Raw genomic sequence first — 72,089 nt, 5'->3', positions numbered from 1 at the left:
GCGAAGATAGGGAAGGGACAGTCCACACCTGAACAAGGGAGGTGCGACAGTTTTTGCCAAAACTAAGGAGGTGTGATTATGCCTCCTTAGTTATTGTTACAAAGACAATAACGGCCAGTACTTACAAAGTTGTGGGGGCGGTTGTATCTGCCATGGTAATCTCTAAAGGAAATCTAACAGTTCTCTATAAAACGTGTTCAGTGAGTTTTACGTGAGTAAAATCCAATCACGTATGTTTATAGTATTATGGGACACACATTTTTACTTTCGTCTTATTGGCATATGTCATTGTAGAATTTGTATGTTCTACAGTTGAGCGTTGTTGTTGTTGTGTGTTTTTTTTTACCTCGAAATTGAAAGAACAGAAAAGGGCTATTATTAATCGGCATTCAGGACAACTAAATACGTGTTCACCTTACTATGTTTAATATTTCCGTCTGTTGCAAATCCAAACTCTGCTGGGATGAGTGGCCAATAATTTTAAGTGAGCAGTAGGCCTAACACTCGAGTTGAGATTGTCATATGAACCGCGACTCAAAACTGCAAACGTTCATTGTTCATATTTCACGGTATAATACGGAGAGTGAACATCAGTGGTTTCTGTACTAAAAGTGGTATATTCTCTCCTTCCGCTAGTCATTGTTCAATGTAATGACAATCATATACTATATACAGCGAAGTTCAAACCCGGTTATTAATGGTACGAGTACAGAGAATCCAAGGCCAACCAGATGATTCGTTCAGTCAGTGAGTCATTCACTCCTCTGCAGAACAGTGGGTTTGAATAAGAATGACGGTCTCTATGAACGTCAAGGTAAGGTCGACACATAATAGAATAGAGGTAAATCCCTCCGGTGCTTGGCGCGGATCGGATATCTCTCGATGATCGAAGACGCGTATGAATATGATAGCTCGATACGGTCTTTGTATAACAGCTGCATGTTGGGGATTTCTGGTATACCAGCCAAACCGAGTGTATGGCCAGTTTTTTCTGCTTCCTCGAGGACCAGTTGTTCATCATCTTTATTATGGCTACCTCTCATAATTATTTCACGAAGGGGGATCTGCGGAGCTGATCTGCAATGAATGAACACTCATGTTGAAAGCCCAGTATGTCATGTGTGTGTCTACCACAATACAAAGACGCCAGGGGTGTATTCAGACTTTTCTGAATGTGTGCGTGATTCAAAATATGTATCACGACATTGTATACATGCGTCTATCTATACACTACATCATTATCTTCAAATGTGTTACGAAATAGACAATTGAATGAGGAAGTTGGGCAGAGGTTGTTAATGTATTATGTAGTATTATAGGCATACGTGTGATATATTCTTATACCTAAATCAGTCATATAGCAATGTGCTGGTGGCTTTTATCATTGAAGTGACATCGGTCCTCTCATCCACGACCCACTGCACTTTCTCCTTTCAGCAACTAAACTGAATCTTCATGCATGCTATTTAGTCAGCTTTAACACAATGTTTTTTTTTCTATATGCGTATGATTAATTTCATTCTTGATGCTGTTTCTTTCGCTTTCGTTCGTGTACTGCTGATTAAATTCAAAACACTGCTATGTTCTTTAAGGGCACTTGAAGTCCATGCAGTACTTCAGTAAAATTAAAGAGTGATAAATGTGTGTGAGTGTGTGTGTGATTTTTTTGAAATGTAACGACATAGAAGTATGGTGACCGCTGTCAAGAACACAATGCGAAATAATAATACGTGTGTGTGTGTGTGTGTGTGTGTGTGCGAATATTAGACAGTAAGAAGGAATGAGTGCATATATACTGGGAGAGATATATAGGGAGAGAGGGAGAGAGATCTCAAAGAGAAGGCATATAAGAAGAAAAAAGGTAGTAACTATACTGCTGGAAGGCTTGCGGTTGACGAAAAAAAATATCAGTGCTCCGGATTTTTGTAGACACTCACAAACAACAGACCTGCTCCTATCAGCAATCAACACACAGCAAAAGTTGAACATGGTGAGATATCTCGAGGTATACTAGTAACATGCAGTTACTTTTATTTGTGTAATATTGTTTGAACACATCTTCATTCCATTGTATCTCACTGATTTCTCAAAAGACTTTGTGACAAAAATCCCTGGCCGTGGCCGCTAGGTGAGTAAGTGAGTTTTTTATCACGGAAAACATCAGTTGGGGATGTGCCTTTTAAACGGGTTTACAAGAAATATCTTGTCGTGGCCAAACCTAATGTATGTAAGTTTCGTCTTCTAAAGTCAATACAGTGTTAGTACATTGTACATAATTTGTGTTTACACGTACAACCGACGAATGACTGCTGGTACAGAAACAGAAAAGACATTGATTTGATCTTTAAAGGCATAATTCACCATTTGCAGATGAAACACAAACCCTGCATTAGTGCTTCAAAACAGTTATAAAATGTGAGTTAGGGATAGAAACATCCAATGTAAAAAATTGAACCAGTATAATCGATGTTAAGTATTGTTAAATATACAAAATGTGAACAATAGTTACAATAAAAATGTTTCCAGACTAAACCGTTTAATGATTTAAAGGGTTTAATGATAAAAATAGTGATATCTCCTTATATTTTAGGCTTTATTGCAAAAATTTTATACGGTAGGATGTTTTGTGATACAACTGACCCGCACATAATATTATGCATCAAAAGTGATATCTTGAACTCATTTCTTAAATCACTGCTCCCAAAGGCAAACAGGACTTTTGATAACGCATTTACCAGCCAGCAAAACAAAACAAAATAAAAAACCTCATTTATCATCGATTGATGAGATACCGTTTCCAGCTCCTGTTTGTCTGTTAGTTTGTTATTTTCTCATACTCATCACTCCTCAGTGAAGGCCGCTGATGCATGAAGTATTTGCATGTATAATTCAGCCCCAGTTTCACTCTGCTTTGAAAAGGGGAAAATTGGGCTTATTTACTCGGTATCTCTCATCATATCGTTATCTCATAAATTGCATATCACTGAGAAGGGCATGAACTATGCCAGCGGTACATAGACCAAGGTCTACGCCACAAACATGGAAGGTATCTAATTTCCGATGGAAAATGTACCACGCATGGAGGAGTTTCAATAAAGGTTTGTTTGTATCCAAGGGAATATCAAAATATTAAGAAAGTCGTAGCATGGGTAGCTAATGCGGTGCTAATTTTGTTTGGTTTAATGAAGCGTAATTCACTACAATATATTTTTGTATTAAAGTCTCTTTAGTGCAGTGAAGCCCTTAATGTACAGTATACACAATAATATGATGGCATTAAACTGGTTTGTATTGACAGGGCTATCAGGCCTACCGTGACGACACCAATGTATCAAAATCTGTATTCGGATATTTACTCATCTACAACCATTAAGTCATCATGAGATACTTTACCTGGATGACTGAGAACACTCACAGAAACATTTAGTCATGCAATTATATCATTCTGTGAAAGATGGACCCGGCTTTAGAGGCATTAAAAGGTCAATCAGGAGGTCAATCAGGAGGTCCAGTTTTACACTGTCGTAGGAATGAATACTAACTTGACTACCAAGTGGCCTGGAAAAATAACGTTAAGATGATGGAAGAGCTATCTAGGTTTTATAAACATAATGAGAAGTTTGGTGGCAGATTAAAATATCTTTCGTTTGCAATATATCAGTCGTACCTTTGTTCTCCATGCCGTCCTTACTGGCCGCCAACCACCACTCCTTCTCTCACCGCCAAAACACCTGTCTGCAAGAGGCTCACCAACCAGAAAGGCTTCAAAGGCAGGGTGAAATGCTCTCCTCCTTTTCTCGTGTTTCCTTGATTCAGATAAGGTCAGAATCCTTGTCCTTTCCAGACATATTCATCACGTCTGCACTGATGGTACAGGATGCCCGGTGGGTTTTAGGCAAGGCCTGCAGAGCAATTAGTCCTTGCATTCATTTTTTCTGCAACATTGGCGGAGCCGATTGGGTGGCTTTCACTTGAACGCTGCAGGAGTAGACCTGAGATTTTTTGGCGTACATCCTCACTACACTAAACTGCGATGTACATAACACGGTGGATGGATGGCGTACAAGGAGCGAGGATGGAGCAACGTGAATTTTTCATTGATCAGCGGCCGGCGGCTTGCGGCAGAAGACATGCACAGTGTGTGTGTGTGTGTGTGCCCTGGTGTGTGGGTCTGTAACGCTGACTTCATGGATGCAGCGTGTGTGTATTATGTGGATGCTGTGTGTATGATGTGTGAGGGAGAAATGCTTTGTATGCAGTCTCGTCTCGGGGAGAGGGAGTGCAAATATCATTGCAGGCCTAAACAAGCTGTTTCATTTACCCCGTATTTGTTTTAAATTATCTTTTGCATTTGGCTTGATATCCTAAAGATGTGTCTTCTGCGTTTTCACGACGATTTCATTAAGCGGAATACATTTTTAAATTCAATGATAAGCGATTTTATACTGTATCTTTTTAGCTGATAATCTAATCGGGTGAAGGAACCCATTTAGAATGGGAAATGATGTTCCCGTGTCGTTTTGCTAACCCAGTTAAGCAGCTGCCCCTATACGCCACCAACGCAGGTAAATGTCTGTTACAGACGCCGTAATAGGCATTTTCATTATATCGTTAGTGTCTTTAAAGGGTTGTACGTAACAACCTGAAAAGTGGCTTAATATTCTGCATGCTACTGAAAATTGAGATGTTCAATGCAAAGTTAATCCTTAATAACAAAAATGAATTATTTCTCTACTAAATATTTTGTCTGTTGATGACTTACAAATGTGTACATTATGATGATAATCTAAGAAAGTACATTTGAAGACAGTTAGGTGTAAGAAGTATACCGTAAAAATGATTTAGATTGTGAATACATAATGAATGTAACTGTGCAACAGATATAGGCCTAATATCAGCTTTGCAGAAGTATGTATATATAAATATATGAATATATATATATATATGTATATATATATATGTATATAATTATATTATATTACATTATACACTCCGCAAAAAAAGTAAGTTCCCCCTAGCATTTTTGGATATATCTCAAAAAATATTTCACCGATTCAAATTCAAACGGGAATGGATAGGGAATTTCATTACTCATAACATGAGTGGCATATCATTGCCACCAGATATCATTATTGGTGTAAAAAAGCGCATTTTATGTCAAAATGCATGGGAAAAAAGTTGCACTTCAGGCTATATGAAGCATATTGTATACATTTCTATGTAAGTTAGCAAATGACCTTTTTAAATTGTGCAATTCTCAGGAATTTCTTCAGGTACAATGTGCTTCCCTATTAAGCAGATGTTATGCATACTTTTTAAACAATAGCCTTTTCAATATGAAAAGTTGGTAGAAGCCATGTGATTTGTACTCCCAATCTGGGTTGATCACATTAATGTGCCTATGGCCATTTTGCATCATGCGCTCAAGTTGTAGATTAGTTTGTTGAGGGAAATGGCACCGAACGTATGGAGTGGCCTGCAAGATCTCCTGACTGTAATCCAGAAGAGAATCTTTGGGATATCATTAAGCGGAAAGCGAGCAAGAAGGTGAAAGAAGACACTTCACTGCAAGAATTTCAGCGCATCTTGCAGAGAGCATGGGCCAACATTGAGCAGCGCCAAGTACAAACTTTAGTTATGAGTATGAGGAAGAGATGCCGGCTGGTCATTGAAGCGGATGGTGGACATATCAATTATCAAATACTTCACTGTATGCTCATGAAAAGAAAGAGATAGAAAATATGCAATAAACCATGCTTAAATGTTCAGAATTATGAGTGATTGTTTGATTATTTGTGTAAAAGTCGTTGCAAATCACTAAAGTGCAACTTTTGTTTCCATGCATTTTGACATAAAATGCATTTTTCACACCAATAATGATATCTGGTGGCAATGATGTGCCACTCATGTTATGAGCAATAAAATTCCTTATCCATTCCCGTTTGAATTATGGAAATCGGTAAAATACTTTTTGAGATACATCCAAAAATGCTAGGGGGGAACTTACTTTTTTTTGTTGAGTGTATAATTTCTATGTGCAATCTTACTTTATTACAAGTTTTCAAAATTTGAGTGATTTCCTAATATCTAAAAATACATAATTTACAGGCACATTTTAGAAATAATTATGATAAAGCATATATTATTGGTATTTAGCTTTTCCCTTACATTATACGTCTACACTCAAAACTGATACATGTACATGTATTACCCTCACATTCTTAGCGAATAGTTTCATTTCCCATATTTCGAAAATCCCTATGTGCATACATGGCACCTCTGTAAGGAAGCAGAGGAACGCATTTTCTCGTTCCTTGCTTCACATCTTTGACTTTTTCGTCTTTCATCTGCTCACTAAATAATGATAACAAATGATATAAAAAAAGTCTATATGGCACTTATAACCAAAATGAAAACTAAGAGAGCGAAGAAATTATATTCTCCGTCCCCAAGATGAATGCAAAAAACAAACAAACAAACAAACATGTTCTTGATAGGTCAAAAACAAAATACCTTATTATTGCAATAGTATGTTTTTCTGAATAAATGTGAAAGAAGTGAAATATGTACTAATTAAAACGTGTTGTAAAAGAGTGATATACAATAATGGAGTGCAATGTATTTTGAGATTAACATTGCTTTGCTCTTTGTGTTTTACAATTCTTTCATTTAAAATATCTCTGAGACTTTCAAAACAGATTAATGTACAGAAGTGCAAAAGACTTATCATTATTAAAATAAACAAACATAATTATGAAGAACGTTTTGTAAACTAGAAAGTCGTTATGGCGACTGGTATGCCTTTGTCATAACGCATGGTTCTCCAATAGGTCTATAGTACGTCTTGACAAAGTAAGGTGACAGTTTTCAATGCAATTCAATTATTCATTTTTCCATCAATAACAGGAATTACATAATACAAGGTGATACATTTACCAATTCAACTTTTAAGCAATTTGGATCATGAAAAAAAAAATATGTACGGATGGTATTACACATGTATATCTACTTTGTTCTTGAACATGTCCAACTAAAAGTAGATAGGCACAACTTCGTCCACTCATGCATACATAATATGGCAAGTTTCATTTGGACGCCTCTAACGGTTCTTAAGCAACACTGTCAACAAAATTGATTATGGACAGACGGACGGACCACCTGAAAACATTATGCCTCCGGTCACACTTCTTGGCGGAGGCATAAAAAAACCCTCAAATTTATGTTTCTGAGCCAATTCCGTATTTCTTTTTTTAATTGGGGAGGCATTTACATAAATATATGAAAAAATATATATATACATATTGGCACACAAATTTTCAAGCGATTCGCTCTTTCTAAAGTGTTCTTGAAGCGAGAGAACACCAACTATATATATATATATATATATATATATATATATATATATATATTATATATATATATATATATATATATATATATATATATATATATATATGTATATATATGTATATATATACATATATATCTATATATATACTTATATATATATATATATATATATATATACATGCATATACATACATATTATACATAACATATATTTATATCACACGTATGGATATATATATATTCAACCAAAAAAGTAAGTCTTCCCCCCCCCCCCTAGCATTTTTGGATATATCTCAAGAAGTATTTTACCGATTTTCATAATTCAAACGGGAATGGATAGGGAATTTTATTACTCATAATATGAATGGCATATCATTGCCACCAGATATCATTATTGGTGTGAAAAAATGCATTTTATGTCAAAATGCATGGGGAAAAAAGTTGCACTTAAGCTTATATGAAGCATATTGCGTACATTTCCTATGCAAGTTAGAAAATGACCTTTTTAAATTGTTATGTAATTCTCAGGAATTTCTTCAGGTACAATGTGCTTCCCTATTAAACAGATGTTATGCATACTTTTACACAATAGGCCTTTTCAATATGAAAATGTTGGTCGAAGCCACGAGCTTTTCGCAGAGAGCATGGGCCAACACTGAGCAGCGCCAAGTACAAACTTTAGTTAAAAGTATGAGGAAGAGATGCCGGCTGGTCATTGAAGCAGATGGAGGACATATCAATTATTAGATACTTCACTGTATGCTCATGAAAAGAAAGAGATAGAGAAATATACAATAAACCATGCTTAAAAGTTCAGAATCTTGAGAGATTGTTTATCATTTTGTGTAAAAGTCAATGCAAATCACTGAAGTGCAACTTTTTTCCCATGCATTTTGACATAAAATTCATTTTTTTTTCACACCAATAATGATATCTGGCGGCAGTGATATGCCATTCATGTTATGAGTAATAAAATTCGCTATCCATTCCCATTTGAACTATGAAAATCGGTAAAATACTTTATGAGATATATCCAAAAATGCTAAGGGGGAACTTACTTCTTTGGTTGAGTGTATATATATAAATATATATATATATATATATATATATATATATATATATATATATATATATATATATATATATATAAATGTATAAATGTAAAATATGTGTGTGTGTGTGTTGGGTGTTTTTTTTTTTTTTTTTTTTTTTGGTGAATCGGGTTAGCACAGTACTGTTTTCAGCAGTGTCTCCAAGATTTTTATTTTGCCTATCCATATGATCATGAATATGATATCGGAATTCAGAACTTGCAAAAATTCAAAAGAAACTTACACTTGTCCCCCTTCACACTCCGGGTTTTATTTCAAAATTTCAGAACTTTTCTGCGTCCCTGTCTGTTTGTTTGATTGGTCAAACACAACACCTCTTGGCAGCATTCACATTCAGGATTCACACACACTCCCTCAATCACACACACGCATGCATGTAAGCACACAGTATGTTGGAAGAAATACAAACCAATACTGACAGAAGGTCTGAGGCACACAGAAAGTCATGTTGTCATAATGGTAAAATAAATTTTAATATATCGTACTATAACATTACATTTTTATGCATGGTCCAGTAAATTTCCAGCAAAAGTAAATAAATGGATAAATTGATGAATAAATGTTAAAAAAACAAATTAATCTGTATGTTCTCACATTCCCTTGAAAAACTCCTGGTTGAAGTTCTTGTTACCTTCTCTGCATTTTTGAGCTGTAATGACTGCAGAAAACTTTTTTATGATTAAGTACTGTACATGTACTTGGTACAGGCAAATGGAGTTTGGCCATTTCATAATGCAGGGCATAAATTGTATTGTCTCATCGTTTCTACACTGCACATTCTCTCTGTGATTATTCATAATAATACACGTAATTCATCATATCTCATCATAACTCCGACTGTTGTATCATAACGCAAAATGACAGACAAAATAACATGCAAATTCTGATTGATTGCTCTGATATTTTTCAATCAAAGACAGCATAACTTTGTAGGAAAAGTAAGCAAGGCATCGTTGCAAATCAGAATAGACATCACTTTACATAAGGAGAAAAAATGTATTCTTTAGGAAGGAAATGGTATTATACACAAACAAAATGGGCAATGCCACTGTCATCATATTTGAGGAGTAACTACAGGAGTCACTACTTTATATAATCATTTACTGATACACTTGTATCACATCATTCGGGATTCAGAAATGACACCTAATATACTTTAATTCACTGAATAAACCCTGAATTGTCATGCATGAAATTTCAGCACACAAAGGTAAGAATGAAGAGAATAGATGCTTTTTATTTGGGAAAGTGTGAGCAAAATGGAACAAATGTCAGGAAAATTGTCACTATTCCATCGTTTGAGCCATTTCTGATGTGTCACAGACACCTTCTAACAGTCACCTTGATCAAGTACAAAATGTATATTGGATATCACATGCATGAAGCTAATAATTGGTTTAACCCTACGTGTATGTAGCCCCAGTGAGGGGAGGGGAGGGGGGAGGGGGCTTATTTAGAATTTTGCTTCATTCAAGCTTGATTCAAATATGAGTGCTTGGTTTAACACTGGCCATAAAGTAAATTATCCTTCTGTTGCGTAGTATTCCTCTTGCCATTATGTTTTAGATTAACAGGCTGTTACTTTTTGGCACACAACAAGCAAATATAACTTTGTAAAACATTTAAAAATAAAACATGGCACTCCTGCGGCATTGGTCATCTGGATAGCTTTTTAGAATATGTCACATACCTGAAACAAGTGTCCGTAAGATTATTTCATATTGTTTTGCCTTTTTCAGAACATTCATCTGCAAGTAACCATCAGAAATATCCAGATTACTTGTATCCCTTCTTTGCACAATGAATGTCATCTACTATTCTGCAAACCATCATCAAATTCAATCTTTCCCAGAACAGGCCTATCCTTTCACCAGAGTCTGAAGATGACAGAAAATGATGAAATATTGCACAAAATCTTAGAAGCCATCAACTCTTCACAGTTCTAGGATGTATCTCCAGCACTTGGATCTCTTTTCTTCTCAACAGCTGTCACAGACACTTTGCCATCTTCTCTGAGGACCGCTTTAATTCCCAATTCAGAGATGGCTTTGTTGCCAGCCACACCTTGATTCTCCATGGATGCGATGACGGTTTGGTTCTCCACATTGTTCTCACACAGATTACGAATGCACAGTACCGCCCATTCTCGGATGTCTGCAAAAAAATGCTGTGTTAAGGAACCATGTGACCCACTCATCAAAACTAACCTATACGAACCACATTGGGACAGGGTTTATGTGACTGTAGAACTTTTTCATTACATCCAGTGCCTATTATAAATGATAAATACCCAACATAAAAGATTGATAAGCATAAAATACCAGGTGATGAAAATGATTCAAATCACTTCTTATATCTGTCCAAATGGAGAAAAGTGTAAGATGGATAACACATGCATCGATATTCTACTACATGTACTTAGCTGTCTCGTACTGATAACATGACTAAATGTAATACCTCATGAGGAAGTCAGATGTAAAGTTTTTATGTGTGATTGGCCCTGTCAACATCACTTGAATGCATAGGTTACAGTCTACAAGCTTGGTTTGCCATACCAGAATCCCACTTTTTCTATCAGATTTGGCTGGCCAGTCAAGAAAATATGATATCTTACCAGGGCGCATACTAAGGAAGCCTTTAGCTTAATATTTGTTGACTGCTGCCTCCTTCCTCAAATTGGCAGTTTCCCATTTCACCCCAGTGCCCGACAGTGTTTTCTCTTCACTACATCTCATATCCTTCCTTGTAGCAAGTCACACAGAGTTCACACAAATAACCAGCTTCAATATTAAAGGGAGTAGTTACCAATTGCCAATCAATGTGGTTCAACTTTCAACTGTGCTCATTTGCAACCTGATATTTCTGAGGCAACTGTATCAGTAGGCATACTCTTAAAGGGCAACACTCACCAAACTGCCCAGATTATTTAATTATTTAATTTTTAAATAATTATGTACATATAACAATTCTTCTGTGAATATTGTAAATACGTTATATTATAATCTATATCATTGAAAGGACTAGCCTCGACTAGCCTGCACGATATTGCCAGTTCTTTTTTGCCAAACTATATCTTAACTATTAATTGTTGTGACATTGTTGACGATGCTTGTTTGTTTGTTTGGTAAATAAAAATCTCATTTCATTTCATTTCATTTCATTTCATTTCATTTCATTTCATTTCATTTCATTTCATTTCATTTCATTTCATTTCATTTCATTTCATTTCATTTCATTTCATTTCATTTCATTTCATTTCATTTCATTTCATTTCATTTCATTTCATTTCATTTCATTTCATTTTATTTCAAGTACTACCACAATTAAATAGCAAGTAAATTAGTAACAGTTGATTTTTAAGTACAGGCATACACTGTACATGGATATAATGAAGCATGGAATGATAATCACTCAGGAAGACGTACCAATAATGTCAATCGATACACACTATAATGACCACCAATGTACACTTGCATAACACTTGTCAAAAACAAGCATAACTGCAAATAAAACATTTTTTTAAGCGCTCGTAGAGATTTTTCCTGTCTTACACCATTTCCTCCCACCTAACTGGACAGCTAACAATCTAATGTTAAATTGCTCCCAGAAATGGGAAAACTAAGAGACCCGGGGGTCTCGCGCTCACCTGAGTATCGCAAGTTCCCCTTCCATGCATCCTTGCATTTACCTGAGAACATTAGAAACTTGTGGTGGGGTTGCTTTGAGAGCTGGGGGCATGGTGTCTATTTGCATACTGTAAAAGTGGAAATTTTCGCGGTGTTGAAATTTTCACGCATTTCGCGCAACCAGAAACTAGCGCGAAAATAAAAGCACGCAAATATTTTTGCTTGCCATATGTTCCTGTGCGTGATGTCTTGATTCCGCGAAATTAAAAACACGCGAAACTCTTCTTACGGGGCCAAGCGCGAAAAATTAGTCGCGCGAAAATATCCACTTTTACAGTATTCCATCACACTGGTAAAAATAACTGCAAAGGTACACTGTACTTTATAGAATATTGGACTATGCAGTTTTGAAAAAACAAACAAACAAACATAAAGCCTTATCACTTTTGATTTTAGAGAACAATATTGTTGAATATTCCTTAATTTCAGAGGTGCATTTTGTTTTGTCTTGTTTTGTTTTGTTTTGTTTTGTTTTGTTTTGGCTTGTTTTTTTGTTTTTTTTTTTTGGGGGGGGGGGAGGATTAGGCCCCATCGGGTCTCCAAAGGGGAGCATGGTGCCCTGTTGAACAAATTGAGATCTTAACCCCCTGGCATGCTACCTGTCAAGTTTGGTGAATATTCATCAAGGGGTTTTCAACGATTATTAACATATCAATTTACATCCCCATTTGGACCCATTCCACCCACTCCCATGGGTCCCAAGGGGGGGGGGGGGCACCCCTGATTCTGCCATGAACAAACTTGAAACAACAGCCATCAATATACTGACTCATTGTATTAACTTAGCTCAATCACTTCTGGTTCTAGAGAAAATCTTTAAAGATTCCTTACTGGGAGGTGCTACCTGCCAAGTTTGGTGAAAATTCATCATGGGGTTTTCAAGAAAAAGATGAAAATTTGCAAATTAGGCCCCAATTTAGACCCCCTGGGTACCCCCCCCCCCCCCCCCCCCCCAGGTGGGGCATGGTGCCCATATGATGGGAATGAGATTTTATCCCCCTAGGGATGCTACTTGCCAAGTTTGGTGAAAATTCATCGCGGCATTTTCAAGAAAAAGATAAAAATGTACAATTTGGGCCCCATTAGGGCCATGAACAAACTTGAAACTACAGTCATTAATGTACTAACTCATAGTATTAACTTAGCTGTACCACTTCTGGTTCTAGAGAAGAAGGTTTTTAAAGATTCCTTTACTTTGGGGGGTTTGGGCCCCTCTGGGGGCCCCCCAGGTGGGGCATGGTGCCTATTTGAACAAATTGAGATCCTATCCCCCTAGGGATGCTACCTGCCAAGTTTGGTGAAAATCGGTCATGGGGTTCTCAAGAAGAAGATGAAAATGTAAAAAGTTTACGCGCGACACACGACGGACGATGGACGAAGAGTGATCACAATAGCTCACTTGAGCCTTTGGCTCTGGTGAGCTAAAAACTAAAGCATGGTGCAATACCAATACTGTATTTCATGCCTTTATCAATCATCCTCATGTCCTAATAAATGGACTTCTCATAGATTTAGAAGCGCATGACATCCTATTTCATTTCTTTGTTATATTTCTATAAACTGAAAATAAGGTAAGCAAATAAAGCAATAGGACGCCACAAAAATAATGGAATTTGTTCGTCACACACACACACACACACACACAAACACAAACAAACAAACAAAAACCCGACCAAACAACTGCATTCCATTCATATATCAAATTTGACTACAGTTGGACTCAACAGGAGGAAACATGAAAGCAGGTGATTTTAGCATCCGGGCCCCTTATCAGAAGCTGTGCCCAATTGCAAATTTGATATGATATCAGTGGCGGATCCAGAGGGGGGTGCAACCGGCGGCGCAACCGGCGCACGCCCCCCCCTATATTTTTCGTTAAAAACAAAAGAAATAATAAGAAAAAGATGAAATGAAACCCAGAAGTGGCACCAGAAATATTAGTCATGCCCCCCCCCCCCCCCCCCCCCCCCCCCTTTAGAGAATTCCTGGATCCGCCCCTGGATATGATATCACTCATGCTGTAACACATTGGCTAAATGTGTACGTCATAATTAAAAACCTATTATCATTTGCAACTCTTTGTAACCTCTGGCTACAGTAACATCATTCCATCAGTGAAGTTGATATTGACAAAAGGATACAGGGATTTCTGGTATCTATGTTACATTGCTGAAGTATAAGTGGTATTCCATTCAGTTCCCTGACCTGGAAGAAAATAGAAATACATTACCGGTAATAATTTCTGAAAATGAAGGCTGCATCATGAAATTATGCACATACTGTACAGGCCACATATTTAGCAAGTCTAAATTTTTGGAATCAGGACTTTCAGATGATTTTGTGAGTGGTTAAATTTGCAATCGTGGGGTATAGTACTGAACAGAGAAATGTATACCTGCGCGTTACATTCACATTGGGATCAGAGTCAATATTTTCATGTGTCTTTAAATTCGCGAATAGCACCTGACTCCCGAAATTCGCAAATATAAATTCTTGTGAACCTTGCAAAATATTTGGCGTATACAGTATCTGTAATCTGAGTAACTGCACCATGTTGTACATCTTAGCTTTTGCCTTATTATCAAACTTCAATCTTATTTTGCAAAAATGTCATAAATCAACTAGAAAAGCACTTTGGGAGCACAGACCTCCGCCAAGCTGGTTTTTTTCACCAACGATCTTGTTAGATTAGTGATTTCCACTCATATGCATGCTGAAAATAGCCCATCCTCCCAATCTTAAGCCTTTTGTCATGTCATCAACCCTCAGCTGCAGTGGGGCGTGCCTCGCCCTGGCAGAAACTAGAGCACGCACTTTAGTGTGTGCATGCAAACCTCAAATACAGGCTGTATGCGCAGCTTGAACTCCCAAGTTCATTGACCCTACTTGCCAAAATATTGAAAATCCTTCATAAATCTATACAAATTCCCGGATCACTACCAAAATATAACCATCTGTTCCTTGTATCATTCTCAACCTTTCCTGCAAGTTTCATCCAAACCCGTTCGCAACTTTTTGAGTTATTTTGCACACGGACAAACAAACAAACAAACAAACCAACGGTAATGAAAACATAGCCTCCTCCCTTGTATTGTCATATTGTCATACTATAGTACACCCATAGCATGTTTAGTATTCTTACAAACTTTTCAAGACAGTGTATATATTCATTTCTGTAAAATCATCACTTTGACAAAGACATACACTAGACAATAAAGTAATCATCTTCATGAATAATACAGTGTAACCAAGTTGTAATGAACAGTTTCTTTATACAAAACTCTTGCTTAAAGTGAGGTAGTCCTCACGAATTTTAAAAAAATATGTTGTTGTTGGTACCTCCAATGAACTACTTTCACCAAAAACAAACTTTCAAATCACCAAATAAGCTCGTAAATTTTGGTTGAAAAAGTGTGAATCTGCACGGTGAATATGCTAATGAGCAAGTCTTGGCGGAGAGTCAGACGTCACCGAGGCACAACTCTTCTCACCCGTGTTCTGCTCATTAGACGGAGTACTGTGTACATTAGTATGGTAAGAATTCGCGCGCGAGAGTGGTTTGTCCGCAAAGTTGTATGCAACACGGACGGAAGCTATTAAAGGACCGTGCCTATTTGATGTCAAGTACATGGTATATTTGATTTTAAAACATACATGAATTTATGTTTACAATATTAATTTACATGAATTATACATAACTAAGCTTGAAATTCTTTGTTTAAAATAATAAAATCACATACTTTCACAATTTATGATAAAATTACAACCGATCATTTTGAACACTTAAATTGGATTTTAGAGGCACGGTTGTCAACTTTGAGTAGGGCATGAATGACGTAGTATCTTTTTGCAGGCTCTTACACGATCGCTTGCACGAATTATTTTTCAAAAATCGCGTACGGAGACAGTTTTTAATTTCCACACGTATAAACTGGTGAAAGGTTATATTTTTTACTCTTCTTAATTATCGGTACAGTGAAAATCTCAGGACTGCCTCTCTTTAACAAAACTGAAAATTTAGATCCCAAAATTGTTGTTTATATTATCTTTATATATTTCATCATTTCGCTATTTCAAAATCTTGATACAATGAAAAAAAAAAAAAAAAACTACCAGTCTCAAACACATTGCTATAACAGGAGTCACCTGTAATTGCATTTAATACAGAATGGCCATTATTGCTCCTTCACAGTAAAATTGATAGAATTATGACAAATGATACAGACAATGAATTCAAGATGAGCCATTGATACTCTTGTCAAACTTGCCAGCTGGAAATAGCCGGAACAATCCAAAGACATATATCATTTCATATATCACATTCAAATTTGAAAGTCCTTTTTACTTTACAAGTAAGTTTCATAGTGAGGCCTGTTGCTGCATTTAAAGGTGCATGGTCCCGGTGTTTTAGTCAAATGCGTACGAAGGCGCACGGCGCAAGTTTCCTATAGAGACCTACGCTATCGACTCCTCTTTAGCGCTTAAGCTTTGGCCCACTTCCCCGAGTCCGAAGAAGTTCGATTCACTGTAGTCAGTGGTCCGATCACAGTTCAGCTAATGATTCGGCTGAGGGGGATGACAGCTTTAGTGAACTTCTTTTGCCACTTCCCCGAGTCCGAAGAAGTTCGATTCACTGTAGTCAGTGGTCCGATCACAGTTCAGCTAATGATTCGGCTGAGGGGGATGACAGCTTTAGTGAACTTCTTTTGTGATGTCATGATAACAAGCACATATGCACGCACCCTGGCATTACTACAGACTGCGCGATGCACAACGAAGGCAACGTTACTTAGCAACACCTACGCACTTTACTCTTGATGACAGCTCACCTTCGGTAATCTTTGTATCAATGCTAACGGTTATAGGCAGTATCATCAACAGCGCCCTTTACACTACCGGGACTATTCACCTTTAACATATCAGAAGCTTGAAAATCCATTTATCTTGATATGAAAACACTATCATGCAAGATCTTTCTGATTTCCCAACTCTGGTTTGCTTGAAGTACCAACGGCACATGCCTCTTGGGTGAGAGGGCCTTCGTTCATGCATGACCATAGATTTGGGATGAACTAATCTTATGTGTTGATTTAAAGTTTGCATGGGGATGTAAATGAGGAAGAGAGGTTTGTTGTAGCACCATACGTATGTAATCCTTGAAAGGACTGCTGCTTGGCAAAAGAAGAGCCTAGAGAGAGGACAGTGGATGAGGGAAGTGACATTACACAAATAGTGAATGGTCACGAGTGTGATGGTACAAGATTTTGCATGAGGTGAAAGATAGAGGCGCTCTATTCAACGAGGCAAAGCCGAGTTGAATAGTGCGCCTCATCTTTCATAGAGTGCAAATTTTTGTTCCATTGCACAAGTAAAGACCATACACTATTTGTTTTATACAACACCTCGGACGTCAACAGATGTGGTCCACACAGAATCTTGAATTTGGCACAGAAGTGGCTGGGAACTGGGAACAGGGACAGTTGTAAGGAAGGATAGAGTGAGAAACAGGTAAAGGATTCAGAAATTTGGTGGAAGGAGAAAGATGAACTAGAAAGGGGGAGGAGAAGGTTGGAGACTCATGGAGATAAGAGACAAGAGACCCGGGGGTCACACGCTCACCTGAGTATCGCAAGTTCACCTTCTATGCATTCTTGCAGACTCTTACCTGAGAACATTGGAAACTTGTGGTGGGGGCAGCTTTGAGAATAGGGGCATGGTGTCCATTCACATATTCCATCACACTGGTAAAAATACCTGCCAAGCACACTGTACTTTATAGAATGTTGGATTATGCAGCTTGGTGAAAGAAAGACTTAAAGCCCTATCACTTTTGATTAGAACTAGAGAAAACTATTATTTAATATTCATCAATTTAGGAGGTTTGGACCCCTTGGGCCCCCAAGGAAAGCATGGTGCCCATTCAAACACTTTGAGATTATCCCTATGGGAATGCTACTTGACAAGTTTGGTGAAAATCCATTATGTTGTTTTCAGCCAGAAGACAAAAATCTAGGCCTGCATCTGGACACCCCCATCCCATCCTGCTTCCTTGGGTCCCAAGGGGGAGGGCACCCCTGATTCTCCCATGAACAAACTTGAAACAACAGTCATCAATACACTGACTCACTGTATTAACTTAGCTCAATCACTTCCAGTTCTATAGAGAAAATCTGTAAAGATTCCTTACAGGAGGGGGGAAGGGTGGGACCCCTGGGGACCCCCAGGTGGGGCATGGTGCCCATTTGATGGAATTGAGATTCTATCCCCCTAGGGATGCTGCCTGCCAAGTTTGGTGAAAATTGGTGATAGAGTTTTCAAGAAAAAGATGAAAATTTACAATTTCGGTCCATATTTAGGCCCCCTGGGGCCCCCCAGGTGGGGCATGGTGCCCATTCGATGGGAATGAGATTCTTTCCCCCTAGGGATGCTACCTGCCAACTTTGGTGAAAATTCATAATGGCATTTCCAAGAAAGAGATGAAAATGTACAATTTGGGTCCCATTAGGACCCCTCCCCACCCCCTCCCCTGGGTCCCAAGGGGGGCACCCCTGATTCTGCCATGAACAAACTTGAAACTACAGTCATCAATGTACTAATTCATAGTATCAACTCAGCTCTATCACTTCTGGTTCTAGAGAAGAAGATTTTTTAAGATTCCTTAATTTTGGGGGGTTTGGGCCCCTCTGGGGGCCCCCAGGAGGAGTATGGAGCCCACTTGAACAAATTAAGATCCTATCCCCCTAGGGATGCTACCTGCCAAGTTTGGTGAAAATCGGTCAAGGGGTTCTCAAGAAGAAGATGAAAATGTAAAAGTTTACGCACGACGCACGACGCATGACGGACGACGCAAGACGGACGCCGGACGAAGGGCGATCGCAATAGCTCACTTGAGCCTTTGGCTCAAGTGAGCTAAAAAGGGAAAGGTGATGAAGACATGGATTTTGAACAATGTAGCATGAAATGAAGCGGGAGGAAACAAGGTTGGTAAGTGGACAAGAACGCAGAATCAAAAACTATGAAAAGTACAAAGGGGGATCCGAAGGAGGACTCCTGTGGGGAAAGTTATGTGAAAGAAAGACTAGTTAATTAATCTTAGCCCATTGAGGAGGAGCTGATTTTGCCATAACATGCCTTTCTCATAGACACCTGCCCGAGTATACATGGGACTAGTCTTCAATGGGTTACATGTTTTATATTTGCATTCTTGGTCAAGTGTGCTTGTGTGTAGATTCACTCTCTCACTGTCTGTCACACTTTTCTTTTATAGCTGTGTGTAGAGATGATTTCTCACTGAGCCTTGAGCATCTTTAATACTAGAAACTCACCCTGTCCTGAAAAGCACGGCACTGGAAACACATGTTCCCTATCAGCTGAATCAGCTTCCCTTTGAAGCCATGTGCTGCTGATGGCTGTTCTGCGTCTGAAGCCGGCTCTTTAAATTCTTGGCTGCTGCTGAATGCATTCTCACTAGTCTGACCAACTCTCTCCAGTATATCTAGCAACTCTGACAGACATAATAACATAAAGAGGGGAAAAACAGATCATTTCCTCTGGCTTTCACCATTAGCTATACCCACTGGTAATAATATGCACATCACAAGGGTACTAATGTGCAGATGAAGGCAAGCTCCTGTCATATAGTGATGCAATCTTACTTTTAAAACATCAAACAAGATTCTATCAGGCTTACAATACAGCGTACTCCCTTTATAATGAACATGGTTAAAACAAAATTCCTGTTACAAAGAAGTAACAAGACAAGTGCCAAAATGTGTCTCGCTCATTCGCACCTTGTGGTGACCTTCAACTCCCAAGGGACATTCACCAGCCAAGTTTGGTCACAAACGGACATAGGGATCAAAAGTTATGAGCCATAATCGAAACACGCCGTAAAAACTTAACATTGGGCCTAAATAAAGTTTGTTGACCCCTATCTGTGACCTTTGACCATGTGATGACTTTCAACTCCCCAAGGGATATCTACCATCTAAGTTTGGTCACAAACGGACATATGCATCAAAAGTTATGAGCCATAATCGAAACGCGCCATAAAACTTAACATTGGGCCCTAAAGTTCATTGACCCCTGCCTGTGACCTTTTCAGTTCAGTTCAGTTCAATAGTTTATTTCCATCATCACAAAGAAAAGAAAAGAAAAAGTTGACATAATCCAAAGTGATACAAATTTTTTTTTTCATTCTCTTACACTCGTCCGATAAAGGATTTTTTTTTCAATACAATATAAATTATACACGAATGATGTCGTAAAAAAGAAACAATGCACTTTGTCATGGCAACAAAAATAGTAAATAATCACAATGATGGAAAACAGTGTTCCACTAAAAAAGCCACGCTTGTAAAACGTGGAACACTGGAACAAAACAACAACAGCACCAATTTATTATACCAATAAGACATATTCATTTTAAATTCTTCTATATACTATTGTACATTTTACTCATTGATATAATGATGTTGATACTATGAACAATACTTACTAGGATTTTAGAATGCAAACGTATAAACTATATAACATATCACATTTGTGGCACAGACACTATGGGGCCGGGTGTGCCAGGAAAATTGAACGGAAAGGAAGATATGCAATCGGCCACAAAAAAAACATAACGACGACAACAACAACAATAACACAATACACAGAAACAACAGAATTTGAGGAAATGCACTCAGACAGATACTGGACAACGAAGAACGAGGAAAAGGAGCAGGGAAGAATAGAGAAGGAAAAGGAGAGGGATGGAAAAGGTCTGTGGACACACTACAAAATCTCAAGGAAAAGTGAAACATGACGGGTTTTTTCATTGAACAGAATTAACTGGTATATATAGAAAACAAATATTTTTTGAGTTTATACTTAAATGTAATTAACTTCACAGATTCTTTTAGATCATTATCTAAGCTATTCCAAAATCTGGGTCCGGTATAAACAAATGTATTTTGAGTGTGTACAGTTCTAACTAAGGGAAGATGAAATTCTTTAGATTGTCTAGTGGGATAGTTATGTACGTGGCTGTTACGGTGAAATAAAGAATAAAATATTTTGGGTAGATGATTGCAGTTGTAATTAAACATAAATTGACCAAGTTGAAACAAATACAACTCTTTTATTTTCAGAATTTTGTGCTCAAGGAAAAGCTTGTCAGTATGTGCTCGGATATGAAGGTTAAAAACGATTCTGAGCGCCATCTTTTGCAGAAGAAAAAGTTTATCTAACAATGTCGAATATGTATTCCCCCAAGCAAGAATTCCGTAATTCAAGTACGGCAATACCAAACTTGAATAAAGCGTAATCAAAGCCGAAGAAGGAAGATAATATTTCAATCTATTCATTATGTCTATGTTACGTGCAATTACTTTACAAATATTGTTTATGTGACACTTCCATGATAACTTATTATCAACACAAACACCTAAGAATTTAATAGACGAAACCTCTTCTAGGGGAGTAGTGTCAAATATAACATTACCTGGTAATCTATCTAAAGAATTACTGAAAAACATATACTTTGTCTTCTCAATATTCAGTGACAATTTATTTGCATATATCCATTGTGAGACATTCTTCAATTCATCATTCACTGTACTAATCAAAGTATTAGGGTCAGGCAGGGAATAAAAAAGATTGGAATCATCCGCGAATAATATAAAAGAGAGTTTATCTGAAGATCTATAAAAATCATTAATGTAAACTATAAATAACAGTGGGCCTAACAAACTTCCTTGCGGAACACCACATTCTATTTTCTTCATAGAAGAATCAAAACTGTTCACATGTACATATTGAAATCTGTCAGATAAATAACTCGTAAACCATTGCAAGGCTTTTCCGCGAATACCATAATGGGATAACTTAGAAAGAAGTATACCGTGATTAATCGTATCAAAAGCCTTTGAGAAGTCCAGGAAGATGCCTATTGTATGCGAAAATGTATCAAGTGCATGTGTAATCTTTTCCACAAAGGTAAGTAAAGCGTGGGTGGTGTTGTGATTTTCTCTGAATCCAAATTGAAAATTCGTAAATATATTACTCATATTGAAAAATTTTACAGTTCGGATATATACTATTCTTTCCAAAATTTTAGAAATTGAAGTTAATAACGATATTGGTCTGTAATTATTGACATCATTTTTCTCCCCTTTCTTATATATAGGTATAACTTTAGCAGTCTTCATTTGACTTGGTACAAACCCAGTACTAAGTGATAGATTAATAATATATACTAAAGGATCTATTATTTGAAGAATTATATTTTTCAACAAATAATTATCGATTCCATCACAACCTGGGCTTTTCCCTTCTTTCAAATTATTAATAATACCTTTGACCTTGAGGTGACCTTCATGTTACGTAAAATGAGTAACTTTATATAACCACTCTTCCCTCCAAGTTTGATTGAAATTGAAGTTCTCAGTAGAGAGTTTTTAAAAGTTTTTGTAGTGTTACGGACGGACAACGGACAGACGACGGACGGACAGACGCCGCAGGCGATCCCTTAGTCTTCCCGCATCTCCGGTGGCCTCGACAAAAATTCAGGATGCAACATTATCTGTTTTATGTTTTTTATTGTTTATTTGCTCGGTTATAATGAAATTTCAATATAATAAAAGAAAACTGCCAGTCCCATGGACTTTGTTACAATGGGAGTCCAGTGTAATGCCACTCTTTGTACAGCATTTACTTTAATACTCACCAGGTTTTGTTATGATCACAATAATTCTTTGTATAGCATGGTATTAATCCTGACCCATTTCCTTACCAACACTTGCATCAAGCAGGAACTCCATCCGATTAAATGTATGACGGAAAGTGGAGTGAGCACTTGCTGAACACAGTATCTCCAGGAGGTCACAAATGACTTGGGGTTTCTGAGCCAGAAAAGGAATAAAGAGCAAAATACATCACAAAAACTCTTCTAAGTCATGTAATCAGCCGATGACCAGAAGGATGTTAACGATGGATTCAGTCCAGGGGATAGCACATTTGTGGTTTCCATTGATGATGTGTTTTTTGTCTTAAAAATGTACGTCAGAGTGTTTCTCTTTTTGGGCACAAACAGATGTGCAAATCACAAAACAAATAATTTTCTTTCACATGACTGCAAATTTCATCCATTTAATCACTCATAACCTGTAACTGAGAGAAGCATTACTTTCACAGGGCAAAAACATGGAATAAGAAGATTAAGTGTAACAAGATCCTGGTTGTTGCTAGGAATACACAGCAATTTAAAAACAGAGGGACATTCAGCTGGTTTAGTGTTGCTTGAAGCACAAAAGTTTTCATTACCTTGAAGACCCAGGAGTGTGGGGATTCATGGGTGGCCCAATTCATTCACTGCTCATGAAGGTAACTTAAAAAAAACAGGGATAGCAACAGTCAGCGAATATGCACATCAAAGCATACACTCATTGGTAACAGTCTACTCCAGTCCAGATTCTGAACAGCTGTGTGTGTACTTACACAGAGATCAGTGATAAAGCTGTGCGCAATTTGTTATGGAGATTCTTGAATATATCCAAATCAGGCCAGCCATCTCACTTCATGGTATCGTCACACTATCGGGTCTTTAAAGGCACATACACCCGGTGGTTTAGTCGAATGTGTACGCAGGCGCATTGCGCAAGTTTTCTATGGAGACCTACGCTAGCGACTCCTCTTTAGCGCTTACACTTTGACCCATTTCCATGAGTCCGAAGAAGTCCGATCCACTGTAGTCAGTGGTCCTATCACAGTTTGGCTCATGATTTGTCTGATGATGACAGCTTTTGCAAACTTCTTTTGTGACGTCATACTAAGAAGCACGCACCCTGGCAACACTATACTGCGTGATGCGCAGAGAAGACAACGAAGGGAACTTTACCTAGCAACACCTACGCGCTTTACTCTTGACGACAGCTCAACTTCGGCAATCTTCGTATCAATGCTTGAATGGTGATCGGCACTGTAATCCAACAGTGCCCCTGCAACTACCAGGTCTACACACCTTTAAGACAGTATCTCAGAATATCAGTGTTTTGACTTTTCCCTCTCCACTCTTTCTTATCATTTCATTAGGAAACAGAAGTCCTTACCTTGCTATTTTCTGGATCATCTGCGGCTAAGGCCAGAATGTGATGAGCCATGCTCCTGAAGCTGTCTGCAAAACAGATTAATGTTGAATCTGAGATGCTAAAATGATGGCGGGTTCCATCTCTGTTTAGCTGCTGCTCGGAGTCTGCCTCTAGACAACTTTTGGCTATTTGGAGGAGGGTCAGTTGACATGATGGGTCCAGATGCTCAAAGACTTGTGCCATGATGTCTGGAAGTTGTAATGTCAACTGGACAAGGAGCAAACTAGATGACATAAAGAGACATACAACAACAATTAGTCTTGTTTGCCATATTTGGTGGTTTCACCACATAAGAATACAAAATGAATGCATATCATTTGTGCGCTTCATTTGTCACTTTTCAGCATATAAATAGACATCATGTAAACAATACATAATCAATGTACAAACAAAAACAAATAGAAGTGCTTTACATCTAGCAGTGATGCCTGTGATATACTAAAAGGAGCAAGCCAAATCAACTCTTCATTCACCATAGTCTCTCATACATTTTTCGTTACTTACAAGTGGATTTCAGCATCAGTTTAGCATTGGTTGGCAATTGCCACAGAGTAACACCATGACAGTGAAAATTCATCATTTGTGACCAGCGACAACGGTTTCAGACAAAAGTCAGGAATTTTGAAAATTCATTTTTTTCACTGAATCACACTGCCCATTTCCTTAGCTTTGCATTGATATAAAACACTTGTATTCTCCAGCACCATAAGTGGGCATAGAAAGCGAAATATAATGCACTTTTTAAGTTGTTAGCCTGACAAAACTGCGAGAAAACGGGCTTTGAAGATTCACCTCTTTCTCAAAGACAATGTCAGAGCGGCGATGCAAGGTGAGAATCACCCATCCGTACGATGGTGCCAATCGATATTAAGCTCCGCCTCTAGCAACCACAGCACCTTCTGATCGGCTCATTGAGAGAGTCAAATTTGCCGGGCACCTTCCTCGGAACTCAGCGTATGGAGCCGAAAAACAATGTGTTTCGCTCGGGTTTGTTTACCAGTACATCTTTCAACATGACGGATACGATCATTGCAAGCTTGATGGTGTAGGTGTGTATGGTGCACGCATTACCCAATGGGATCCACACGCCATGCCGGTGTGTACACGCAACAGGAACGGGTGACGAATCCGCATATTTACAAATCGCGTTTTCATTGTGGTTGATTTGTCTTTATATCATTGGGGACCCTTTCGCAGGCAGAAAATTTCTAGAGCTGGCAAGGGTCACACTTCCTGTATTGTTTTGTTTTTACAAGTCATGCATATGTTGCTTTGTGCGGTGGTATTTCTTATATAAAAACAAACAAACAAACACACAAACACGACTAGTTAGTTTGGCGCAATCTTGACGTGTAGTATTTGAATATTGGTCATATATGACCGCTCCTTTCCTCTCGTCTACTGTCCTTTAAGTAAACCTGCTGTCAGTATATTTACGAGTAGACATATTTGAGAATATTGTAAGTTTTCTTTTCACATGACTATGTCATACTGCAAGTGACAGGTGAGTTTCTGATCGCATGTTGCACGATTTGTGTAGTGATTTGCGACTCTGATATGATCAAACCATGTTCCCCATGTATCTGTTTACACGTTGGAGGTTAGCGCTGTTGTTCACTTTTTGTTTTACTTCTGTTGTCAGACATTGCAGTAGAATAGCTCAAATAGAAAGCCAAACGAAGAGCACACACTACAGAGCGAGCGTATCTATTGTCACAACAACAATGGAGCATGTAATCGTGCACGTGTGGACAAAATAGACGTGTTTCTAAAAGCCGAACTATATTAATGTGTGCGACGCACCAGACAATCGCATGCGAGACCCTGCGCCGTAGCAACACTGAGCATATTGGTGCCGCATTCGAATAAAGCTTGAAACTGACAAGTGCGATCCAACATAGGGTGTTTAATATTCCATTTTCGATAGGAAAACTTAGTCTAACGCTATGAAATTTAGTGTAGATGTAGAAAACATATCAAAGATTTGATTTCTTCAAAAAAAAAAAAAAAAATCGACAAATAAATGGTCAAAATCTTTGTACCCCGCCTCGGAGGGAATTTGCTCTTGCGACTTTTGCCTGAAACTGTTGTTGCGGGTCACATTTCCAGTTTGACCTTGTGGCCTGGACATCACCCATTTCTTCATGAAACCACCTGCAATTAAATTGATGTGGGTAATGAGGAAAGTAACGTAAGTCACCTTCTACACCTCACCTAAAATCATGATCACTTTCCTCACAGCACAGCAACAGCACGTCATTCATGATGCACACGCTGCCAGGACTGTCCCGAAACAAGGCACAGCATGCAGGATTCTGTAGACATGTGTGCATGAGCATACAGCTGTACTCAGACGCTTTCTTATCCCGCATTCTCAGAATAGCTCTGCAAATTAAAGGGATGGAACAGTATTGGGGGAGATGAGAATTGGGCATTTAACTTTTTGTGAGATACCAAGAAAACAGTTATGAAATAGTACAGAGCATACTATTTTAAGAGGAATTCAAAGTTTATTTGATGAAAATCGGGTTTGGAATGATTGAAACATCCAAAAACAAAGTAAAATAAAGCGATTGTAATAAAAGGTGGGTCCCACACTTTATTAGAATCGCTCTGTTTTGGATATCTCAGCCATTTCAAAACCAATCTTCATCAAATAAATGTAGAATTCCTCATGGAATTACAATGTACATGCTCTTTCATATTTCATGAGAGGTTTCTCATTATCTCACCAAAAATGTTAGAAACCTGAAATTAAGTCTCAACCAAATCTATACGATCCCTTTAAAAGGAATGTCTCATGATGGCATTGCAGAAATCTCTCCTACCACAATCAAACTTTTCTCTGCTTTACCTAAACAGAACTTCACTAAAACAATTACTATAGTGGTTCACAAAACAAAACTAAAATTGTGACTTTGATCACCTTTAGATCAAGGATGTTTGTAAATTATGTAATGTGATTTTTGAATATTGTGTTTAAAGCTTGCTGACAAGACAATTACTGATCTGTGAAGTGTCCCAGGTAGAACATGGAAAAAACGGATCTACTTTTTACATTTGCCATGTTACAATTAATGCAAAATAAATTGCAGTTCAGACACTTTCATGAAATTTGCCCTGATATAGTGTGAAGAATCATAACATGTGAATATTTTAGGAAATATCAAGTTATGTGGAAATGTACTCTCATTGACAAAATTGTCAATGACCAAAGCTAACTGAAAGTGGGAACAGCGTGATGAATTACTCAGAGAAAGTTTCTAATGTAACATTATGAGAAGAAAGACACATCAAAGAGGGCAAAGTAGTGTGAATATGATACTGATCACTTACTGCAACATGGATGGGAAGAGTAACTTCCACACTTGCATCTGGGCGGCTTCATGACTGACAGTCAAGTTGTTGAGGAGTTGAATGGAGCACCTGAGAAGGACCAAGGCAGGTTCGTCTGCTTCAGGACATGATGTAACAATTTTCAGCAGCCCCAGGACTGCCTGCATAGCACCAGAGGACCTGTGCATAAAACCATATAGGGTCTTTGCATCATTTTCACACAGCACACTTCATAGATGGATGAATTGCTCTGGATATATTACATAGATATTTATATGAAGCACTCAAACTTCATCCCTCTGCTTTGAGTAGTGATGATAGAAAATTAGTCTCGGACTCTTGATATTCCAGTCAAAATATTACCGTATTTACTTCAGAGCATAGAAATTATTGTCATGATATTTCACTTCATTTGATCCCTGTATATGAAGAAAGATATGGTCTTTACTGAGATAAAATAGTATGAGACTGACATAAATGTTTAGATCAGTGATCACTAATCCTTTTAACCTACAATAGTATTGATTGAATATTCATTTAAACTTGATTTGTTTCATAATGAAAGACATATATGTAAGAGATGATTCAATAATGTCTGCTGTGCAACTATCTCTCACATGTTTTGCATCTCGCTCAAGCTCATTGTCACTTTGTCATTTCATTATTTATGTGGCACTGTCAGGGTTTACACCAGCGCAAATGATTTTATTTCAGATGGCAGTCTAGGAGATCCCAAAAATTTCAACATGAACAGTGACTACTATGGCAGGTTATGCCATTTGATAACACTTTGTTTTTTTCTCTAAGGTTTCTGTTATCCTTCACATCAAAACATGTCTTGCATTCATCCAAAATGTCATGACTTCATGAATGATGGCATTGACTTCAAATCGTACATTACAAGGGCACATGTTTGGAAAGTGAGTCGCTCCCTGTTCAAACTTGGAGCCAATGTACTCCTGCCTGCCCTGTCACAACTTTTAGTAATATCACTTTGATCAATACTTCCTATGGCCACTAACTTGATATGTCTCCCAAATTTTTACTCATTCTAAGGAGACGTACAGTATTTACACCATAAATATAAATTTCCTAGTTAGATGTCTTCAAAAATGTGGTACATAAGTCACATTACCAACTGAGAAATAACGTATCCAAAGTTTCCCTCCCAAAGCCAAACACAAATTTCAAGAGAAAACAGCACATTGTATGTAGCGTCAAAAGTTTATAACAAGCCTCCTGATTAATCTCAGATGTGAAACCCAGTTGAATAGATTTGTGTCAAACATTAATTGTACCATTTTCCAAACTCCGTTTTGTCTTCAAAAATGTGGTACATAAGTCACATTACCAACTGAGAAATAACATATCCAAAGTTTCCCTCCCAAAGCCAAACACAAATTTCAAGAGAAACAGCACATTGTATGTAGCGTCAAAAGTTTATAACAGCCTCCCGATTAATCTCAGATGTGAAACCCAGTTGAATAGATTTGTGTCAAACATTAATTGTACCATTTTCCAAACTCCGTTTTAATATGGTAATTTTCAGATTTGTATTTTTTTTTGTCTAGACTATTTTTTCCCTTTGTTTTTTGTATCTACATTTTTTTTTTACCCTTATCAAACTTTGTTACTGTATTTTTGTTTTGTCAATATGTTTCTTGTCGTGTTTGTGAATGCAATTTTTGTTTTGTATTTTACTTTTGTTGTTTTATACCATGTATGTTGATATATACGGACTCACTGAAAAACAGCCCTGAGGCTGATAGTGGGTCTTTTTAAACCGTATTGAAATAAATAAAACAAACAAACAAACAAGACACTTTTGAAGAAGGGTGTTAAAAGTTTGACATGCGGGAGTGCATCATGTGATGAGTTTTACTGAAGGCAAAACGAAAGTGTTGCCAACTTACAAAATGGCATCTTGATTGATTGCACTCTGTGCACAGGAATTACGGAAGATGCGAATACACTCCACACAAGGCTGCAGTGATGGCAATGATTTAAATCGCTGCTCGTCTTCATCATGTCCCTCAGTGACAGTCTCTGCATGTTGTATGAACAGGTTGGCTAGCTGCTGAATATTTTCCTTGGAAATGTGATTTCTGTAAAAGGAATAAAACATAGGCCAGGATGAGAATAACAGGCCTAATCATGAAATATGTCACCTCTCACCCCTTGGGTGTCTCTCTAGTGTGTACAAAGTTTATGAAGCTGCGGAGAGCAAGAAATGTCATGTTGGTAAGCTGCATGCACCGACAAAATGAATGGCAATTGCGGGAGCTTTACACCTTTAGAATTGAAATTTAATGATATGATGCACATTATTTAGTGGAAAATTTGGAAAATTGTCAATCCAAAGATGAGTCCATGATGAGTTACTAGATAATGTGACACTTGGTTTTCATCAGGTTTAAAGAAAATTTGTTTGACCTTATCCAATAAAGCAGTTTTTTTTTTTTTTATAGTTCAGAATATAAGGTATCGATCAAAGTATGACAATCTGGATGCAAAAGAAAGCTTTTGAGTCTGCAGACAGTCAGTAGAAAAGATGAAATATTGGAAAAATATTTTTTATTATGTCATTAATGTAATGTTACATAAAGTAATAAATGAGAGAGGTCCCAGTAAACTGCCACGAGGAACACTGCAATTAACAGATTGCTTGCAAGAGTTCCGATCAAATAAAGAAACATACAGTACTGTATTGTTTGTGATTGGCAAGGCAGCTCCAAAACCATTCCAAGGCCTGTGCTGTGAGCACCAAAGCCCTTGGAACTTCTACCCCCCCCCCCCCCCCCCCCGAGCAAATTTATGAAGCGCACTGCGCATACTTTAATTGTAAGTGCCTGTAGGACGTGGATCGGTGTATACTGGGTTTCGAAGTCCACACAAATTAGGGCAAAACTTGAAAATTTAACTGTCAGACAGGATTAACACGGTTTTCCCCTCTCTTTCCACCTTTTTCCTCATTCTCTCCTTGCATTTCTCTCTGATTATAACAAATCTGTAGGCACTCTAGACCCCATATTTTCTGTGAAAAAAACATATATTATCTGAATAATTCTGATTATCATTTCAGAGTCTACTAAAGTAGAAATAAATACTGTCATGTAATATCACCATTACCGGTTTGCTACCTGTCTATTTTACATCTTAAATTCCTGTTCTCTGTTGACCACTGCCAGGTAAGGGCTGACATCAGCTTCATGCAGGTGCTCCACTTATAGACCAACTTCCCGAGTGATCCCATTACTATTCCGATTACCAAGTCCATGTGAATCCACCTGGCTGGATCCACCGCCATGGTGCATGGCCATGGTGGTGCTACCCGCCACTACCAAGCCCACGTACGGGTACGAGACGTCCACCCCGCCTTGAGCTAGCCGTCGTGGCCCCCAGCGCGTGCCGCTGGTAACAGCTGCACGTGCATTCTCCAGTCCAACCTCCATGGCATGGGCCCCAGCCACCGCCGCGAGTATGACACACTCATGGCTCACCTGAATGACGGGTCTTTACTGCAAGTCACAAGTTGCTGCAATATGACCAGGACCGTGTCTTCCAGTGGTTCCCCAACAAGAGAAACGAACAAGCAACTCATGGCTTCCTTATCCATAACTGATAATACACACTAATTTGTATAACGGCTTTCAGCTCAAACCACAGCACGTCAAGGCTCTTGCCATCACACATACATGTATCATATCATATGCATGCACAACATAAAACATCACACATGTGTTTACGTTTATGTACAATCCGCAATCAACGTTGAGGGCAGCACACACAACCTTTTCACAGAGCCCTCCCAATTTCACGATGCCTTTTCAAAAATTACTGCTCTACACTCCAAATAATACACCATCCTAATGTATGTAATCAGCTTGATATATTAACCTGGTAAGGAAATCCTCTCCAAAATTGTATCGATTTCACAACAGAAAAAAAATTCCTGCAGAAAAGTGCAAAAATTATCAAAATCGGATAAGAAATAGGCCTAAGGAAGTTATGATTTTTTGAAAAAAACACTTCTTGACCAATCGTTATGAAGTTGATATCATGCTCTCACAATTTATTAATTTCATGTACAGAAATAAAAAAATTTCATATTTCAGCTGTATACCGGTAAATGTAAAACTTGCCTAAAAACCACCCAAATTAATAAAAGAACAATGTTAACTCGGATATATTTTGGTATGGTAATATTCTTTTGCCTGTATCACTAGTAGCTATAAAAATAACAATTCTTTTCCCGAATTTCATATATAAAATACTTGAAAAACTGTCTGTCATGCTTCTTTTCTCCCCTTAATCATTGTCTTTCTGTCCTTTGCAACCTAATAACTGCATTTATTAGAACCTCATGCATTCATATGAGGAAAATCACTTCACGCCATTTTTATATCACATTCGTAATTCGCAAAAAAAAAAGAGAGAGTAGATAAATAGAAAATGCAGGAATGCCATACTTGTAAACAGTATTACAGTATTCTGAGGTCTGAAAAATGCATTTGTGTATTTGTATGTGTGTGTGTGTGTGTGTGTGTGTGTGTGTAAAAATAGTGTTTTTACTTTTCCTGCAATAAATATGTTTAGTAATACAGTTTGAGGAAAACAGTAATTTTCCATGAAACCTACAGTATTTTTGGCAAAAAAACAAACAAGCAAACAAACAAACAACACATAACTGCAAATAACAGTTTTCTTCACTGCATATACATTCCCCAGTTACACAAACCAGACTACTATGACACAACAGATATGTGGAATAATGAAGAGTAAAATTGAATGTAAAAGATGATGTTTATTGTATGGTACACAAAGTCAACTCATACAGTAAGGTGAACTCTGAAATGATACTTCAGTATCAAGACTTGTTAGAGACAAACCAAAAGCACATTGACACGATCTACTTCAAAAAAGATAGCCTTACCTTCAGTGTTTCCTACGTGAGCAAAATAAATAAAAATAATAATAGTCTTCTTGAGAGCATTGGTGGCGTACAAAATGAAAATGCCTTACAATTTCATTCCAAAATCCTCAAAATGTGTACAACAATATTATCCGTGTATACATCACAATACATCTATGCCTGACAGTAACAATTATGCACACTACAAGTGTTTCCTTCTCCTGACTTGCCTGAGAATTTCAGAGAAATTTCATAAATTATTTCTAAAAACTGCAAATGCAAATTTGTAGAAAACATCGCTTTCAATACAACTTTTGCAATTTTACTATTCATGAACAGAAAACAATGAAATGACATAGCATGTGGAGAGATGGATTTGCCATTTAGCCATCTGTTTTCATAGTAAGTACAATGTAGCTAGCAATGCCTCTTCCCACAGCACTCAAAGCTAAACATCTACATGGTCAACAGCAATGAAGCACTATTCAGATTCCTCAGCCAATAAAAAAGCTCATCCAGAACAAAAAAGCAAAACCTGTATTTTCTTTTGGTTTCTTTTATCTCTGCAATGAAGGACTTTCATATGAAGCATGGCAAAAAGCTAAAATAAATATTTTTGGTCACGTTTCACATGAAATATTTGATGGTATAGAGCCAATATAAGGGAAAATACAAGCTACATTGTGTTTGATTTGAGAATACAAAGCATGTCACTTACCAAAATAAAAAGTAGCAAAAAAAAAAAATGCAAGACATCATTTACATGTTCATGTGTACATGGTCAAGTACACACACTATGTACACTATTTTCTCTACTCTCCTACGGTACATGTTGTAAGTGCAACTTCACATATTGTAGTTGTAGCACTGCACAAGATCTGTATTTGCATGGTAGTGTATTGAAGTCATGCACCATCACTGTTGGATGTTTCAGCTGAAATGTGAAGGTAGGTAAACGCAGGCTAAAGCCGAACATAACACTCGAACAGCAAAGACAAAACAGACAACATAATACATGTATACTCGGACACTGCTGGCACATAAATGTACATTGTAGCTGGCTTTTCTTTTTTTAACAACTGTAACTAGGCAATACAGATTGTACCACAATTTTTAAATAAATTAGATTGGCATTAAATTGCTATTTCTTTTCTTTTTCTGACAGCATCTGTCTGGCTCATAAATACATACTTCCTGTTTCTGTTGCAAATATAACATTTCTTTGTCGTAACATCTATTTTAAGGCAAAAATAATCCACTACTGACAAGCTGGGCCAAGGCGATTGTTGCCAATTTGCTGATCCTTCTCTTGTGATTCCAGTAGCTAATCATAAGTTTTTAATTTGCAACACAGTAGTAGCTACACATATTTACAGCATTCTAAGATGTCAAATTAAGTTGCTAGCTCTGTGTTTACTGTACATTTACTGATTGTTAGCTTCATTCATCCAGATTTGAAGTCATAATTACCACAGATAGAGGGGAAATTATCATACAAATAACTATAGTAGCATATACAGTGTATATTGAGTTTTACATTTACAAAAAAAAAAAAAATGCATAGTGCATTAATGAAACTGAGAATGATTTACAAACATGTAGCACTTCCCATCCTGGGAATCAACTGCAAGAAAAATTCAAAGTAACTGAAACACTTCAATCTTATACTAGGCTACATATATTACGACAAACCTCCATCAGTTTATCCCACTTGGTTTTTCTGGCAACTACACACACATCTAAAACAGCCTCACCTTTTAACTTTTAGACCAAAAAAAAAAAAATAAATAAATAAATATATATATATATATATATATATATATATGTACTTACTATGAAAAGTTGACCATCACAATCTACTTTCAGAATTATTCGGAAAGTTAGACCAAAAGGATGGTTCATTGAAACTGAAGAACAAGCCCTTCATTTCAATAAGGTATCTCATGAATTTATGGGGGCAACAAAAAAAGAAAAAAGGAAATAGCTTGGCATAGTACTTGCAACTACGAGCCTTCATTTCACACCAATGATAAGCACATGCAAAAGCAGACAAATATTTACAAAAGCTTAAATAACATTCTTGATGCATTTCTCATTCATCGCAATAAATGCACTGCCATCACATCACATTTTCTGCTGTAAATGTATATACAGGTGAGTACAGCTGTCTTCGTTTTTGTAGTGATGTCACACTCATGGGTGGGTATATTCGCTTCACAATTATTCAGGACTGTCTCTATTTACTCCCATCATTTCAGGCTAAAGGCAGCCTTACTACAAACGTAATGTACAGATTTTTTCAACTATTCAGAAAAGTCACCATGAAACAGATAGCTCCCTGGCGCGGCTTATGTTGCTAGTTCCCCTCCACCCCCCCCCCCCCCAAAAAAAAAAATAAAATAAAAATGATATTCTCTACATTAATAAAATTGCATAACTGTTGCTATCAAATTAGTACAATCTCTGCAAAATTACTTTGCCATAATAAATCCATGTCATACTACTTCCTTTTCTGTTGGTACCTTGGTCAATTGTAAAGAACAATAAAATCTGTGTCAGCAGGTATTGTGGATATACCTAATAATACCGAGGATTTATGTTTGATTAAAGTAAAAAGCTGTATAAGATTCTCATATTATCTCTTTAACCCAATAGCCAACTGATTTGTTTTGACCCTACATCTATAAAAATTGAACATTGATAGATTTGAAATGTATGCTATTGACAACCAAAAAATCCATGTTAAAATGATGAAATTTCATGTGGATTTGAATACATTTTCCTAGTAACTTCAGACATACAAAATCAATTTTCAGCTACAACAGAAATCAACTCTTAAACTCTTCTAGACTTCATTATTGTCACAAATCCCTGTTCTATTGGATAAATTAAGCCTTGAAATATCTTCTTTGTTTTCTTTTTCCTGTAGTTCATCATGACTTAAAACATGATAAAATGTAACAAGGACACAATAATTTTCCCCCAAATATGGAGAAAATATACTTATACAAGAGAAAGTACATCCAGTTGCAAAACTTCATGAAAGAAGAAGGGTGAATGTAGTTGAAATGTATACACCATATTGTTCACAGCTAATAAGCATAACAGTGTTAATAACACTGATTTTGACATCCAGGGAATGCAAATGCAATAAAAATACAGAAGGCTCTAACCCATCCACTTTTATAAATGCACACAAATCTAATAATGGATAATCTCTGCAAAACATTTGGTGAACACAATTTACTTTGACCATAGAAATTATGCCTTCATACCGACAACCCTTCAACACTACTAACAAATGCATATGACTTCTTTCATTGCAGTCGTGTACAGTTAAAAAAAAAAATAACAATGGCATGCTCTACTCATACTTGTAAACTCATTTAATGGCAACAAATTTACTCAATTTCATTATTCAAACAATGTTTTTTCATTAAATCACTAAAAAAGAAAGTGTTGAAAATGTAACAAGAAAAGAAGGTGAACAAAGACATCTAAACCTAGCATGTACATTTGTATTTACACTACTAGTTAAGCTATCCTTGAGTTCATTTGTATTGCATTGGAAAGGATTCAAACACACGAATGTAACAACTCTGGGGGCATAGTGAATTGGTTGATGGGTACCAGCATTCTGCTCGCAATGCTGGAATCAACACTACCACACTCAGCAACACTAGATGAAACAGCTACAGTGTACTGTGCACTGTACTGTATGTCTACAAACTGTATGCCCTCTCCTCTCCATGTATCAAGTTTTTCACCACATATTCGATGGCTGTGGATGGGTAAAAAGCCCAATGGTTAAAAACAGTGATTTATGTAAAGTGCAACTATACCTAACCACATTGATTTCTGCCGATTTGTTTTTATGCAACAACTAAATTGTTTGAAAACATTTCTTCATTTGTCTTTCTTTGTTGTGGGGGGGGGAGGAGGGGCACACTTTTTCCTCTTTTATGGTAAGAAGCAGTATGAACTCTAGCTTGGGGGAAACACTACTAGTTTTTTGTTGTACTGCCTAGGCAGTCAGCTAGCTATTTTTGAAGATATGCATAAGTATGTCTTGAGTGCATATCTACATATGTGCATTGTGAAATTATACTTACACTGTATGCAATTTCTCTGACTGTAGCACAACTTCATTTCAATGCTTAAAGTTAGCAAATTAAGTGGAATGCAGAATATTAAAACAAATGTCTACTGCATCTTTTCATGTCATAGCTACAGTGTAAAACTGCAATTTATCTGCCCTCTGCGATTTCTCAACACTGTTATGCTCTGAGATGTAGCTGAAGGGCATAGCACTGTTGAGAGATCACCTCGGGGTAAGATAGTTTTAACCGTGCCCCTCGAAGAAATAAATATTTGTATAATATAAGCTATGCACAAACATTTATGCTATCTCTATCCTTCAGTTGTTTCCTTCACTCATATCCCATCAAATCTAGTTCAGTGAACTTGTAAACAAGGAATAATGAGAGAGAGGGAGAAAAAGGTTTGAGTACATGTACCTTAAATAACATTGCTTTCTTTGGGTCTCCACCTAGTTATTCACATGTCTCAATTCACCTTCAAGAAAGTAATAATCCTGTTTGTAACATGCTCAAAATGTTCACTTCTGGGCGTTTTTTTTAGCCAAAAAAAAAAAAAAAAAAAAAAATTATAGACAAAATGCAATGCATTTAACCAACATGTATTCAAGCATTCCTCAGAGGGATCTTCAGCAATCAATTGTTCAGTTTCATGACAAATGATCTTAACCCAACCTCTACCTTTTATTTTCTAGCAAGAAGGATTGCATCTCAACACCCATCTAGACATACAGGCTGCATAGACTTGCACCCACGGGTGTTCATGCTTGTCAAACTCTTTTCTAGCAATTCGCAACAGTGCAAAATTAACTGGAGCATCTCTCTGAAGTCAGAAGTGAAATAGGATGTCTTGGTACGCAAGGGCAGCTGCTTTAGATCACATACAAATCTACTAATTCATGAAAATACAGAGCAACTGTCTCCCATCAAACACACCTCAATACCAGGAAGACGAAAGTATGTTTTCATTCTAGCTTTTAGCAGCACAGACATCTGCTATTGCTCTAGCATGGATTGATTGGTATATCACAAGATCATTGTATTTCAAACATATACTGAAATTCTTTCATTAACTCTGGACATATGAAACTGTCTAAAAATAATTATAGAGATAGCATGACCTGACATGTATATTGATTATTACGTACAAGTAATTAGAGAGCATATTATACAAGTTAGAAGAAATTTCATAGCACAATAATGAAAATATCACCTTTTTTGACAGAATGCATACTGAAAGAATGAAAACTACTGCCATATCAAACCAGATTTCAGATGTGGCACCAATATATGGAACCAGGTTTGATTAGATCTTGTGCACTAGCATTCTAATTACAAGAGAAGAGCACAGACATACTCTCAAGAAATTCATGCCTCTTATAACAGGACTTAGATAATCATGGACGTCACATCTGCTACACAATATTCAACATCTGAGAGATATACAAGTTGTATTGCTGGGATGTTAATACAATACAGCTGTATCATCTTTTCTTTCCTACTCTTCATCCTATCATGTGTGATTTTGTTTTTCATCTTCCAAACATCTATTTGCCTTCAAGATAATAATGATTTCCGTCTGTTTAACATAGCATAAAATTATGCAGTGCACAATACTTTATACATGTACTCTTATCATACACTAAGCTTGAATAGTAAATCTCAAAATATGCCAGAGACACAGAGAAAATACACTTTGTAAACATGGACTTTTTTGAAGAATACAAATATCTGAGTAAGTGGGTATTCTCTGCCTTGAATTATGTCCTTAAATTGACTTTGATATCATACATGTATTACCAAGATACGCATTTGTCAATGGTCTTCACATGAGTGGTTCTTTGTCTACCACCATTAGAAAAGAATCACATTACACCCATCCCACATTCTTGGTCTCTTTTAACGCCTTTCTCAAATACAAAATTTCAAGACAAAAATAACATCACGATTACAAGAGCATCGAGTCTTTAACAGTTCTTTCTCTCACAACAGAAACCGATGTGACGATTGCAGAGGGGATGATGATTTGAATATTGAATATATATGGGTGAATCGCTCATGTACTCAGCTAAAGATAATTATTTTCCCTAAAATGTTTGATGAATCTCCTTGATGAATCTCACAAAAAACATAACATCATCACTTGTATTCACTTAAAACATAACATTGTTTTGTGACTACTCGCAAAAATAATGCTGAAAAAATAAAAGGGCAGCAACACACAGAGACAACATTTTGAGGAGCACTATCAAACAAACTAAGTTTTGGCAGGCATTCCATAAATGCCAGTATCTTTTGATAAATACCATTTCACTTCAAAGACTTCAAAAAACATGATAAAATGGGAGGCATTGAATATTAGAAAACTGCTCTTCAACACGTGGGAGGGTTTTACAAATTGTTGATAAATAAAATCGCATTCAGAGTTGAATACCAATGGTCCTGCCATACCTGAGATACCTCAACGTGTACGTGAGCAAATAAATAATTGAATTATTAAAGGTACACACTACCTCTGCTACTGCACAACACCACCACTACCCTCCACTCTCCTGACCTGGTCTGGAGCAGAGTTTGAAGAGTCCATCGTGGAAGTCTCTGTAGTACCTTTCTTGGCATCAACCTCCATCTCAACAGCCTCTGAGTTTGGATCCACGTCCGGTTTCATCTCAACATCCTTCATCTCCTTCATTTCAACATCGGCCGGCTCACTCTCATCGGGCTGCATCTTTTCGCTTTCATCGGCACTCTCCGAGCCTTCCGTTGACTGGGTCGTAGGGTAGTAGTTCTTCAGTCTCACATGCCACGCGATGCTGATGCACGCTGAGATGGTCTTAAACTGGTGGACCACGTTGCGAGGAATGAAGTAGATGTCGTTGTCACGGAGACGGATACGAGCATAGCGGATCCCTTGCCTTCTGAGCTGATTGAGCTTTGCATCTTCTACCCACTGAACGCACTGCAAAATTATTAACCAATATATTTTATACATATTTGAAGGACAAAAACCTTCCTATTCTGCATCCTAGTCATCATTTAATAAGTTTTCCTCACAACACAAATTCAAGAACACAAACACATTGTACAGCACATGATTATCATTACTTCATCTAATATCTTCTAATTATCTATATTTTCTCTCTTTTTTTTGCATTCATGAATACAGTATTCACAAATAAAATGGCCTCTAATATGGAGATGTGTAACAGTTATAAAATGTAAGTGTTACCTTGAATTCAACATTTATGTAGAGCACTGCAATGTACTAGTGATCTAAAAAATCAGCATGTAACAAGTTGCATTTCAATAGCACAGAAGTTTGGGGATGCGCAGATGTTTGTGAAACAATTTTTTCTGTCATCAGCCGGACATTGAAACAACAAAAATAATACAGATTCTTTCTTTTTGTGTGCATTTTTTAGGACTGTTAACAATCTTTTAAAATTCCCTACAAGAACTGGGACGACATTTGTCTTCAGCAAACACAAAGCATGACACAAGATTAGACATTCTATATGACTATCTTTAAAAAACTATAGTGTGCAAATCTTAAGCTTTTCTGCCATAATACAAGAATGGATCAGTCTATGAAATACTGGACTGATAGTGAAGTGTGGAGACAATCAAACCTGAGATACTGGTGGTTCATGTAGATCAAGCTGCATTGCTTCCACCACGTCAATGAAGTTACCAGAATGAAAGGCAATGACATCCTTCACATCACGGTTTGGTCCCCTGAAAGATGTTTTAAGAATGTATTTTTTTATTATCATTATTATTATTATTATTATTATTATTATTATTATTATTATTATTGTCATTATTATTATTATTATTATTATTATTATTATTATTATTATTATTATTATCATTACTGTTATTGTCATTATTATCATCATCATTATTATTACTATTAAAGGAAAGCATATACATTACACATAATTAACGCATGTTTCACATACCTCTTACACTCAATGTCTAACTTTGCAATGTTGAGATGGTTAGCCTAAGCCTTGTTGATTGTTCGCAAAATCATAACACACACTAATTATCATGTCCTTTTACAGTATGTCTGCCTCTAAACAAGTTTATCAGTAAAATCTGTAATGAGGGCACTAAGACTGTTTCACTTTCAAGACTACTGTAAAACCCATTCATGGTCATACTAACTCTACTTTATACAAGAGCACAATGGCACAAACAAAATGATGAAAGTTTCATTACAACCTTACAAAAATAAGAAAGTTGTGTAAAGAATTTGATAGTGCAATACACTTATGAAGCAGGGACTTTAATAAATTAATAAACTCATATTACATAATGTGATCATGTACATTGTAACCTCCTCTAAACACTTCTACTGACATGCACACAAAATCTTCTTAAAATACCTCTTTCTTTAAAATGTATGAAATCAATCAATTTTGTCTTTTCTACAAAATTATTCAAGCAGTGTACAACAGCAGACTAGGCAATGACTTAAAAATGGGGCTAGATACAGTGGTTTAAGTTACTGACTAAAATTTATATCATCAGTTTCAAATAAACACAATTGTAAGTTGATGTCATTACAGCTTCATCTTGATGTGATGGTGACAGACATCGCTGTTTCGTACAATATGAACAATTTTAGAATTCAATGACTGCTTTAGTTTCTTACCTAATTGTCAAAAAACTTTAACTTTTCTGTTTTACTTGAAGATAGAGTGTAGTTTTGTTTTAAATCAGGAAACTACATGTAGGATCCCCTGAATCCCAAAGATAATGGCCATACAATAAACAGACACACACAATTCAAATAATCAAAATTACATTTTTTCCCCTTGCTGTTCTAAAGTGACACACCATACCTACTCAGGGGCAGATCTGGCAATTCTGTAAAGGGGGGGGGGGGGGGGGGGGGGGGGAGCCTTTACAAAAATTAAAGGGGGCGTACGCCCCCCCCCCCATTTTTCTTTTTCTTTTTTGTTTTAACGAAAATCAAAGGGGGGTATGCGCCCGGTGCACCCTTGCCTAGATCCGCCACTGCTACTGGAATCTATCTAACATGGCTAGACTTACCCATGGTCATTGACATGCACTGCTTTCAGTATGCCTACAGCAGCCGTTGTCATCCTTTCAAATCCCTGTCCAACATGGTCAGCATGGCATCTTGTCCGATCCTCCACCAGAATTTCACGGGGTTCTGACACACGGGGAAGATACTGCAAGTTCTTCAGCTCATTTACTCCAGTTCTAATCACAATGCAAAAAGAGTTACCAAACATTTATTTTCTTTACTTGTTTGTATAGAACAAAATATTAACCTAAACAATGACATATTTCAACATGATGCCCAGCACAGTATGACACATGTATGCCCAAACTAGACAAAATTTGATAGAAACATTTACTATATTTTGTAACAGCAAGTGGAATGTTTAAACACAAGTTCAGATGCACACAGAATTCAATTTCTACACCTGTCTTGGCTAATATATGTACTCTTGCTCATCACACTTCCATGCTAGAGGAAAAATTAATACAAATATGTCTTTAATGAGCAATATCTTGGTAAGGTTTCCAACTTCAAATAGATAATCAAGGCAGTACCTACTGACATACAGTACACATAGGTTGACTTTACAAACTGATTCTGAAACAAGACTTTCCAAGTGTCCCATATTCATAATCTTCAACATTTCTATGCCAAATCAATTCCATCTGTTGGGAAGAATGTAAGCTCACACATTACTAAAGGCTGACTGCAACTGATCGACACTCATTTACAGTATAAGAATATTTTTCTTTGAACAAGACTAACCTCCTCTTCTTCATAGGGGACTTGGGCAAATCGGCTGGAGGAACAAGTTGCTCACCAGGGCGGACCCATAAGATGGGGCCGTCATTACTCTCACTCCGGGACTCCATTTTCACTGAGGAAAGAGGACCCCAGGGCATGGAATGCTTCAAGAACAGATTTTCCTCCAGTAAACGCAAGCAATCCTCAAAATAGTCTCCCACTTCTTCATTGACTGTTCCAACTAAACTCATCTGCAACAGTGGGCCTGAACGGTAAGTTCCGTTGCAGTAAGTCTTCTCCACTTCTGAGGCAAACTCGGGCATGGTAGTAGAAATGATGTCAGACTTGCCAAGCAGCTCCCTTTTCACCACCGTGTTTGGATGGTTTACACAGAAGTACTCCAGGAAGTCTGGTAAGTAAGTTGCAGAGTCGTGAACAATACCCATGACATGCTCACACACCCCTTCCGATGTCTCATTAAAAACAAGTTGAAAGTACTTCTCAACAAATTGCTGCATGTGTTCAGCACTCAAATGAGCGATCTCCTGGCTGTACACATGAATGACAGAGGCACCGCCATTTGGTTGCCTTTCCACGTGAATGTACTTTGTAAAGTCAATATGCCTCGGTTCTGGCTCTTCTTGGCATGATTTTACCACAAAGTCTCTGTCAAAAAAGGGCTGTGCAGCATGGGAATCTCCTGGAATTTCAGGCTTTGCTGGTGAAGGCATTTCGGCACTGGATTTGGATTGCTTGTCAATGGGTGATGGCGAGGGAGATGGGGACTGGGAAGGTTGTGGCGAAGTGCCCACACGGCAACTGTCGGGTGGGTAGTCCTGCATGGATCGTTCCTCCCGCTGATGGTGCTGATGGTGGTGGTGACCATGGTGGTGCCGATGCTTGTGCTTCTTGGGTTTGCGGGCGACGATATCAGATTTTTTGATGTGAAGTTTCAGCTCACACAAGCCATCCTTCTTCACAATCCTTGCTGGTGATGGTGTGGCAGAAACCCCTGGGGATATCACTGGCTTCATTTCATCTGAAATATATCATGAAAAAAAGCTGGTTAAGTAAAAACAAAAACAAAAAAAAAATCAAAGCCAATATGATTGGATGTACAACACAGACAATGATTTCCATCAGTATGAACAAATGTACATCTTTAACATGCTGTGTAACCATCTTGCAGTAACATTTGGGTATTCCTACCAGTTCCTATTAAACTGAAGTCCCACTGATCAATTAGTAGTCCAAAAATTCCTTCAGCTCTTCTTTCCTTTTAAGTATCTTTCTGTACAATGTAGGGATTTATTTTGGCTTTTTGCAGAACTACAGTCCTCCCTCTCATCATACGTATCATGACTACATGTCAGACAGAGCATCAACCAGCTACTTGTAGTCCTTCCATTTAGATCATGTACATTTGGATCCAACAAGCTGAATGACAGTTGTCATGTTAAAAGTAACTGAAAATCATATTCAAATGTTACACCCATACAGAAAATGATGAACTTGGAACAAATACCCAAGCTCCATGTTGGAATTTCGGAGCTTGGGTATTTGTTCCAAGTTCATTGTGTCACTGCCAGCAACCAGGGATAGCCCAGTGGTAGTGTCGCTGCCTTGAAAGCAGTAGATGACAGGTTTGAGTCCCATGGTTCCTTGATTTCTGACATGTTTGTTAAATTACAGATTAGCAGTTGGGCAAGTCCAAGATAACACGCACGTTACGTATGGGACATTCAGAGACTTTTATGACCTGAAAAATAGTGTTAATGGCCTTTGATCATATTGAACTTTATCATGGTGATTGATATCTAGGAGAAGTATAATCATGTAAAAAATTGCGAAAAATGACCTTGACAATTATATTCTAGAAGAGAAAATATGTGCCATTACGTATGGGACCAGAAAATTTTTGGTTTTTTTTACATTTTTTTCAACCTCAAAACTCTCTGAAAGTATTTCATTCTACAACTTGTAACTCACTGTGATGAAAGTCACAACACTCAAGATTATTACAGGTAAGTTTCATGTCATTAGGCAAAAAGCTCTAATTACAGGTTCTAATTAAAGAGAGACATGACGCGTTACGTATGGGACAGTTACGTATGGGACACTTTGTCCCCCATTCATTTAGTGTGTGGAGAACCATGTTTATGGGTATTTTGCATAATTATTGAAGTAAAATCAGTTGAAACTACTCAAATACTGATCCAGATTGTCAAGGAAACAATATTCCCCAAATATTCATCATCATAGTCATATTCAATCATATTTTCATATTTTATGACCAACCTGAGTATGCATGCCCTTTGTCCCCCATTCGTTCAATGTGTGGAGAACCATGTTTATGGGTATTTTGCAAAATAATTTTGCAAAATACCCATAACCAAATTTTTGCATTTAATTATTGAGGTGGAATCAGTTGAAATTACTCAAATACTGATCCAGATTGTCAAGGGAACAACATCCCCCAAATATTTACCATCATAATCATACTCAATCATATTCTATATTATTTATGACCAACCTGAGTATGTATGCCCTATTTTAATCAGGATAGTTACTACTAAAAAAATGAATATTTTAAAGTGTTTACTTCCATTGATGAAGGGCAGTTTGCCATTTAGTTTCAATAAAAAACAACTTGACACAAGAAATATTAATCTTGATAGATAAGCAATACCTGCTGCGTGGAATTCCAGTAATCAAGTAGATGTATGATGTCTGTCTAGCAGTCAGGTCATTGATTTGAGTCACACCTCAGTATGTATACCCATGAATTTTGTTGTGGCTACTATTGAAAACTGAATAAGGACAATTTGTGTATCACTTGCAATAAAAAAATAATAATTTTACTTTATTTTTTTTTTATATCACAACCATTTCAAATTGGATCTCCATCAAATTAACTTTGAATTCCTCTAGTCTTAGAATTGTATGCTTTTTAGTAATTCATATTGTTGGTTTCCAGTCATCTCATAAAATGTTGAAAACTGAATCCCCATTTCTACAAAAACTATACCATCCCTTTAATGCTGATTTTCATTGTGTATTTTGCCATCTTCCCTTCCCCCTTTCTGAAAATTGTTCAGTCAAGTACATGTATTGTTTCAAGTTGGGATGCTTTCTCCAGGATGATTGACCATTTGTGCACTGAGAGACCTTCCCAGCTAGCTGCATGCATTCACATGCAATATATATGAGGATGTCCCATACGTAACGCATTTGTCCCATACGTAACATTATTTCAATGCCTAATAAAGAATATTTCTTTTACTGTTTTTTTCTTTTTTCTATGGTATTTAATTTCTCTAAACAATAAATTAGAACTTTCCAAAAGGGCATTCAAATAACCTTAGCAATTTCAGAAAAAACCTAAAAAAATGACCTCATTTTGTTACGTATGGGACATCTCATGATAGGACACGAGCTAATTTGCATAATCATTTGCATAATCCCTAAATTTTCATACCAAGTTAAACTATTTGATGAACTTCTTATGTCCACATATTAATCAAATATCATTTGCTTTCCTTTGAATAAATATGAATTTTTATAAATGTCCCATACGTAACGCTGTGTTTTACATTTATGCAAATGAAGCCCTTGAAATTTGCATAAATTTACATAATATCATTTTTTCCTCCATGGAAATCAAAACTTCAACTCATAAGCTTCAAAATGATACCAAATATGTCAATATTGAGCAAAGATGAAATTTTGCCTTCTGAGGGGACCTTATCTTGGACTTGCCCAGTTGTGATCTTACAAATTTCATTTGTAGAGGGAGACAAATTGATGAAAATTCATACCTCATCCACTTTTACAGTGACACCCAATAGACTTACAGATGTGCTCTACATGTAGCTGTTCACACCACTATAATCATTCATACATGTACTCATCCCCCCTCCCCGAAATGAATGGCACTAGCACGAAAAAAATATTGTTGCTGTTAACACTTACACAGTAGTATTCTGAAGAGTTACATGTACATTTCCCCAGCCCCCTCCCCCTTCCCCCTGAGGGAAGGGATATTACATTGTACAATATGATAAATAAACCACAAAGAATTATTTTAGGCGACTCAAAATTAAGGTTGGGCACAGGTAAGACCTTACAATGACACTGATATCTTAGGTCACAGAATGGTAAGTACTGTCATATGTTGCAGCTTCTAAATTATGTCATTACACATCACCTTTGACAATTAATGCAATCAATGACATTAAATACATGCATCACTGGACTGGACACATGCAGAAGTTGCATATTTCAAATTCACTAGTACTTTAGTTGCTCACTCCTCCTCACATATTCTAAGCTAGCCGTAATACACACGTTCTTCATAAATTAGCCAGCCACTGTGATGAATTGACATGTATGTTAACATTGATCTACGCTGGTGTCTTCTGTAAATGCTCCTGCACTATGAGACGAAAGCAGCGATTTCCTCTGAGTAGGCCCTCACTTGTTCTCTGTTTTCTCCTTCTTTTGCTTTTACTCAGTCAGAGCAACATTAGAGGGGGAAAGAGAGAGAAAAAACTTAAATAACAATCTGTCGAAGGGAAATTGCCTCCTTCATCCAAAAGTCCAGGAACATTACAGATGCCAGCATGCCCTGGACAGAGTCATCACATCAGTTGTCAGTATATTACAGGAGAATGTGCATGATGCGATGACAGACATAGATCTACATGTAAATTTACATGCACTCATTGCATATCCATTCAGGTACACTGTGCACATAATCATCATCATCTCCATCGTCAGTATACTGAAGTAGTGGTCTTGTCCAGGCTTCGGTCATTCCTTCAAATCCTACAAGTGCATAAATTTAGTCAGAAGAGGATTAACTGTACTCATAGATCTACATTTTAGACTAGCGAGCAAACATTTAACAAGTACCATATTTGTAGGTTTTAAAACTCGGCCCCTTGTAATGGGGATGTGAGGGGCCAAGTCTACCCACAAATACGGTACGTATTTTTTTATTAGTACGAACTACTGTATACACAGCCATGTCGCTGCACAGCAAGTTACACTTGTGTACAGCGACAGGGCTGTGTATAGTTATATTACGTATTAGTACATGCGTCCAGTACCGTACTACTACCGTAGTTATGTGGATAAACTCGGCATAGCGGGTAAACACGGCCCCCAGCGCGCGCATTTTTTATAGATATAGTTGTAACGTGCGCGCTGGGGGGCCGAGTTTACTCGCTATGCCAAGCTTACCCATAAGACTGTAACTGTTATTCATTGCAATAAAGTAATTTCTAATTGCCAAAGTTTGATTGAAAAGACAGTATGAACACAAAAGAAGCTGAAACATGGACACACAAATAAACTTAGTTAGCCCATATATATGTATGTCTGTGCTGAAGTTAAGCCGAAAAACAATTTAGTCCCCTAAAACTCAGGATTGCCTAATTCTGTTGAAGTAGGGCCTCAAGTCAGTAAATTTAAACTTTTACTGCCCTGCCCCTGGACCCGGTACCTTTTTACTCCCTTGGCCTTGGTACTTCATGACTTCAACCTAATTGTGAGGATAAAATTGTGTGCCCCAGCTAATCTTCATACCCCTGGATTGCCCTGATGATTTACTTGAAATGTTGCTTGTTCCCCTTGTTGGTGATTGAAGGTCTCTCTCTTCCCCTCTGCTCGAGGACCTGCTGTTCCTCTGGCTATGTCGGCTTGGAGATGGAGAGAGCTCGGGGTCACTTGTGCTTGAGTAGCGCTGCCGATAGGGGTAGACATCCTCCGTGTATCCCGAGCTGGACAGCCTCCGATAGTCATGCTGCACTCGCCTTCTCTTACCCGACTCAGTGTTGATCACAGTTTGATCATTTGGTTGATTCTCTGACTTCACATCAACAAATACTGGCGTACCCGATGAGATATCCTCACAGGGTGCCTTGTTTTCGACGTCTGAAACAAAGCCTGTTTCAGTCAATTCAGTAGAATCGGCCATGTTGTAAGTTGTAAAACGACCATTAACGAGTCACTTCATCTCATTCGTAAGCGCACGTTCTATTTCCACGAAAATATGAAAAGCCAAAGTTCTATATAGTTTCTGTGATTTCTGTGTTTCGGCTCAAATACTTTGTAGGGTAATACCCTGATGGCTAGATTGGGAGAAAAATATAACACTACGTTGCGATGCGAGCATAAAAACATACCAGCCCAGCTCCGTTAGCTTGTTGCCACAATTTCACATGTGTGCGTTGTGCATGCGATGCATTAACCTGCATGGGATAGCAGATGTACATGTACGTGCACTACAAAGCGTACGCAAATTTCCTCACTTCTCTCAGTTCCTCGAATAAGTATGCATTGGGTGATTGAAGTGTGCATCGCGTCATCCATGCATCGCTCCGTACTAGTACTCCAGCAAATTCATCACGCCGCGTCATACGACGGTACTTAGTAGTACACGCGTACGCACAAAATATACTAGTACAATGTACAGTATATCGACTCTATGCGCGTACCAAATTTGTTTGTTTTTTTCGCATGTGTGATCTCCGCAAGATATTAGTTGTATACAATCATTGACATCCAACACCAATACTCTGTATAAGCCCAAGTGCTCTTTCAGCATGCTAGAAAATCGAAGCAAGTGTATAACTTGAATTATCTTTGTATTTTCTCAGTATAACGAGAAAATATCCATTAAACTGAATTTACCTCATCACAAAATCATCAGACAATTATAAGTCATTTGGCAAGTTGATGTGATTGTAATATTGATTATTATGAATTTAATGTCTTCCGCTGTAAAATCAGTAAAATTTTCACCCACATTTACACACGGTACAGCGGTCGTACTCACCGCAAGCTTCGTCCCAGTCACATTTCCATGGATACCGCATCTTCTGCACTCCCAAGGATACGATAACATGGTAAATGCACTGCTGGTGTATGTCCTGTACTTCAAATTCGGTCGTAATTTTAAATTGTTCATTTTGGTTAGAAAAGAATGTAACTAGAAGGATTCTTTACTTTTACGTTTGCCTTAATAGAGGACGACATTATTTCCTCTGACTTTCGTTGTCCATTCAGTACCCGGTATCAAAGTACAATTAATGGTTTGAGGTGGGAGCTCATTTTATCTTAGATCCGCCATTTGTATCATATTTTCAATCTATTTATTTCTTCTTCTTCTACTACTTCTGTACCACTAAGCCACATTTCAATTGGAGAGTCGATAGGCCTATAGTCGCTCAGTCAGACTGCCGAGCACATTTATAAGCCTATATGTACTATATTATTATTATTATACCCGCTCAGTTGCCATGTGCATTGAGTCTGAGGAGAAGGGGGGGGGGGGGGAGGGGGTTACTTGACTTCGACACCCCCGCCCCTCCATGGTGGCAGTATACCCATCCTCATCCCCATGCACCCTATTTGAAAAAAAAAAAATCATTAAAAAAAAAAACAACTACCACACAAACACACAAGAAACAAATAATCCGTTCCGCGCCCCCTATCTGTCGATTATAACATTGGTTCATTGCATGTTTGGTATCAATAGAGAAACGAAGCACAGAACTTGAATTGATTTCTTTAGCTTTGTATCAATATATGTCATTTACACAGTCATGTTAATTTTAGAATCGACAGCCAAGTCTTCAAGCTTTTTTTATACAAATTAATCTGAAGCAAAATATTGAAAAGAAAATTGCTGAAAAGAAAGTAAAGTGAGTAGCCATCTAAAGAAGTGGGCCATATAAATTGGATCTCATTGATGAGGTTATAATATTATAATCATATCAATTCTCATTTTGTGGCCGGGTCTTCTATTCCATGGTTTGAGCATGGACCTTTGAGGAAGTGTGCACTTTTTTCATTTGTGTCTCTCATCATCTGTTTCCCGATTATAGTCAGCGCGCATTGGTGTTCTCTAGACAAGATTCTGTCCGAAATGTCATTATCTTGTTTGGTAGTGTAATAACTTTGTTTGGTAGTGTAATAACTTTGCCACTGGGCAGAAATCACATTGCGTTAATGCCCCGGTTGCGGACATCGCAATGCTCTGTTTTAATTTTTTTTGCATGATTGCCTTTATCGATATGTACTTTTGATGCCCAATGAATGTCATGACATATTTTACTTGCTGACCCATTGTGTTTTTTACTAGTACACCGTGTCCAGTACTGCTGGCTCTTGCCCGATAAGAAAGAGAATACTAGTAGCTTACGCTCTTTGATTACAAGCTTGAAAAAAGAAAAAAAGAAGAAGGAGGAGGAGGAAAAAGGAATCGCGCCATCTATTGACGGGCAGCAAAAACACGCATGCAAGCCCACGCCACTGATCGAAGAGTTCAGTACGTGCATGCATGCGCCAGACACGTCGAGTACGAGTCACAGTGGTCACAACCTACCTGGGAGCTGCGCGGCGCCGGGCTACTGAGAGCAGCTAGGCTGCTGGCCTGCGCCTGTGGTGCAGGTACGTGCGGTGCATGCAATATTAATACTCAGCTAGCTAGTTACAGCATTTATGCTGTGACGACAGTGACGATCTCGAAGACGACGGCCGCCTAACCCTAGGCAGGACGATAAGTTGTAGATCTAGTAGTCTAGCAGTTAAACCTACTTATCTTCGCCGGGCAGACACGGAGACTGCTTTGACGCAATGGCTACAATTCGAGGTGTAAAGGTATGTACGATGTAGACCACTTCCAGGGGTAGTAAATTTACTGTCACTGCACTGGTTCACTCACTGGGTTTAGGCAGAAGACACGGTCGGTCCCACCCTCCCAAGTTTGTGTCGGTCAGTCACATAATTGAACAATTGCAGGAAAATGAACTTACAGTACAAGAATATCCAGTTATTTTCGTCATGCACCTTTTAGTTTTATACACCCCCCCCAAAAAAAACAACAACAACAAACAAGCACTTGAACAATATTAGTGTAAAACTTTTTTAATTATTTTACTAATGTAACCAACCTTGTCAAGATTAACTTTAAAATTAGATCTCAGTTCGGGAAACCCACTCACAAGGGGGGCCCCTCCTTATAAGTAACCCGTCCCCCTTATAAGTAACCCCGTCCCCCTTATAAGTAACCCCCGGGGCACCCCTTATAAGGAGTCTCCACGCTTTTTTGCAATGCAACGCGAAAATGAAAGGACTGCGGCAATTCGCTTGATTATGTCCATAAAGCTTCACAAGTTTCCTAGTTACTCACGAAATTTGAGCAAAATCGGTTTGAGGCATCATATCTAAAATCATGGATTTAAATGCGATGTCAAACGACCCATGCGAATGCTGAAATGCGAGCGATTACTGGCGTGAGTGTCGCCAGGCGCGGCGGCGCGGCAATGCTTGAGTGCAGACGTGGCGACTGAGTAATTGTACTCAGTCGCCACGTCTGCACTCTAGCATTGCCGCGCCGCCGCGCCTGGCGACACTCACGCCAGTAATCGCTCGCATTTCAGCATTCGCATGGGTCGTTTGACATCGCATTTAAATCCATGATTTTAGATATGATGCCTCAAACCGATTTTGCTCAAATTTCGTGAGTAACTAGGAAACTTGTGAAGCTTTATGGACATAATCAAGCGAATTGCCGCAGTCCTTTCATTTTCGCGTTGCATTGCAAAAAAGCGTGGAGACTCCTTATAAGGGGTGCCCGGGGGTTACTTATAAGGGGGACGGGGATACTTATAAGGGGGATGGGTTACTTATAAGGAGGGGCCCCCCTTGTGAGTGGGTTTCCCGAACTGATCTACATGAATCACACTTTTTCAGACACAGATAGAATTTTACCAACATAAATTTACAAGACTTAACAAACTCGGAGTCTATGCCTAGTTGGACCTACTAGGCCTACTCATTGACCACTTTTTGATTAAATACCTTGTAGTTTATCTTCGAAAATATTTCTCAGATTCACCTTAAATTCATTCACTATCTATGGCAGAAAATACAAGAAATTTGTGTCACGGCAGGCTCAGATTGTTGACTCGTATCGTAACTGCAGAATTCTCAAGGGACAAACGCAAGTAACATAAATTTACAGTACCGAGCGCTGGTGCAAGTTCTTCATTTTAACCCACCGCTTGTTCTCCATCAATGATAAAGCATGGTGTCTATATCTAGTCAATGGCTAAGACGTGTTAACAGTACAGTACAGTGTCACTGACAGTGCATTGTTAGTGTATAAACTAATATTTAATAAGGATTTCAGTGTCATGTATAAACTAATGAAATATTTAATAAGGTCATTAAGGATTCCAATTCTTTTTCCTCCTGTTTCCTCAGGTTATTTGACTGTACCCATCCATTTCTCTTGATTTGTATAAATGTTTGAATATTCCTGGGTATTGTGCCCCGTCCCATACATACTTTTGATTTTATGCACAAGAAAGCCATTGCGTGACAGAAGTACAAAAAGTACAATGATGTGACGTGACAAAAAGATCATACAAGTAAGAAGTGGAGATCTATGTCATACTCAGAGTCATAGTCCTCTTAGTCGGATAAAGATCAACCAATGAGATCATCGACCACAGGCTAAAAAGAATCCCACACAGTTTTACACATTAAATGTACAACATGGGTGGATCCAAGAATTCCAGAAAATCCCAAAAATACTTTTTCATTTTTATTTCTTTTATTTAAACTGCACAGTCGGGGGTGGGTGGGAGGGGGGGGGGGGGGCTACCCCCCCCCCCCCACCCACCCCCGACTGTGCAGTTTATGGGGGTACAAAAGAAAGAAATTCTGCCTCTTATTATCCATCTGTGTCCAGTCTCCACGCCAATGTATCAAAATTTAGTTTGTCTTGCCTCACTGTTGAACCAGGTTAGCAGAACAAATTTACGCTCTATAATTGATAACTAATTTGGAAAATATGTCAAATGTTCCTGTGAAAGGGTCTTGTGGGGCTAGTTACTGGTGGGGCCTCTGGTCTTGGAAGAGCCACTGCAGAGAGATTAGTAAGAAGTGGAGCTCGAGTCGTCATTGCAGATCTGCCAAATTCCCCTGGGGAAGATGTTGCCAAGAGCCTTGGAGCAGATTGCAAATTTTCAGCGACAGATGTGAGTACCGGTACATGTTCATAACGTATATGATTAAGAGCAAGCTAGCACTCTCTATGTTGCACACTGGAGTGATATTTTTGTCCATTTTGTTGCTCACAACAATCTTTTGGGGTCACATTGCATTTGGATCTAATGCCAAGTGTCTGGATTAATTGTAAGAGAAGTGACATACACTGTAGAGTATGTATAAACTCAAATTTAATATAATCCACATGAATTTCATTTAAATTAAAGTTATTTGATCTGACATGTACTAAATTGTCTCCTGACTGAAATGAAGGATGGATAGGAAAATATATAAATTCAAAGGTCACTCCATTTTTTGAGATTTGCAGTATCCTCTGAATCCTCAAGATTATTTATTAACCTAGGTCTAGAGATCATATTTACACTTACAGGCCTGTGACTAGGATAATTTACAGACAGGAATTAAGGCTGTTCAATGAAATACAGAATGTGTTGAAGGGCAAAGAATTAGCATAACTCTTCCCTTTCCTCATACATTGTGTGTATTCTTAACTAATTTGTGTTCAAATAATAGGCTATGATTGGATGTTGTCACTACATTTATAGTCAAAAATTTGCTGTGGGATAATTACAGAAACCTATGGCAGGAATTAGATTCTTTGTGTGGAATTATTGCAAAGCAAGTAGACATTATAACACTTCATAATATAACTTTTCGAATGTTCAAGTCTCTGCACTGCTTCAGATTATTTCAATGTAGAACCTGCTTACATTTTTATTCAGTCTGTAGTTGTGTAAACAGAACAAATTGTACACATTGAAGAGAGCTCCCTTTATGATACTTTACCAGTGGAACTGAAAGGAGAACATGGAATCCACTGGTAATTTACATGGTATTCAGGACATTTTGCCCTGATAGAATTTATCTGTATGTTTCTTTTAATTTGACCCATTCAGGTGGAGATTTCGGTTCTATTCAATGTATCACCAACCCTTTGAGTACTTTAATATTCGTATCTCATTTAATTGAAAGCTCAAGGATATTCTTCTATACTTCTATAGTTTGATCTATATCAAATATATGTACTCAGGTAATAAAATAAGAGAGCTGCTAATTCCCCAAACAATTTGGAATACAATTTATAGTATGAGCAGTGAGGTCAGATGTTCTTACTGGTATTATTAAAATTTCCTTGATAGGTGACTTCAGTTGATGATGTTACAGCAGCCATCAACACAGCCAAGGAAGCCTTTGGGAAACTGGATGTGGCTGTGAATTGTGCAGGAATTGGTATAGCTGTGAAAACGTACAACTTCAACAAGGACAGAGCGCACCCACTTGATGAGTTCCAGAGGGTGCTTATGATCAACACCGCCGGCACTTTCAATGTGATTCGTCTGGCAGCTGGGGCTATGGGCCAGAATGAACCCAATGAGGACGGCGAGAGGGGAGTCATCGTCAATACTGCCAGCGTGGCAGCCTACGACGGCCAGATGGGTCAAGCAGCATACTCGGCGTCCAAGGGAGCCATTGTGGGCATGACTCTTCCGATCGCACGAGACTTGTCTTCTCAAGGCATTCGGGTGTGCACAGTAGCACCAGGTATGTACAGTGCACTCCCGTTATAACGAAATGCTCGGGACCGGCCGTTTTCTTTCGTTATAACGAAATTTCGTTATAACCGAACAAATACAATATATAACAAAAAGAAGGTAACCACGCATATGTCATATAATGTTTGTTGAATACTCATCATACACTGGAAAGCTATGTGAAATGGGATGGTACCATGGCTTTTTAATTTTGTTTGGATATTACATTTAAAAGAGAGCATAAAGTTGTTTTTGTCACACAATAAGTCGTAGACGATAGAAAATAATAGTTTAGGATTCTGTTACAGTTCGCTATTCCAAAGATTCGTTTCTTACTAAAGTTCGTTACTCCGAAAGACTCTTTGTTCCGAAGTTTCGAAGGACTCTTTGTTCCGAAGTTTCGCCATTCCCGGGAATCCAAAGGTTTGTTCATCATTTTGAAGCTTCGCTCTTCCGACGATTCGTTATTCCGAAAGTTCATGATTTAGATATAAATATGTTATTCTTCGTTTTCCGAAGGCTCGTTGATCGGAAAATGAAATGAGTTTCGTCATTTCGAAGGTTTGTAAATGAAAAAATGAGAATGGTTCACTGTTCCGAAGATTTTTTAATCCGACAATGAAATAAAGTTTGTTATTCCGAAGAAGGTTTGTGAATTAAAAAAAAAAGAAATGCGAGAGGTTAGTTATTTCGTAGGTTCGGTTATCTTAAGACGATTATAAAGTTTGCGATTCCCAAGTTTTGTTAGTGGACACACCTTTTTTCACCTTTGGATTACCGAAACTTTTTAAAATAATGTTCCGCTTAACGAAAGTTTAGAATTCCTATCGTTTCCTGACTAACGAACCGTCGTAATAAGAACCATATTTCATTGTTGGTTTAACGAACTTTAGTAATAACGAACTGTTTGAATAACGCCTAAATGTTCGTAATAACAAACCCTATTTCATTTCCGAACCAACGGACATTTAGGTGTATAAGAATTTGTGTGTTTTGTAATAAAGTACCTTCGGAACAATAAAACGAACCTTCTTTAATTTCAGATTGTAATTGCATTACAATAATGCAAGTCCCCCTCGGAAACTGTGCAGGAGACAAGGAGCGAACACGTACACAGTGATGTGAAGCGTTCGCCCCTGCAGAGACGCCATAATACTTTATATTCCACTACGTATTTTCGCAAGCGATTCGCATTTCGTTATAACGGAGCATATTTCTTTTGTTTTTCTTTGTCAGTGGTGCTCAGAAAATATTTCGTTATAACGGAAATTTCGTTATAACCGTGTTCGTTATAAGCGAATTTTGTACCACAGACTTCAATGGCGATAATTTTGGGACCAGAAGTTTTACTTCGTTATAACGAAATTTCGTTATAACCGTGTTCGTTATAACGGGAGTGCACTGTATACATATTCAGACAGGAGATAGAGTGTGTACATACTCTCAAGTCTTATTGTTCATTTTTTACCCATTTTCTGTCATCAAAACATTTGGCCGTGCTAGAATTTCTGTTTCTTTCTCTCTCCCTCTGTCCCATTTACATTAAAGCACAATTAATTGGGATTGTTAACAATTGCTCAGTATGCTGTTGTACTCCTACTTTAAACGTCTTGTAGGAAATCAACTTTGCTTTCACCGCACATAGCTTCCACAGAAATGCTCTTGCTAGGGCAGTCAAACCTGCCTTAGCGGCCACCTGTCTATAGCGGCCACTGAAATATCCCCCCGAGAGAAAAACCCTGTTAAAGACCCTGTGTATAGCGGCCACCTGTCTGACGCGGCCAGCGGCCACAAATTTTGTTTCCCGCGGTAGATTTTAACCTGTCTATAGCGCCCAAAGAGCCAATAATTAAGCGTGTTTTCTGCTTTGTAGCCGTGCCAGTCATTCATGGGCAACGTTCAGTAATCGCCACTGCTGTATTCATCACTCCTTCAGTCATAATAATGCACTAGTGTTAAGCTTTCTTCACGACTGTACACATGCTTATATGTACTGTGCAACAATTTCATAAACACCGGCATGGTTCAGTGCATGAAACACACGTGTGCATATGCACACACATACATGGATACCTATAGATGTATACAACGATGACACGTAGGCAATGTACACAAAGTTGGATAACCTGTCTATAGCGGCCACCTGTCTATAGCGGCCACTTTTGCTGTCTCCCTTGGGTGGCCGCTATAGACAGGTTTGACTGTACATTGTGCATGGAAACAGACAAAACTATGTCTTAGTCATAAAAATCTATCATGGGAAACACATTTTGCCTCATCTTGCCTTACTTAAGGAATGGTTCAATAAGAAATATTGCCATGGTCAGCAATGTTTCAGATGTTTTAAAGTTTATTAACGTACAATGACAATTATGAAATTGCTCATTGAAAAATGAAAATTCTATTCATGAAAGAAAAAAGAAAACCTGAAACATTTGCTCATGGGTTCCTGGATACTTCAGCCAAAATGTAACATGAATTATACTGTTTTTATGCCTCCGCAACGAAGTGGCCGGAGGCATTATGTTTTCGGGTCGTCCGTCCGTCCGTCCGTCCGTACGTACGTCCGTCCGTACGTCCGTCCGTCCCGTTTTGTTTTTGTCGATATCTCAAGAACCGTGTGGTGGTTTTACATCAAACTTGGTATGAGGGTATATCCTTGGGGGATGATACTTTGTGTGGATTTTAGGGTCACAGGGTCAAAGGTCAAAGGTCACAGGTTATTTTGTGAAAAAAAATTGAAATTTCATGTTTTTCTCCATATCTCGCAAATGGTTCAAGGTATCTTCATGGAACTTAGTATATATGCTTGTACCGATGGGCAGTGATTATCTAGGGAAGTTGGGGGTCATGGGTCAAAGGTCAGGGGGTCAAAGGTCAAGATCAACTCTTCAAAATATCACTACTTTCCTTAAAATGCAATATGCCTGAAGGTTTTTTTTTTTTTTAACTTGATGTATGGCATGTATTACCCAATATATATTTTTGGGGAAGTTTCTTGCCAAAAGGTCAAAGGTCTAAAGGTAAAAGGTCAAGTGAAAGTGCTAAATTGCACTTTTTCCTCCATATCTCTAAAGTAACTCAAGGTATCATCTTGAAACTTACATATTTATGCATGTTCAACCTAACAGTGATTCTCTTTGGAACTGTGAGGTCAAAGGTCAAAGGCCAGGTTTAGATAATGCTATTTTCCCATTTGATACTGAAATTATACTTTTTCTCAATACCTTGAAAATTACTCAATGCATAAACTTATAAAAGGGTCAAAAGTCAAGTTAAAATCATCAGTTCCCCAAATACCTGCACTCTGACATTTTAATCATTCATCCAATTGAACCTAGTTCTAGGAAAGTGAACATTCAGCACATTTGTGTCAAACCTGTCATTTTAATATTTTGCCAATTGTGTGAAACTGTCATCACACATTGTCAAGACATTGTACTATAGACCTATTAGGAGAACCATGCATTATGGCGGAGGCATATCAGTCGCCATAGCGATACATCTAGTTTCTTTCTTTCTTTCTTTTGGCAACCCAATGGTTGTAATCACTTTTGTTAAATTCTATCCTTTGTTTCAATGTCATTTCATATCACATTTTTCAACAACATCATGTCACCATGGGTCATTTTGTCAATATTAGGAGAACCCATTTATAACATGGGAATTGCTTCAATCTCGCACTTTTGTCTGGTTTTCCATGTTTGAAACTTCTACAGTGGGAACTACTATAGGAAATTATGGCTGCTATATGCTTTTTGCTGACATAAAACAAATAAAGTCTTTGCCTAACTTGTTGGAGCGAATACATGTAATAATAGTACACAGCAAATCACTTTTAATATTTAACACTTGTAAATTTATCTATCATTATTTTTGCAGGTCTTTTCGACACACCTCTCTTGGCCTCTTTACCAGAGAAAGTTAGGGCCTTCCTCGCCCGCACCGTTCCTTTTCCCAGCAGACTTGGGGCTCCCGATGAGTATGCTCATATAGTTCTATCAATCATCCAAAACCCGATGATGAATGGAGAGGTCATTCGCATTGATGGAGCCCTCCGAATGCAGCCATGAAAAGCCTTGACCATTGCAACCTGACCATCAGGTGGCTTAGTGCTTTTTATAATATCAATTTTGACATCAATGACATGAACTGAAATTTTGTTGCACAATCAGACCTCATTTCAGACATGGCTGTATAATGCACTGTGGTTGATGAGTTCTATAAAATCATGTGGCATTGATAAGTATTCAAGTGTAATCTATTTTTAAAGAAAATCATAGCCTGTGATTGTACTTCTCCGTGAGAGTTCATTACCTCCGCCAGGGAGTTGTTCTGTCTGTGTATTGTCTGTTTCCAAAATAACTGGATGAAATTTTCAGGAAAAGGTGATGACACAAAGACCAGATGATTAAATTATGGTGGTTTTACCATTATGTATTTTTAAACATTTTTTTTTTTTCAAAGGCCTTTTTATCATTGGGAAATGGGGCCAACATTTGAGGGAATTCAAGCTATGCCATATTTGAGATGTGCATACATGCACTGAGCGTGTGCTCGAGGTGCAGCAAGAAGCTAAGGTAGAGACACTAGAAAGGATTCTTCATCATTGGGAAATTGGGCCATATTCAGCAAAATTTTTATATATCATGTGCATGTGGGTGGAAATGAGCTGCTTGGTGGAGGTCTGCTCTCGCTGAGTGTTTTCCTAGTTATTATGGTGTGTTTTAACAGAATTTCATCCCACTGCATAAAAATGTAATGTTTGTGTGGTATGCAACTTATTTCGGAAGTCTCAATAGAGACTACAGTACAATGTATTTGAGTAATAATATGAGAGATGCCCCTCATGTAATCCAGCAAATGCATTCTCATTCATTCCAGCTTCTGTAGTAACTCTACAAGGTCCCAGGATTGTTTTCTTGGATTACATGTAATTTCTTTTTCTCTCGGGTACTGTCCTTTCTTGGAATTCTTGCATATTTTTGGGTAAGCATGATTTCTTGGTATGGACTGGATGTTTTCTTTATATTCCCTGTCATATTCCGCACACAATTGATAGAATAACCCTGCGGAAAATCCCTGCAATGATAGATAAATTGTATGTTGGTAAGATGAAGTCTCATGTTTGCATCTTTGTGTGCATTCTCTGCTAATTTGTGGACATGGAGGGAAATGAATGTCTAATTATGTATTTAAAAAAATCAGCTATAAATAAAACAACAAAAACCCCTGAGAGGGTATTTGTCCCCATATTGGAAATGTTTGCTTTATTTGTGTATGTACAGTCAACCTTGCCAACCTTGCCAACCTTGCCTAAGTCAAATCTGTTTGGACTGAAGAAATGGCTTCGACTTAGGAAAATTTTACTTATGAGGGATAAATCACCAGAATACAAAGAGGACTGGGAAAAAACCTTCAGCAAGGTCGACTGTATCTGTTATGTTTTCAAAAACACACAAATCATCACATTTTTATCTTCAGACATGCACACACTCACTATAATATGTTGTATATCAGACTTCTGCTACTCCATTCATTTTGAAGAATGACATAGACCATTTGTGCTGAATTTCCCTGATTTTTAGTAATCGGTAGAACTGTGTACATTCAGTATCTGAGTGCCACTTCTCTATGATGGTTACTGTTACTAATATAAATTGTGTTCAAGAAAAAGAACACAAACACTCACACACAACATAGTGCAGTACAAACACATTCGGGTTGTTTAGTTTTATCATTTATTTTGATTGACTGTGATAATCATATGAATTATTGTGGGGTCATAATAGTCTCTATACATCTCCACAGTATCATTTCAAAATATGTTTAAAAAAAAAAAAGCTTACATATATGCAAATATGCGTAAGCCCTTTTAACTCGATATTTAATTGTTGTTAAGAGGATCAAAATGGCTGATATAAAAATGTGTGGGATTGAAGGTTGAATATGTTCCCACATTGTCTGTTATACAACAGAGTTTTTTTTTCAGCTAGTTATGGTAGTATAATACAATATGATATAAAAATAGACATCTCTCAATCAGTTTATCTCAAACTCAGTGATGGTATGGTTTTACGGTTACTGACTTGGGGATAACAAATCGTACAAACATTATGTGCAGTACTTACAGTGAATATATAATACAACTTATCATGCTCAACACAATCTTACAGTCGGAGGTGTAAAAGGTTAGTGAGAATATGGCAAGTTAAGGCCTACAATCTCGTCATTGCATTCAAAGAGCACACTTACGGTGATAACACACATCATACACAATGTAGTATCAGTAAGAACTATTCCATCAATCAATGTACATGCACTGCACAGACAATTCAGGGGTTACATCAGCAATACAATGAACAGGGGAACCTTACTATAACATGCTCCTTTGGACCACTGAATTTCTTTGTTATATCAGGGATAAAAATTAAACAATATTAATAAAATTACCTTGTACGATTTGTACCGGGTAACCCAGCATATCTAGCATTGTTAAAGAAAGGTTCCACTGTACATATATTATCTAATTAACCTTGAGGAGCTCCTGTTCGTGGCCTGGCGGATAAGAAAATAGACTTGATCTGAGGTACATGATTCAAGTCCCCTAGCTGTGGTTGGTGTGCCTCTAAACGAAGAACTTTATCCTTAATATTGTCTGGTCAATCAAAGGGGACTCAAAGCTTTCAGTCACATGGTAGCTGCTCTACAAGCCTTCAACTCAGCAGCCAAGTCTCACAAATCATGATACAAATTCTTTGTTCATGAAGTTTGAGTAATTCATGATAAAGACTGGATCTAGAACAGCATGATCATACACTGTCTAAGAACATTCCAAGCACTACAAGAGCTACCACTGGTGGTATACAATATAGAGATTCTGATTTAGAATTTAGGTATTTACGCATATCTCCTACACACGGACATAAAATCTTAGTTCTGATGATGCATACTAGGTCAACTGCTCACAGATCAAAATTTTCCTAACATGGAGCAGGAGATATAAATTAAACAACAAATGGCAATAAAAATCATGCAGTCCACGTATAACATCCAAATAATTACCTCCTCAAAGTCAAAGCAATGAAACGGCATCTGGAGGAAATAACCTTGATTATTCAACACCCTACACTGAGCAAAGTAAGTTGCCCTGCACACCCATCTCCCCCCATAATCCAAGGTGCCCAATTATTTTAGTTCCATTCCAATTTATCAGGTGTGTGAGGATCAGCTGGCAAGAATTTTCTGTAAGAAAATATCAATCAGTTTTGATTCAACAGTACTGCACATGTATGTGTATGGAAAGTTACCACGCATAAGTAAATTCTGTGGGACCAGTACAGCAATTACATTTACACAGATTTTCCCTACAACACTTTCACTCCAGTGCACTCCCATTAAAACGTACATGGTTATTACAAAATTCTCATTACGATGAAATCAAAATTCAGGTCCCAAAGTTATGATCTATATATTATGCTTATACATACACTATACTGTTCAGTTATAATGAAATTTCGATATAACGAAACAAAACGGCCATGCCCAAGGACTTTGTTATAACGGAAGTACACTGTATAAGAATAAGCAGTTATGTTGGTAACCCAAATTTCTCAGGATAATCAATTTCTCCTGTGGCTTGCTATGAAAGAGATAGATTATATCTCCTGTTTGTACATGTATGTACTGCATGCACAATGCAATCATCTTGGAGCATGGAGCTGTCTACAGTCACTTCATCAGCACTTTTAACCCTTCCTATGCCAGTGACTTTGGGCAGTGTACAGTGCTGTTTCGGTTTTTTTCTGCCAGTCAGCACTAAATGCAAACAAAGGGTAGGGTAACACCCCCAGTATTCGGTCATTTGAGCTTTTTTGCAATATTTTTCTAACTAAAATAATACATACATACATCATATCTACAGCAATGTTTGTGAAATATATCAAATTTCTTTAATCTCAATTTTCATTTTGTAAAATATCACACAGAATTTCACAAAATCCCAAAATATATCACCTTGAAAATTCCCCAGAATACGGTCACCGCGACCAGTATTCAGTCACGCAATATGCGCGTTCAAAGTCAATGCGTGTTCAAGGCAGCTCCAAAAAAGCACCGCGCGCTACCTTGCATTGGCGACATTGCAGCACCCGTTGGTGACCAAATACTGGGGAATCGGTGCTTGCATTCAACCCTTGTACATTGAGACATTGTATCGGCACGTACAGAATTTTTAAAAAAATTTTGCGTCTTTGAGGATACCATCACACTCCAAGCTTGTGATAAGCAAAAAATCCCGCGAGAGAATGGCGTATTTCTTGATTTTTAGCGCTTTTTCGGCGACCCATACTCTTAAAACTGGGCTCAATCTGCGTGCGCTTTTAGAAAGTAGTGCCAATTCTGCACTAAAATTTGGGATTTGGATGGATTTTTAGAGGGGGCTAAGGGAGTTTTCTGTTGTGATTGAGTGTGCAAGTATGTGAATTGATGTGATTTGTGTGTGTTGTGACAGTAGAACTTCCTGGCTGGTGACTAGTGATAAGTGAGCGAATACCGGTAGGTGACCGAATACTGGTACTCTTACCCTAAAGCAGTTTATTCTGCACAACACAGTAGTGTTAATCATTACATTTATCTTTCTGAATGTAACAATGAAAGCTGGAGTATATTTGCCAACTGTTTGCATAGAAGCAATATATGTAAACACTGGTGACATATATAGACATTTGGAGGTTTAAATCCACAGTAGATGTGACATAAAGTATTGTAAACACTGCATTTATGCTGCCAACGTTTGCCCTGCTATTCAGTAAGTGTATGGACCAACATTTATGTGAATCAGGAGATATGATGACGAAGATTTCACTGGTTGCCAGTTACTAAATGCGCTCCTGGTCTCCGTGACGATCTCAAGATAGAGAATTGTCTCATAAGGCCCGGTAATAGGACTCTGCAGAGACAGATAACCTGTATCAAATAAAAAAAAAAAAGAACAATGTCAAGATGTAATCATCTGCCTTGTCTTTCACATTTTTTTACACACTGATACAATACATTTAATTTAAAAACTGTACAAGACAAACTTGTGTGAATAAGGCATAAAATGTAAAGATGACAATACTAAATCAGCCTGATGCTTACCTAATACAGTGAGAATAAAGAAAAGACCACCAACAGATCATATTATAGTGGGCTAGTACTAGAAGTGCAATGACTAAATGCTGTAAAAGCTATTATTTTTGCGAGGGTCTAATTTTTTGTGAATCACTGTTGGACTGTGAATTTAGCAATACAAGAAATATCGCAAATGAACAGGCATTTAATAGTGACCTCCTCATTCGCAAAAATATCTGTAGGCAAAAAACAGCTTTTACAGGACGCCAATAGGGTCAAATGAAAGGCAATGAAACAATTCAATTTTTTGTGTTACATATAGACAGGAAAAAAACTATGATGCAGAGTCTCTATTAAGAGATATGTATAACTGTCTGTCTGCCAATAATTAAATTTTGTTGACAGGCCACTGTAAATTAATATCTCCCCTGTTTTTACCTGTTGGTTGTCCTCGAGGAAACAGCCGAGTAATGCTGAAATGATTGTCTTCATTTCCAGAAACAAGGTTGAAGTATGTCTGAGAAGTGCCCGCATACGAAGGCCGATAGTTAGGAAGCTGGAAGGTGGAGGATACAAAAGAAAAACTTTCACAGAAGTTACCCAAAGTGTGCTTGTCACTAAAAACTAATGTATTTTATGTCATGATCAGAATATTATAACTGCCATTCTTCTTCTTCTTATCATCATCAACATCATCATCATCATCATCATCATCATCATCATCATCATCATGAACCTACCCCAATGGTAAGGAGTCTGATTGGGTTCCGCAGGACCGTGATGCTGGGTAAGGCAACAAAGGTGTGGCTGATGGTGTTGTTGAGATTGGACAGAGAACAGTCTGCTGCATTGAGGGGACAGCTCTTCACACACTGGAATTCCTCACTGAAAGAAGGAATAAAACAAATGGGGTTGTGATCAAGACAGACTAAAAGTCTATAATGATGAATAACTTAATTGGCCTGTTGAAGACGAGAACACTCAGGCAGGTGTCTATGGGAAATGTATAGCAAAATCAGTCTAACCTCAACAGGTTGAACAGACAAAAAAGAGACCCATGCAGAAAGGAAAAGGAGATGAATGTGTGAGTGTATAAAACAGTATACAGTACCAAATTATGTCAATGCAACAAAATGTCACACACACTGCTGGTATTCTAAGTTTAGTTTAATGAGTTTATATTCTCCCAACTTAAACAATATCACTGTGACAGAAAATGGTCATGAGAGTAAAATGTAGATCTCTTGTCTTTATTTTGTTCAACTGTGCAGCTGCTCTCAAAGGATAGCACACATTTGTGAAATCATCAAGGAAAATAAAATAATTTAAAAAACTGATACTGAGAAAAATTGGCCTCTCACATTTGTACATTCACTATTGCTTACATTCTGAATCAGAAATGTTTAACATTTATTAAGCTAAATTTGTGTAACAATTAAATGTTGTGCTTGTGACCGCTAATATCGATTCTTCACAAGCTGATCTAAGTGACTAAATGTATCAAGAAAAGGCCAGGAAAATTTTTTAAAAAGTGAGGAAAGGAAGAAACTGAACCTACAGAATGCGACAAGCAGTGACCCCCCCCCAAAAAAAAACAAAAACAAAAACAAAAACAAAAACAAAAACAAAACAAAACAAAACAACAAAACAAACAAACAAACAGAAAGATCAAATGTCTGAAAGGGAGGTTAAGTCTGAAAAAGGTCACAGAGAATGCAACTGACAGAATGATGAAGAAAAAATGTATAAAAGCTAACATTTTTTTGATTGATTGATTAACTGATTAGTTTATTGTCCACAAAGGAAATTCTTTGTTCATTGGATATTACAACAAATTAAACATAAATACATTACAAGTACATCAGAGACATATCGCAGAATGCAAATGAATCTAACTCTAACTCTAACAATATCGCATACATCATAACAACATGATACATTAACCCAACGTTTACAACTATGAAACAAAAACTATCAAACCATATTACTTTCATACAATTATTGAACTCATAAATGTATTCATTAATATCCTTTTTCTGCATCATCACTATTCATCATCCACATTATATAACAATCAGAAACTGGCCTGTTTCAAAAATTGAATTGTCGTAACTCTGGATTGATAACATCATATCTTCTGACATTTTTCAAAATCCAGACCTCTGTGGTGTCAGAATTGTATATAAAACATCACTCGACAAAAAAAAAGGTAAATTGGCACACACTTCTCCATTACACTGTGACATGTAGGCATGACAATAACATTACAGTTATATGAACTACACAGTTATACTGAACTACAGTCATATAACTTAATTCCATCAGCATTTAATACACACGGAAGACTTTGTAGTTATTTCTCAGATGTCTGCAAAAACAATCAGTTAATGGAGGATTATATTTTAACATCTATTGTCACCCTCCATAAATACAAAGGTAACATCATGTGTCATTCTGTACAGATACAATATTACAATCACTTTTCGTTGGACAAGAATTGAGACATACTGGTTTGACTTTAAAAAAAAATACAATATGCATGGTGTTCATTAAGAGTTTAGTGACTCTTAATTGTTTTAAGTTGTAATTCTGAAAACACATCTACAGTGTATCTCTTAATCTATCTCTTTCTTGATATATTCCATCTGTCTATAGTGAATATATCAAAGCTGTTGAAATATCTTAAGCTTTGCAGCCAACATTTGATACAATTTCATACATTTGATATAAATTACCTAAAGTCACACTATCACAGATATTACTCTCAAAACTGAGGGAACTTTATGCCAGTATCAGGGTGCAAGCAAATATCCACTTGATTCAAAAACATACATGTAGTTTGATAATGCGGATTGGCAAATATGCCATGTTTGTTTCATAAAGACTTTACAAAATTCTAATAGGATCATTCTGAAATGAACAGAACCATAGGGAACTTTCAGTACCTGACCTGTAGATAGTGTGACATAAAACAATGAAATACACATACTACAATATCTTTCACCAAAAGTATTTACAGAGTATGCTCTCTATGATAGAGCATAGTTGATATCAGTACATACACATCATAGAAACACAATCCACACAAGTTGTTATCAGCATGATACACAGTCATATAGAATTTCAGTACACAAAGCAGAAAAGCTCTTGCTCTGTGAAATGCTCTGATTGGCTGATGACAATCGGCCAATCAGAGCATTTCCTCATCTCTTGGTAGGCATATCCTGGACCAGATAAAAGATAGCTATACTGATTTTAAAAGTATCAAGTTATATTACTTCCGTGGCATTTTATCTTTTGACCTTTAACAAAAGATAACAACTGAGATAGAATAGTTTTCAGGATACGTGTATTATCTTAATCTGACAAAAGTAAACATCACTTCTGGGTAACTAATCCACTTGAGCAGAATAAAATACAGTGTAGTGCAAGTTACGCCAGAAAATAATTATGAATTAACCAACATTCAGGCATTCTGAACCTACTAATTCATCAAAATGCTAATGATAGCTGATGACTACTTATCATTATAACCTGGGGGGCGTTTCATCAACGAGTTCGTCGGAGTTTTCACCGACGAATTTGCTATCAGCCAATCAGACCAAGGATTTCATTAGCTTTTAACAGTTGTCAGTGTAAATCCTTGCGTCTGATTGGCTGATAGCAAATTCGTCGGTGAAAACCCCCGACGAACTCGTTGATGAAACGCCCCCCTGGTCTTAAAAAAAAAGAGTTGGTGTGCTTACTTTGTGGCTAAACAATGCAAAACATTGTGCATCAGTTTAGCAATGACAATATTACATAAGTTTTCATCTGGTCTCAGGTGAGCAATTAGTGGCTGGAATGATATGCACACAATAGCCAGACAAGAAAATAAATAATCCTGCATTTGGTATTGTTATGTTAATACATTGTATCTACACTTAAAATGTACATTTAGTAGCTCATTGGAACTATGTTCATAGCTCTGAATCATTCATCAAGTGTGCTTCATAGCATACACTTAGAAGTTTAATTCATACGGTTGGTACTATGCATGACACTTTCTATAATAAAGAAAACAATCAAAATTAATGTTCCTCTAATAAAGGCATCCCATTGATTCTGACTGTTGTGCATTAGAAATCGAGCACTTCTTTTATGAAATCTCTATTCATAATATTCTCATCACTTTTGCAGTTTGGCATAATATCTATTAAAGGACCATGAACAGCAGCCATGTATCAGAAGGTTGGAAACATGAGAAGATTTGATTGAATCTATTGTAATACTATAGAATATACATGACTAGGGTACAAAACTTCAAAGAGATCATTTCCAATATACATCAAGACATTAATTGGCACACAGACTCAAGCACATACTGCTTTACGTGATCTTTCAACCTGGAATGAATAATGTATAAGTATACGACCAATGGTAAGTAGCTCCTCAAGCAAAGTCTACTACTGACAAACTGAATTCTCATGTCCAAATGCATGCATGCATCACTCTATTCCACATGTCCACCAAGTACAAGAATGCTCAGATTCTTCTGAATGTGACCTCTTATTCATCCTTCAGGGCAGATCGTGGCTTGCACAGAATTTCAAGTCCACATACACTCTCACTGATCATACACAACCTCAAGTCCACTTCTATCATAGTGCTCATCTTCGATAATTCATATTGTGATGAAAATTGTCCAGTTATTGTCAAATACGTAGCTCCCTTAATCAGCATTATGAGATCTCAACCATTACTGTTCCCTTTGAGTAGGAGTCACTCCCTAATCCCTCGACTCTGACCTGTAGATAGGTCCAGAAGAAAATGAACTCAAATGTCCAGACAGACCTTCTGTCTCTCAGCTACTGAAAGGGAAATGTATGAGGGGATATATCCACAAATAACTTGGTCATGTATTCCCCAACGAGTGTGGACGTTCCTTTCAGATAGACCTCCATGTACACAAAGATCTCAAACTCCAGAGGACCAACCATGGAGCGCACCACCCTGACGCTCGCTTTGGAGCCCTGCTGCTCCAGCTTGAACGCTTTGCTGCGATTGCCTCGAGGCATGCGGTAGAAGTAGTCGTACTTGGGGTTGTCCTTCGTCTGTATCCGGTATATGACGGTGTCTGCTGGGAAGGCCCCTGGAAGGTCAATGAACTTGTGGCTGATGGAGACTGGCTGAAACAGGCAGTACGTGTTCCCATGTTCACACGGCTCACGGATACAAATATTGGCTCTGCAAGAACAAAACGACCTACCATTAGCTTTCAAGTCTGGATGAATATTTCACTCAAATATACTCATAAAAACTTACATCTAGAATAATGCTTTACACATACTTTGCCAACTACAATGGGTAGATACATGTGGGGTGTATACTAAATGCTCAATATCATCACATTTCCTATTAATAAATACAATTTAAAGCACCAACACATTTCCTTCCACCTTTGATATATATGCATAGGACAAAACAGATTGTCTTGCTTATGTCTATAGTGCTATTTGTTTGTTTGATAAAGAAAGTTATTTCTATTACCCCTTTTTACCATTATCAGTTTTTAACAATATAGTTAAAATTCAAATATGAAATATCCCAAATGTCTGTTTATATCTGTTAACATTTGATTAGTAGTGCAAATAAATATTGTTAGCATCATCCAAACATTAGGAAACAAGTTTTACCAAAGCTATTTGGAAAATGACATATAAATATGAATATGTATATTGCCATATGACTACCATAAGTATAAATGCTCTAACAAAGTTAGAATCGATGAAAGCATAAAGCAGTGAGTCTCCATTTGTATGTAGGTATAATTTAGTGAATATACATATATACATTTTATATATGTATGTATGTATATATATATGATTCATATACCTCACACCATTTGAGTTGCTTTAGGAAGCTGTACTGAAATATTTCTCTATATCATTATCTCAACTGGAAGCAGTATAGCAAGAAATCAGCATGAAATCTAATTATCATTGTGCAATTGAGATGTACTCATATTTGTCAGGTGGTGGTACCACTGACTGGAATTAGGTTCCAATCAACATTTGCGATTCTTGACTGTAATGAAATGTCTTTAACTTTATACTAGCAACATAATGTTTATCATCTTCTCATTTTCATGAGATTCAAACACAATAATTTGATTTCATCACATTCTAAACCACTAAACCAACAGCATAATAAGGATTTGTCATTTTGCTCTGTACTAATAATCCAATACTTGCATCTATCAAATAAAAATGCACATAAACCTTGCCAAACATACCTTTTCTAAAGTTTCCTAAAAGCATCCAATTGATTCTACCAAACCTCTGCAATTGGTGTTATGCTGACACAAATTACACTAATACAAAAAGATACACACAACACAATATGTGGACAGGTATGTTACAATAGACAAGTGCAAGCCAGATCAAAAACAGGTGGATTCAAAGACATTGAACATTTGGGAGTCATCATGATGAAATCTTAATGCAATGTGACTCAAAATCTGAAGTGCCAAAGACCTAGTATGGATATAGGACAACACCATTGCTCGTACCATCTTCAGACAATCTTAAACTTATCGTTTATGAATAGGGACCAGATAACCCTAAACTCCTTTTTGTATAATTACCTTACATTGTTCCACCTGAGTAGGTAGTCTAACTTACATCGTGGTCATGTTTTGGATGAATGAACCAATCACTTAAATATGAAATAGCTTGGCAGAAGTGCACAAGCAGATAAATGCTCAAATTATAGGTTACCTGCAGTCCTACAGAAGAAAAAAAGTGAAAACAAGACTGAAAACCCCAACCTAAAACCCCCCAACAAATACACATTTGGCAATATGAAAACCCCAGAAATAAAAAGGCTGTAGCCTTAGAAACAGAATCATTTGTATTTTGTTACATGACTTGAATCCACCTGAGGTTAAATGCATAGAATTCTAAAAGAAGCAGACTTACCAACAAAGTGACGAAGCTCTTCTGTTATGCCATTCATGATTAGTTGAGAGGAAAAGCTGCGTCGCCGAAGCAAAAACGACCGCAATGCTGGCACACAAAATTTGCACATGACACTTGCACAAGTACAAATATGGTCTTAGTAAGTAGTTATCATTTCTGTATAGCATATGAATACAATTCACTTTCAAAAGACATCCTATATAGTTTCTATATAGTTTAATAGCAACACATGACTCCACTTCCATGTACAGAGCATACGAAGTGAAATTATGAATTATTACCATGAAAACAACATGTTATTGGTCAGAAACACTGTAATAAGATAGCATGCAAAATGTATACATTCACTCATAAATGCATATATATATTTTTTACAAGTATGCTTGTTCCACAATCCAAATTTAGTGTAAAGAAAGATTTTTTTTCTTCTGTTTGTCTGATATGTAAGAAGCTGTAATTTTCCTGTCAACAGTAATAATATGACTTGATGGTGGCATATTATTTTACACAAAACTGCTGCATGCTTTTAAAGGGAACCAAAACCCAAGGAGCAATGTGGATTGAGTGAAAGCAGCAACCTTAGTAGAACACATCAGTGAAAGTTTGAGGAAAATCTGACAATCGATGCAAAAGTTATGAATTTTTAAAGTTTTGTGTTGGAACCGCTGGATGAGGAGACTACTAGATGTTATGATGTATGTGTGGACAACAATATAGAGAAAATATTTTTAAAAATCCACAAAAATTCACTTTTCTAGCATAATGAAAGAGCACTTGACTATTAAACCACTTTCAGAAAGCAGGGGGAATAATTGCTACCCTTAACATATGTCAGTATCAAGTTGATGGAATGTGTAATTTTCATGAAAAATTAATTTTTGTGGAATTCCCTTTATATTTTCTTTATATTGTTGTCCACTCATATGTCATAACCTCTAGTAGTCTCCTCATCCAGCGGTTCCAACACCAAAACTTTAAAAATTCATAACTTTT

General features: G+C 37.4%; 4 protein-coding genes and 1 long non-coding RNA gene across 6 annotated transcripts; 1 reads left to right on the top strand and 4 right to left on the bottom strand.

The window, feature by feature from the left end:
• Positions 1 to 10,404: 10,404 nt before the first annotated feature.
• LOC139744186 (ataxin-10-like) lies at positions 10,405 to 24,462 on the bottom strand. Its single transcript, XM_071654637.1, has 4 exons — positions 24,241 to 24,462; positions 22,926 to 23,034; positions 19,474 to 19,652; positions 10,405 to 10,629 (listed from the first exon to the last, which is right to left on the bottom strand). The coding sequence occupies exons 1-4, from the start codon at positions 24,460 to 24,462 to the stop codon at positions 10,405 to 10,407; spliced, it is 735 nt and encodes a 244-aa protein (XP_071510738.1).
• Positions 24,463 to 37,838: 13,376 nt separating this feature from the next.
• LOC139744201 (lysine-specific demethylase RSBN1L-like) lies at positions 37,839 to 48,612 on the bottom strand. Of its 2 annotated transcripts, none has more exons than XM_071654651.1 (5): positions 47,996 to 48,612; positions 42,428 to 43,445; positions 41,686 to 41,859; positions 40,254 to 40,359; positions 37,839 to 39,583 (listed from the first exon to the last, which is right to left on the bottom strand). In XM_071654651.1, the coding sequence occupies exons 1-5, from the start codon at positions 48,384 to 48,386 to the stop codon at positions 39,143 to 39,145; spliced, it is 2,130 nt and encodes a 709-aa protein (XP_071510752.1). In that variant the 5' UTR covers positions 48,387 to 48,612; the 3' UTR covers positions 37,839 to 39,142. The 2 variants fall into 2 exon arrangements, with proteins under 2 accessions (XP_071510752.1, XP_071510753.1); XM_071654652.1 differs by having other exon boundaries at positions 48,020 to 48,612.
• A 2,285-nt stretch (positions 48,613 to 50,897) lies between these two features.
• LOC139744203 (3-hydroxyacyl-CoA dehydrogenase type-2-like) lies at positions 50,898 to 60,238 on the top strand. Its single transcript, XM_071654654.1, has 4 exons — positions 50,898 to 51,073; positions 53,296 to 53,460; positions 54,631 to 55,033; positions 58,906 to 60,238. Exons 1-4 carry the CDS (start codon positions 51,050 to 51,052, stop codon positions 59,094 to 59,096), a joined length of 783 nt encoding a protein of 260 aa, XP_071510755.1. The 5' UTR covers positions 50,898 to 51,049; the 3' UTR covers positions 59,097 to 60,238.
• A 576-nt stretch (positions 60,239 to 60,814) lies between these two features.
• Positions 60,815 to 65,018, bottom strand: LOC139744192 (uncharacterized). The gene is made up of 3 exons (XR_011711810.1): positions 64,878 to 65,018; positions 64,576 to 64,693; positions 60,815 to 63,990 (listed from the first exon to the last, which is right to left on the bottom strand). It is a non-coding gene; the product is annotated as an uncharacterized lncRNA (long non-coding RNA).
• Positions 65,019 to 68,867: 3,849 nt separating this feature from the next.
• On the bottom strand, positions 68,868 to 70,810 carry LOC139744200 (uncharacterized). Its single transcript, XM_071654650.1, has 2 exons — positions 70,800 to 70,810; positions 68,868 to 69,363 (listed from the first exon to the last, which is right to left on the bottom strand). The coding sequence occupies exons 1-2, from the start codon at positions 70,808 to 70,810 to the stop codon at positions 68,985 to 68,987; spliced, it is 390 nt and encodes a 129-aa protein (XP_071510751.1). The 3' UTR covers positions 68,868 to 68,984.
• Between the last annotated feature and the right edge of the window lie 1,279 nt (positions 70,811 to 72,089).

This window comes from Diadema antillarum, unplaced genomic scaffold, assembly GCF_040938485.1.
Source record: "Diadema antillarum isolate AM-2024a unplaced genomic scaffold, OU_Dant_1.0 seq00001146_RagTag, whole genome shotgun sequence".
NCBI lineage: Eukaryota > Metazoa > Echinodermata > Echinoidea > Diadematoida > Diadematidae > Diadema > Diadema antillarum.
Note: the sequence above shows the minus strand (reverse complement) of the source record. Positions and strands in the feature narration are given on the sequence as shown.

What these genes read in the sequence shown, in the direction of transcription:
- LOC139744186 (XM_071654637.1), bottom strand. Translation starts at nt 24,462, where the DNA reads ATGGCACAAGTCTTTGAGCATCTGGACCCATCATGTCAACTGACCCTC. An exon ending in ATGATCCAGAAAATAGCAAG is followed by an intron (nt 23,035 to 24,240) that starts GTAAGGACTTCT and finishes TTTCTGGCTCAG; the next exon opens with AAACCCCAAGTCATTTGTGA. An exon ending in GCCGTGCTTTTCAGGACAGG is followed by an intron (nt 10,630 to 19,473) that starts GTGAGTTTCTAG and finishes TCCTTAACACAG; the next exon opens with CATTTTTTTGCAGACATCCG.
- LOC139744201 (XM_071654651.1), bottom strand. Translation starts at nt 48,386, where the DNA reads ATGGCCGATTCTACTGAATTGACTGAAACAGGCTTTGTTTCAGACGTC. An exon ending in ATCATCAGGGCAATCCAGGG is followed by an intron (nt 43,446 to 47,995) that starts GTATGAAGATTA and finishes GATATATTTCAG; the next exon opens with ATGAAATGAAGCCAGTGATA. An exon ending in GTGCATGTCAATGACCATGG is followed by an intron (nt 40,360 to 41,685) that starts GTAAGTCTAGCC and finishes AACATCTTTCAG; the next exon opens with GGGACCAAACCGTGATGTGA.
- LOC139744203 (XM_071654654.1), top strand. Translation starts at nt 51,050, where the DNA reads ATGGCTACAATTCGAGGTGTAAAG. An exon ending in GCAAATTTTCAGCGACAGAT is followed by an intron (nt 53,461 to 54,630) that starts GTGAGTACCGGT and finishes TTTCCTTGATAG; the next exon opens with GTGACTTCAGTTGATGATGT. An exon ending in GGTGTGCACAGTAGCACCAG is followed by an intron (nt 55,034 to 58,905) that starts GTATGTACAGTG and finishes TTATTTTTGCAG; the next exon opens with GTCTTTTCGACACACCTCTC.